General features: G+C 41.7%; 1 protein-coding gene across 2 annotated transcripts; it reads right to left on the reverse strand.

Annotated features, from left to right (window-relative positions):
• Positions 1 to 8,168: 8,168 nt before the first annotated feature.
• WC1 (BoWC1.1) lies at positions 8,169 to 59,621 on the reverse strand. 2 transcript variants are annotated; one of them, XM_059887252.1, is made up of 20 exons: positions 59,503 to 59,621; positions 55,398 to 55,718; positions 46,097 to 46,405; positions 45,686 to 46,003; positions 41,526 to 41,618; positions 41,134 to 41,448; positions 39,704 to 40,018; positions 34,444 to 34,758; positions 30,352 to 30,660; positions 29,950 to 30,258; positions 22,578 to 22,670; positions 22,184 to 22,501; positions 20,755 to 21,069; positions 14,500 to 14,541; positions 14,098 to 14,412; positions 13,810 to 13,842; positions 13,129 to 13,266; positions 12,651 to 12,740; positions 11,658 to 11,795; positions 8,169 to 8,455 (listed from the first exon to the last, which is right to left on the reverse strand). In XM_059887252.1, exons 1-20 carry the CDS (start codon positions 59,573 to 59,575, stop codon positions 8,289 to 8,291), a joined length of 4,326 nt encoding a protein of 1,441 aa, XP_059743235.1. In that variant the 5' UTR covers positions 59,576 to 59,621; the 3' UTR covers positions 8,169 to 8,288. The 2 variants fall into 2 exon arrangements, with proteins under 2 accessions (XP_059743235.1, XP_059743236.1); XM_059887253.1 differs by lacking the exons at positions 55,398 to 55,718; positions 59,503 to 59,621 and adding an exon at positions 51,275 to 52,114 and having other exon boundaries at positions 45,686 to 46,405.
• Positions 59,622 to 60,948: the final 1,327 nt, after the last annotated feature.

Genomic DNA, 60,948 nt, shown 5'->3' on the forward strand with positions numbered 1-60,948 from the left:
TTCTGGTCTTAATCAGATATGGCCAAATGGTCAGGATGTTTACGTATTTATCATTTGGCACATTTTCAATTCAAACCACACACAACTGTAACAGGAAGCAATTTTGTTATAAAAAATGTGAACAGCTTCCGTGTTGAATTAGAAGTGCAGAAGCAAAGAGCAGAAAAAATCTTGTTCTTTGACTTAGGCTAACTATTTGTCCTCATGGATTGTAAAGAAATACAACATGTAGCATTATTATTCCCAAATCACCATGAGAATATGGTGGTTTCAGAGGTTCAGTAATCTCTTTGCTAGGAAAGTTAATAATTAAACCTTCTTGCTTGAGGAAAATTTCCTCAGGACCAATCAGAGTGACTAAAATACAAAATATAAAGAGGCATACAACTCTAACAGAAAATTATTAACTGAGTTGTTATACCAAAGCATTGGAGACCTGCCCCACCACCTGTGTTCTTTGCATGGATGGGACCAAGGTTCGTAAAGACTCATTTACCAAAGACCACTTCATCACCAGGGCATGAAGGAAAGCAAGGTTATGAGCTGGTGTTGTCCAGCCCATCACCTCTGTTCAGCCCTTTATAGTCTGTACCCATCAAACAAAGAGTGTGGCACTGAATTGGCCTCATTCACTCCTCCATAGTGCAACATCAGATACCCAGAGACAAGAGCAGATCAAAGCTAAGAAATCAAAGACAAGCAGATTCTAAGTGGAGAGCATGCAGACCAAGGACCCTTCCCCACTGCTGTTGGAAACAAAGAAGCCCTCCCTCCCCAGACACCATCTGTGGGAGGAGAGACAAGAAGGTGCCTGCTTAAATATAGAAAAATCAGTCTGAGCAGGGAGCTTGAACTAGAAATGACAAAACAATTATACAATGAACCCGAGCTAAGTTGAGGGACAAATTTTAAATAGGAGAGTCTGTGCTAATGTTATGGAACTTTTCAGTCCACACAGACATCCCTTGCTAGTGCACAAGATAAAATCAGTGATAAAAAGAGTATATTACATTTATGTATATTTGAATTCTAGGGGACACATTTTTAAGCCCACTACAGAAAGAAAACTCATAAATCTTCTCGTTTTTAAATGCACAGAGTTGTCGCCTCTGTGAACTCTTTTTAATTTCTCCAGCTCAAAATTACTACTGTGTCTATTTAATCTATAAAATCTTGCCCACTGTCTTAAAAGTGGGGGCTTCTTGAGAGCAAGTATTGTGTCTTACTCTTCAATATCTCTTTAAAGTCAAGTAAAGACACATAGAAAAAGCTTAACAAATAGTGGATAAATAAAGAAATGAATGCATGAACAAATGCTGAAAATCACCCAGAGTTAATGATACTGAGCGGGAAAGGGATAGGGGAGACACAAATCTGACTAATCCCACTCGGCACAGACTGAAGTGGAGTAAGGAGTCAGAGACACACCAGACAAAGGAACCAGATAGAAAATGCCTTCTTCAAATCTCACTCTGGGGAGGGTCCAATCACATGTAATTTCTGCACAAGGCTGTAGCTCAGAAACTTTACCAAGGGAAGAAAAAACTGACAGCATTGCTATTAAGGATGTGGCATCGACAATAATACTTACCAAATAGCTGTTTTTCTAGCTCCCAGTGACTCATTCTGGACAATGAAGCATGGGTAGTGTCACATGTGTCTCTTCCAAGTGGAGACATGAAAACCCCATGTGACTCTCTAGTCTCTCTCTTTTCTGCCCCAGAAGTTGTGTGTTCCAAATGGTGCACATGCGAGCTGATGGTGCCTCACTGACCATGGTACATGTGTAGGTTGGTAATGAATGTATGTATGCATGTATGTGTTGCCTCTGAGATTTGGGGGTCAGTTGTTCCAGTAGCAGAACAGAGTCTATTCTGACAGATCCAAAGGGGAAACAAGACTTGAAAAAAAAAATCTGTCACATGAATCAGGTACTTTCCTGGATCTCCTCTTCCTTCTGTGTCTTCATCCCAAGCTACTCCCTCAGGTGGTCAGCTTGCATCCTCTGTTGGGCCTGGTTGGTTCTCAGTCACCATTTCTGATTGACCAACAACTAGATCTAAGTCCTGTTTAAGAGCACCCACCCCTGGTGCATCTCCTGTTCCCTTTATATCACTCTGTGCTGACAGTCAGGCTCAGTTTCCCAAATTTGTCTCTTAGCATCTTGACCTTCATCCTTAAACAGCTCTCCTTTGCTCTGAGTTAGTCAGTTCATCATATTTTTACTTTCCACCAATCCTGTACTAATGAAAAGGCAGCATGTACTTTCTAAACCTCTTTAGTTTCTTCTTGATTTCCTGAACAAATCTGATTTCTGGATGGAGTGCTCCATGTAGTTAATTAATTTCTTCACCTTTGGGTAAGAAATAATCTTGCTGAATTTTTTCCCCCTCAACTGAAGAAAATGGCACATTCAAAGCCTATCTTCTTGTGACCATGTTACCGAAAGTATGTGTGTGAGGTCTGGCTGCTCACTGCTTAAAAGCCAGTATACAGGGCAGGTTGGTGGAAAAGAAAGTTTGCTTTATTTCATATGCCAGCAACTGGCAGGAGCAGTGGCAGCCATCTGTTCAAAGGCCAACGTTCACCCCCATGACAAGCAGGCAGTGAGAGTTTTATAGACAAAGTGGGAGGGGGGTTACATGCAGAAATAGTAGAGTCATCTTCAAATTGGTCATGAGTGGTCTGACTAGTGTCATCTTGGTTACTTTCAATTCAGTTCAGTCGCTCAGTAGTGTCCAACTCTATGTTACCCAGTGGACTACAGCACACCGGGCTTCCCTGTCCATCACCAACTCCTGGAACTTGCTCAAACTCATGTCCATCAAGCTGGTGATGCCATCCAAAACATCCACTGGTTGTTTTAGGTAGAGTTGATCTTTAGTGCCTGGGTGTACTTGTTCCCATGTCTTTGTGGTCAGTTCTCAGAATTGTGGATGCTCAAGTCCTGGGTACAGTGTGGTCATCATGTAGTTCACTGCTCCGCCTGGTGTTTTGTGTCTATAAGACAGCTCACAGGACACGGCTCAGAATATCATCTATAACCCTTGAGAAAGAACTAAAGGTCCTTGACTGTGCTTAATGACTACATTATTATTATTTAGTCTCCTCTGACTGTTTTCCTTTGTTTCCACGTTTCTCGCTTCTCCAATTAAACGTATTCTTTGACTAAAGTTTTCCACAGGCAAAAGGCAGGCAGAAGACACGGTGAGGGGGCAAGGATCATAGAGTCCTCTCTGCTTCAACCGCAGCCCTAGGGCCCCCCTCGGGATTTGGAAGGGGCTGGTGCAAGGAGAGGCTCTGAAGAACACACTTCATTAACTTTATGATTAACCCACCTCTGCTCAGAGCTGATGTAATTACCAACTGCAGAGCTATTGAGTTCTTGTGGGTGGTGATTCTTAAACCACTGCAACCTAAGGTTAGTGCCTCTGGGGTGGCACTCAGAGTTCAAAGCCTGAGTGATTGCTCACATTCAAAGTCTATGAACTGAGGCTCTATTGCACATGGAGCTTTGGTGCAGCTGAGTCCTGCCCGCAGACCAGCCTCAGAACACTGGAAAATACAGCAATGTGTTCCTCCTTTAACATCAAAGACTCTGTGAACAAACCTCTTTTCCTTGTCATCGAATGTTTCCCAATCTGGGCATGCTAACCAAGGCTCCTGCAGTCTGCAGGCATTTTCTGAGGCCTTGCCAGGGCCCAGGATTGGAGTGAGGCCTGTGCCTGTGTATAAGCTCTATATTTCCCCTCTCTATAACTTTACAGATGCTCAACTAATATTTATTGAATGGCTGAATGACACTGTACTAAATATTGAAGATAAATTGTCTTAAGTATAAAGAAATGTTTCTGAGAACATCATTTAGATAATATTTTTTTAAGGCAAATGTTTCTGACAATTACCAAGGCAAAATTTCATTTTCAAAAATAAGCAGCTATCACCAACAAATATGTCACAACGAACGCTGCAAATTTCTATCTCTAAGGATACACAAGACAAACCACAAAGTATCTACATGTGGCTTCTTAATAAGTCTTAATCAAACCCAACTGAGGAGACAGGATATTCATATGATTTATCATTGGCAGTTATTTCATTAAAACCACACAGCAATATCACAGGAAGAAAATTTGCAATTAAAAAAGTACAGCTGCACCATCGATATGACATACGGAAACAGATGAGGTGCCCAAAGACTTCTTTGGCTTAAAATAACAGACAGCTTAATTAGTCTTTCACTTCTCGAAGGAGAGTCCTCTTTGGCTGATCTTGAAAGATGATGTGGAGACCAGGACAACTCAACTGTTCTGCACAACAGTTAGAACTGTGAATTGATAATTTTGGATACTGTTGCTCTTTGAGTCCCTTCTTGTCACTTTTTGTGAATCTACTGTAGGTTTTTACATTTTTGTTACCACATGGCTCACATAAAACCTCTTAGTGGGACAACAGTAAATACTACACTGATAACAAATTAATTCCAATGACATGCAAAAGTTCTACCTTTTTATCCCCTTCTACGCATTTTGTTTTGGATGTCACAATTTACCTCTCTCTATATTGTATATCCACTAAAAAAATATTTTTCTCTATAGCTATTTTAATACTTTCTTTAGACTAAACCTACCTGATTAGCACACTACCATATTACAGTGTCAGAGTATGCTGAATTGGATTCAGTATTTAAAAGTCTGTTGTATATTTTCACTTCTTTCATATAAAAATTAACATCCTTCATTTAGTTTGAGGAACTCCCGTCAGCAATCTTGTAAGACAAGCCTAATGTTGTTGAATCCCCTCAACTGTTGTTCGTTTGGGAAAGTCTTTATATCGTCTTCATTTATGAAAAACAACCTTCCTGAGAAAAGTATTCTTGGGTGGTAGGCTTTTTTTTTTTTTTTTTGCATAAGTTTGAATATATTATCTTCTCTCTCCTGATATTTTTAATTTCTTTTTTGTGAGCATTTACTTTTCTCTTGCTGCTTATAAAATTCTCTCTTCTTCTTGATTACAAGCAATGTTTCTTGGGGATGATCATTTTGAATGAACTCTGAGGAGTGACCTATTAGCTACATGAACTTGGATGTCTAAATCTCATCAGATTTGGGACTTATCTGGTATTATTTCTTTAAGTACAATCTGTGTCCCTCTCTCCCTCTCTTCTCCTTCTGGGACTCCAAGAATGTGCAGGTTGTTTCTGTGAATGTTACCCTAGAGTTCACACAGGTTCTTTCACACTTTTTCATTCCTCTTTTTCTTTGTTCCCCTGGCTGGGTAATCTCCATGGTCCCGCCTTCTAAGTTACAGTCTTTTGCTGTTGTTGATGCTCTAGGTAGCATTTTTCATTTTGTTGCATTCCATTCATTGTAGTCTTAAGCAACTGATCCAACAAGTCCATCCTAAAGGAAATCAGTCCTCAATATTCATTGGAAGGACTGATGCTGAAGCTGAAACTCCAATATTTTGACAACCTGATGTGAAGAACTGACTCATTAGAAAAGACCCTAATGCTTGGAAAGATTGAGGGCAGGAGGAGAAGGGGACGACAGGGGATGAAACAGTTGGATGATGGCATCATCGACTCAATGAACATGAGTTTGGGCAAGCTCTAGGAGTTGGTGATGGAGAGGGAAGCCTGGCGTGCTGCGGTCCATGTGGTCACAAAGAGTCGGACACGACTGAACCACTGAACTGAACTGAATCTTAAGCAACTGAATCTCTGTTTGGTTCATTTTTCTGTTTTGTTCCTTCTGTTATTCTCTCTGCCTCAATGCAAAGCTTGAGGGATCTCAGTTCCCCTACTGGGACTGAATCCAAACAACAGCAGTGAATGCATCTAATCCTAACCACTAAACCATCAGCAAAACTCCCTGTTTACTTCCTTTTTTATGATTTCTATCTCTGTTAAAAAATCTGAATTTATTCTGTGAAATAACACCTTAGCTCAAAAATTACTGAGCCCTAGCTCAATAATTACTGAGCCTGAGCTCTAGGACCCGAAAATCACAAAAGGAGGTGATGCTGCAACCCCTGAAGCCTGGGTGCCTAGAACCTGTTCACAACAAGAGAAGCCCATGCATAGAGAAACCTGCTGCCCACAAAGAAGAGTAGTGCCTGCTTGCTGCATTTGGAGAAAGCCCATGTGCAGCAACAAAGACTCATGCAACCAAAAATTGAAAACAGTAATAATGATGATGAGAAATTTTTTTAAATCTTATTTTCTTCATATATAGTCTTCCTGAATTTCATTGTTTATCTGTGTTTTCTTGGAGTTCACTGAGCTTCTTCGTGTGTGTGCCTTATTTCATCATATGTCATCTATTTCATCACTTCCCAAGTGAATAGCCATGTGAGCTGCCCTGGAAGAAGCCCTGGGCATCTTCCCATCCCCAAGCATAGCCTAGAACTATGAAGACTGCAAGCATGAGTGTAGGTTGGAGTCCTAGAAACCATCCAGAGTCATCAACCAAGTAACTGGGTGGGTCCAGCTCACAACCAGGCCAGCACTCTCAGGTTTTATATTAGTTCAGCAGCTTCTCCACATGGCCACAATGGAATTGGCCAGGGGTGGGGGTGGGGAGCAGGGGGTGTTGCAGGAGTAGTGTTGTGTAAACGTAATCTTTACTTTGTCACTTCTTCATGCCATCTCTCTCTACACTGAGGAGTCACAGCAGGATCACAATTACATTTTCAGTTCAGTTCAGTTCACTCAGTCGTGTCCCACTCTTTGTGACCCCATGAATCACAGCACGCCAGGCCTCCCTGTCCATCACCAACTCCCACTGTTCACCCAAACTCATGTCCATCGAGTCGGTGATGTCATCAAGCCATCTCATCCTCTTTTGTCCCCTTCTCCTCCTGCCCCCAATCATTCCCAGCATCAGGGACTTTTCCAATGAGTCAAATCTTCACGTGAAGTGGCCAAAATATTGGAGTTTCAGCTTCAGCATCAGTCCCTCCAATGAACACCCAGGACTGATCTCCTTTAGGGGGGACTAGCTGAATCTCCTTGCAGTCCAAGGGACTCTCAAGAGTCTTCTCCAACACCACAGTTCAAAAGCATCAATTCTTCAGCACTCAGCTTTCTTCACAGTCCAACTCTCACATCCATACATGACCACTGGAAAAACCTTGGCCTTGACTAGACAGACCTTTGTTGGCAAAGTAATATCTCTGCTTTTGAATATGCTATCTAGTTTGGCCATAACCTTCCTTCCAAGGAATAAGCATCTTTTAATTTCATGGCTGTAATCACCATCTGCAGTGATTTTGGAGCCAAAAAAAATAAAGTCTGACACTGCTTAGGCAATCTTGAAACATCTGAAACACAGACGTTTTCAAAGAATCCCCTTGGTCTGAAATTTTTCCTCTAAGAGATCAGTCATTTCAGATGCCTCCATCCATATCTCTGAAATATAAATAGCCAAATGTTCCTGATCTTTCCATATACATCCATTTTTCTGGATCCCCTCTGCCTAGGTCTCCACTTTCTTGCCCTCTTGTCCCATCTGAATACAGGGTGTGGGTGAGCACCAATTTGCCTTCCATCAACTTGAAGACATATATGAACTGATATAATTCACTTAGAAGGAGAGATCCTTGAAGAGAGAAGAAATAGCAGCATCCTAAACAAATAGTAAGAAGAGATGGAGAAGAAAGAATGGATTTATAAGGATTGGATAATCAAACAGACATGGGATACGAGCAAAGAGGTGTCTGTATCCACTAAAGGAATAAATGAGAGATGAAAAAGGAAGAGGTAGTTATGTTCAGTTAGATTTTTAATTGGCCTGTGAATATTGAGGCAGGATAAGGAAAGCTGTATCCATTCTCTTCCACCAGCCAACCTTCCACTTTGAAACTCACACCCAGGTTGGTGTCCAAGAACAAGTTACAAACTGGTGATGTGACATCTCAGAGGTGTTTAGAACTGGTTTTTTTTTTTTTTTTCCCATGAGTTCATCTTGTTAGGAAGGAGTGTAAGAATGTAGACCAAGTTTACATCCTTTTCGAAATAAGAGTGACCTGGAGCACTTGTGAGCATGCTCTCATTAGCCTCTAAGACAGATGAGAAAGCAGGTCAGCTCACTCACTTGCATTTCCTTCGAGAAAGATGGCATTTGAGGACCAATCCTCTAAAAGCGTTTGACATGGAGCTTGCTAAGTTAACAGCACAGCAAAAAGTTAATTTATTTAGAATATTTCATTTTGAGCAATTTTCATATGGCACAATTACAGGTCAGCACTACTCTATTGAAATACAGGCAATTAGAATATCTGAGGCTTCATCTCCTAGTTAATACAGCATCACAGAAAGTCACTGGGGATGTTCCCAGGGCACTGAGTTCAACATCATCGTACCCAGCATCCTCGTTCTTCCCCTGGAAAAGCCAGAGGCTCTCTTCTCCTTCCCCAGGATCAGCTGCCTCTCTGGAGAAGTTCAAATAAGAGCCTGAAGTAGAAAAGAGAAGTTTGATTAGAACTGAGACATGAGGATGGGACAGAACCCTCTGGTGGAAGGGAGTCAAGCAAGTGCTTATGACAAAGCATCCCTGGGACCCAGGTGTGGGGAGGGAGGCTCAGGCTATTTCACATGAGTTCCAGTGAGGATGGATCCCAGCTGTCCTCTCAGATCCAGTGCATGTGGTCTCCTGGGCCTCAGTGCATGGGGAAATCCTGCATCACAGGAGACCCGTGCTCAGGAGCTCTGGGAGACCTGCTTCCAGGCAACACAATACCAAGGAGATGCCCAGCAACGATAAGAATCATAAAAAGGAATTTAAATGTTCTCCTTTCACAGGTGATAGATGCAAATTCACAATAAGAGGGAGACTGGAAACAGGAAAAATCTGAATTCCTCACTCACAACCCAAGTCTGCTCTTAGTTGACTTGACTCCTGTCCCCAAATGTCCACAAATAGTATCACAGGTGCAGCCACAGATATCTCCTCCCCAGAAACTACACAGGCCCTCAGATGGAGAAATACTCTTTTCTAGAGAATGAGGGTCTTCTTGCAGCTACTGAAATATCAGTTTATTATGATACACACAGTCAAAGGCTTTGGCATAGTTAATAAGGCAGAAATAGATGTTTCTCTGGAACTCTCTTGCTTTTTCGATGATCCAGCGAATTTTGGCAATTTGATCTCTGATTCCTCTGCCTTTTCTAAGTCCAGCTTGAACATCTAGAATTTCATGGTTCATGTCCTGTTGAAGCCTGGCTTGGAGAATTTTGAGCATTACTTTCCTAGCGTGTGAGATGAGTGCAATTGTGTGGTAGTTTGAACATTCTTTGGCATTGCCTTTGTTTGGGATTGGAATGAAAACCAACCTTTTCCAGTCCTGTGGCCACTGCTAAGTTTTCCAAATTTACTGGCATATTGAGTGCAGCACTCTCACAGCATCATCTTTTAGGATTTGAAAGAGCTCAACTGGTGTTCCATCACCTCCATTAGCTTTGTTCAGAGTGATGCTTCCTAAGGCCCACTTGACTTCACATTCCAGGATATCTGGCTCTAGGTGAGTGATCACACCATTGTGATTATCTGGGTCATAAGGTTTTTTTTGTATAGTTCTTCTGTGTGTTCTTGCCACCTCTTCTTAATATCTTCTGCTTCTGTTAGGTCCATAACATTTCTGTCCTTTATTGTACCCATCTTTGCATGAAATATTCCCTTTGTATCTTTAATTTTCTTGACCAGATCTCTAGTCTTTCCCATTCCATTGTTTTCCTATGTTTCTTTGCATTGATCAGTGAGGAAGGCTTTCTTATCTCTCCTTGCTATTCTTTGGAATCAAATGGAGATATCTTTCCTTTTCTCCTTTGGTTTCACTTGTCATCTTTTTTCAGCTATTTGTAAGGCCTCCTCAGACAACCATTTTGCCTTTTTACATTTCTTTTTCTTTGGGATGGTCTTGATCCCTGCCTCCTGTACAATGTCACAAACTTCCATCCATAATTCATCAGGCACTCTGCCTATCAGACATAATCCCCTGAATCTATTTGTCACTTCTACTGTGTAATCATAAGGAATTTGATTTAGGTCATACCTGAATAGTCTAGTGGGTTTCTCTACTTTCTTCAATTTAAGTCTGAATTTGGCAATAAGGAGTTCATGATCTGAGCCACAGTCAGCTCCCGGTCTTATTTTGCTGACAGTACAGAACATCTCCATCTTTGACTGCAAAGAATATAATTAATCTGATTTCAGTACTGACCATCTGATGATGTCCACGTGTAGAGTTCTCTCTTGTGTTGTTGGAAGAGGGTGTTTGTTATGACCAGTTCATTCTCTTGGCAAAACTCTATTAGCCTTTGCCTTGCCTCATTTTGTACTCCAAGGCCAAATTTGGCTGTTACTCCAGGTATCTCTTGACTTCCTACTTTTGCATTCCAGTCCCTTATAATCAAAAGGACATCTTTTTTAGGTGATAGTTCTAAAAGGTCATGTAGGTCTTCATAGAATGGCAACTTCAGCTTCTTCAGCATTACTGATTCGGCATAGACCTGGATTACTGTGATATTGAATGGTTTGCCTTCATGTATGTGACAGTGAAAAGATATTATTAAAACACTTGTTCCATCTTTGAATTTGGTTTAGTTCAGATCCGTCACTCACTCATGCCTGACTCTCTGTGATCCCATGGACTGCAGCATGCCAGGCTTCCCTGTCTATCACCAACACCCAGAGCTTGCTCAAACTCATATCCATCGAGTCGGTGATGCCATCCAACCACTTCATCCTCTGTCATCTCCCTCTCCTCCTGCCTTCTATCTTTCCCAGCATCAGGGTCTTTTCAAAAGAGTCAGTTCTTCGCATCAGGTGGCCAAGGTATTGGAGCTTCTACTTTGGCTCAGTCCTACCAATGAATATTCAAGATTGAATTCCTTTAAATTGTCTGGGTTGATCTCCTTGCCATCCAAGGGTCTCTGAAGAGTCTTCTCCAACACTACAGTTCAAAAGCATCAATTCTTAAGCGCTTAGCTTTCTTTTATTGCTGCTACTGCTAAGTCACTTCACTCGTGTCCGACTCTGTGTGACCCCATCGACGACAGCCCACCAGGCTCCCCAGTCCCTGGGATTCTCCAGGCAAGAACACTGGAGTGGGTTGCCATTTCCTTCTCCAATGCATCAAAGTGAAAAGTGAAAGTAAAGTCACTAAGTCATGTCTGACTCTTAGCGACCCCATGGACTGCAGCCTACCAGTCTCCTACATCCATGGGATTTTCCAGGCAAGAGTACTGGAGTGGGGTATGCTCAATTAATCGATAAGTTTCTCTTTCGGCCATGACACATGCTTGTGGGATCTTAGTTCCTTGACCAGGGTTGAACCTAGGCCCTAGCAGTGAAAGTGCAGAATCCTAACCTCTGAACCACCAGGAAATTCCGTAATCTATAAACCTTTATGCAAGTATATCACATACAAAGTGATAAGTTTATGTCACATTATGGAGACATAAATGCCAAAAGCAGAGTGATTCTCACTCCTTGCAAGGAGTCTGACAGCATTAAATATGGCATATGGTCAAGATGATGGTATCAAATATATGAGATTACTTATATTTTGGATCTCTAGAGAGGCTGGGCATTGAGGAGCACAAATTCACTCTTTTTAGATAGAAAGATTGCAAGAGATCAACTGACCCCACTCACCTGTCTGAGAGGACCTCACCCCATCCTCCTTTTCTGGGGGCACTTCCTCCTCATTCCCCTGAGAGGCAGAAGGAGTTCCAGGCACTGGTACTTCTTCAGCATCATCGTAATTTTCAGCAGGGACATCAGTCCTCTGATCTGGGGGTTCCAAGAACAGACAAGGGAGTGGATGAAACCACAGTAAGTGAGATGGTCTGGGGAATACCTAAGATACCTTCTGACCCAGAGTTTCTGAGTTTTTGAATAGAGGCACCAGTCACTCCTTGTTTCAAAAGACTTTTTTCTCTAAGACCATGTTTCATTTTGATGTATCCGTAAGCCAAAACATGATTTTACATATCTCAATATTTTCTAGTGCAAACTACATATCTCAAAGCAACTCTTCCACCACTGAGCATTGCTAAAGTACTTTGGAAAATTGTGCTTTATGGATGTTATTTTTTTAAAACATTGTGTGCCTGTGGTGATTCTGGACACAGAGAGACCAGCCCCGACATGAGACATCACAGAACAGCCAGAGAAGGAGAAGGACTAACCCCATCTGGACACAAGGGATGCCTCTGGTCCATCAAAGGAAAGCCATTCTCCTTAAATCTCCTCTCTATGAGGGAAACTGTCCTCCCCAGACCCAGCCGAGGCAGGTCCACCTCTATTTCCTGGACTGGATCTGTAATCACTGTTGTCCTCACCATCCCTGGTGTAATACGGCAGTTTAGTCAGTGAGAAATCTGACGGGAAGCCTCATGTGGAGACAAACATCACACAACACACAGAATTTTTCCTCCCCACACCCACGGGACCTGTGTTAAGGCTGAGAAGGGACAGGCCTGGCTTCTGCAGTGTAGACAGGCTGGGAGGTCACGGGGCTCTGAGAGGCCATCCTGCCTCTTTGGAGGAGCCGTCTCTGTGAGCCTGGGGCAGATGCTGAGAAGATGTGCACAGCCAGTGGGTGGTGACAACCAGAGATCCCAGGAGGGCAGACAGGACACTCACCTGGGCTGCCCAGACCTTCCTTCTGGGTCAGAAGGTAATCGAGCTCCTCATACACAGCTTCAGCAAGAGCATCTTCATAGCTGGATAAGGCTGAGAGATTCCCCCAGCAGGTCAGAGAAGCTTTCCCAGATACCCTGATCCAGCCAGCCCACCTTCATCTCCCTGGTGCTCACATGGGGGCTGCCAGGACCTCAGCATCATCTCCTACCCCATGCATCATGTCAGCACCTTCTCCCCTCGTCTGACCCTGATTACAGCTCAGCACCAACTCTGTCTGGTCTCACAGGAGAGGCCATGACTTATGAGAGTTCACACCCCAGTCCTAAGAACCTCTTTCTACTCAGCCCTTAGAGCTCAGCACGGAGCACATGGAGTCTGCAACTCAGAACAGTACTTGGCCCAGGTTCCCCTCTTCATACCTGCCCCATCTCCTGCCTCCACACACTCTCCCTGGTCCCCAGTTCCCCCTGCAGCCCACCTCTGCGCTCTGCTCTCCATCTGAGCAGCTGAGTCATCAGGATGACGAGGACCAGGAACAGAAGGGCCCCCAGGATAACGCAGAGGATCCCAGGCAGGGAGAAGATGCCAGGGAGAGAATTTGAGGTTGTTCTGGTCCCTAAGGAGAACAGGAAAAAGGGCTGGAGATAGTCTTGGGCACAGAGAAATGTGTCAGCATTTTCAGGAGCTCCGGACAATGGCGTCTCAGCTTCAGAGAGTGTCAGGGTTCCCCCAGGTCTCGTTCTGAGACAATTCGACTCCACTCTGGCCAGTGTGGCCCCGAGGCAGAGATGGGGATTGTCAGGGAGCTGCCCTGCTGAGACAGCCTCTGAGGACCCAGGTCATCCCTTCTCCTTGGGCTTCAGGAGACAGAACATCAAACAGTCCAGGGACCTGCACCTCTCTGATGAGGAGAAACACTCAAGGTCGGGTGGGAGATCCTTAGATTCTACAACAAGGAAGCCAGACTTCCTTGGACCCCGGGCCTGAGAACATTAGACCCTGGACATCAAGGCAGGGGATTTCCCCAGTATAATGCCCTGGCTCCTCCCCAACAGCCATGGCTCCTCAGACTCTTTCCTCTTCTGAGTTGTCAGAGGGCCCACAGAATAGGTGCCCAGTATTTGAGTATTCTCTCCTGCCTGTGGATGGATCACAGTACCTGCTGTAGTCGTGGGCACTGTTGTCCTTACACCTAAAGAGAAAAACAGTAGTGTGGGGAAGAAGAATTGGCCAGAAAGCGGGGCAAACCCATTTTTCCCTCCTGAGCCTGAAATCAGACCTCAGTCTCCACAACACCAGTGTCTCGTCCTCCCAGCTCCCCTGTCCTAGATCAGAGCCCCAGGACCTGGACACTGTCTAAATACAAACTCCCCACCACGCCTGGCCCAGCCCAGTGCCCCCACAGTGCCCCAGCTCACCCAGGGTGGACCCCGAGTCCCTCACTCACCAGAGCACCTCACACCAGCATCCTCCTCGTGCTTGCAGTCACTCTGCCCCCAGGGCTCCGCAGCACAGTCCCACAGGGAAGACTCCCGGCCCCCACACCGCACCTCGTCTAGCCAGATGCTCCCATTTCCAGGGCCAAATGCTGCAGACTGCACGGCTTCTAGGGCCTGGCCACAGCCCAGCTGCTGACACACCACCTCAGCCTCTGCCAGGCTCCAGGAGTCATCGCACACGGTGCCCCAGGAGCCGCTGTGCCACACCTCCACCCGCCCTGAGCACTTGCTGTCTCCTCCCCTGAGCCGGAGCTTCTCTCTGTCTGAAAAGGCAGCAGCCCCTCCTGTGACTGCCCTGGTGGGAGGAAGGAGCCCCTGGGAGCCACAGGGGAGGTGGCAGGCTGACGTACCTGTGCAGGGTGCAGCAGTTGGACAGCTCTTGGGTCTTCTTCCTGCACACAACAGGAAAACAGTGGATCAGGAATAGCTGAGGGTGTTCCTGTCCCCACGTAAGATTATCTAAGGTCCATGGCTCAGTGCAAATGACATGTGAAAACACAGGCTCATTATCTCCTGGGATGAAACATTCACTGCATCTGATCACCAGCTGAAATTACTTTAAATATTTACTTGTTTATCAGTCTTCACACCCCACAGCAAATATAAACATAGACATCTACGAATGTACACACACCCCTCTGAATGAAAGTTCCATTAGAAGAAGGACCTTGTATATCTTATATGTGCCATGTTTCTGCTATTAGGAGAGTGCCTGCACATTGTATGCACTCATTCAACAAATATCTATGGAAAACCATTTCGAAATACCTAGATAGCGGCTTGATAAACATTTATTAAATGAATGAATAGACAAATAAAATTCAGTGAAATAAAATTTCTTTTTTTAAATTCATACTAATCAGTGAAATAGTAAACCAAATATAAATTAATGGTAACAGTCTATGATAATAGTTCATATTAAAAATATTCAGTCCAGAAGCAGAGTCAATTTATATTCAAAATCTCATGTACACAATTTTAATGGAAAAGTATTAGATAGATTATAAACTACTCTTACCTATTATTCAGTGTGACAAGTGGGCAAGTGAAGACTACTGTTGTAAAAGGAAACTCTCTTTTCTAAATTTATTTTTAATAGGAAGAAATTGCTCCACAATGTAGTGTTGGTTATGTGTGTGTGTGTGTGTGTTAGTCGCTCAGTCTTGTCCAACTCTTTGCGACCCTATGGACTGCAGCCCACGAGACTCCTCTGTCCATAGGATTTTCCAAACAAACATGCTGGAGTGGATTGCTATTCACTTCTCCACTGGATCCTCCCTACCCAGGGATCAAACCCAGGTCTCCCACACTGCAGGCAGTTTCTTTGCTGTCTGAGCCACCAGAAAAGCCCATAGTGTTGGTTAGGAGTCTCTTAAAAAGGAAAGTATACAGGAAAGACTTAGTAGAATTCTGAGAAGATATATGGACACATATACGTACACACTGAGTAAGCCAGAAATTTTTGCAATAGTTAAAAAATGCCTACTTAGAACAATTTGCATTGAGAAGATGCAGAAACAATAAACAAAAGACTGAAAATATATATAAAAGAATTGAAGCTGAGAGAAGTAGAAATTCAAAAAAACAGAAGGGTAAATAGTACCTGTCATAATCTATCAATGTTTATATATTCTTTCCAGATCATCCTATCAAAACTCCTACCCATTCTATGCAGAGAACCTCTGAGAAAACGATGGCAGGACCTCTGTGAGGGGTTGCTCATTTTCATGGTCAAAGACTTTACCACCTCTCAATTCACAGGGTTTAATTGCAGGAAAAATATCATCAATAAAAGGTCTCATAGTTTAATGCCTCTTTGGCCTTCAAATGAAAAAGACAAAGAGATAAGCAAAGAGAGGCAAGGAAGGGAGTGAGCCTCTGCTTTTGAAGTATCTGATCCCACATTCTCTCAGCTATGGGTTTCAGGCAACATCCAGCATACCATTCAAGGTGTACCTGAACGGGGCGTGTGTGTTTGTGTATGTGGAGGGGGAGGGAAGGAGAAAGAGAATCAGAGAGAGAAATGTTGAAGGAATAAGGTGCTATGGCTTAACTATTTGTCGCCTTCTCCAACATTTATTTATTTCATTCAAAATTTACTGCTGAAATCTCAGTTCCAATGTAACAGTATTTAGTGGTGGAGCCTTCTCAAACTCTTCCAAAAACAGAAGAAAAGATCACTTCCAAATTCATTTTATGAAGCCAACATCAGTCTGATACCAAAGCCAGATAAGGACACCATGAGAAAAGAAAATTACGAGCTAATACTCTGATAAGTACAGGTGCAAAAATCGTCAACAAAATATTAGAAAACTGAATTTGACAATACACTACAAGAGTCATACACCATGATCAAGTGATATTTGTTCCAAGGATACAAGGATAGTTCAACATTCACAAATTAATCAATGTGATACACCAAATAAACAAAATGAAGGTAAAAATCATATCCTCAAAGGATGCAGAAAAAGTGTTTGAAAAATTCAATATCCACTTACAGTAAAAACTCTTTTACAAAGTAGGTATAAAAGGATTGCATCTCAACATAATTAATGCCATATGAAAAGTACACAGGTAACAAAATACTTGACTATAAAAAACCAAAAGCTTTTCCTCTGAAATTAGACACAAGACAAAAATGTCTACTCTTACCACTTTTATTCAACTTAGTTTTGGTAGTCCTATCCAGATCCATCAGGCAATAAAAAGAAAATCAAGATATGCAAATCTGAAAGGAAGAGGCAAAACTCACACTATTTGCAGATTGGAAAGTGAAAGTGTTAGTCACTCAGTCATGTCTGACTCTTCACAACCCCAAGGACTGCAGCCTGCCAGGCTCCTCTGTCCATTGGGATTCTCCAGGCAAGAATACTGGAGTGGGTTGCCATTCCTTCCTCCAGGGGATCTTCCCGACCCAGGGACTGAACCCGGGTCTCTTGCATTGCAGACAGATTCTTTACCATCAGAGTCATGAAGAAAGAAACCCCCTCATGATATTATGTGTAGAAAACACTAAAGACTTCAGCAAAAATATGAGAACTAATACACTCAGTAAAGTTGTAGAAGAAAAATCTGTATACAAAAATCATATGCATTTCTTTACACTAACAACAAACTGCTATAAAAGAATCTGAGAAAACAATTCTACTTACATTTGCATGAACATGAATAAAATATCTAGGAATAAATTTAACCAAGGAGGTGAAAGACCTGCACACTGAAAAATATAAACACATTGAAGAAAGATACTGAAGGTGACTCAAATAAAGGGAAAGATATTCTGTGCTCATGGATTGGAAGATCTAATATTATTAATATGGCCATACTACCCAAAGCATCTACAGATTCACTGCAATCCTTATCAAAATTCCAATGGAAATTTTCACAGATACAGAAGAAACAATCCTAAAATTTGCATGGAACCACAAAAGACGCTCAATACCAAAGCAATCTTGAGAAAGAATAATAAAGCTAGAGGTGTCGTGCTTCCTGATTTCAAACTATATTACAAAGCTGTATTAATCAAAACAGTATGTTGATGGTATAAAAATGAACACAGAGATCAATGGAACAGAACAGAGAGTCCATAAATAAACTCACATTTCTATGGTCAATTAATTTTTGACAAAGAAGCCAAGAATATACACTGGGAAAAGGACAGTTTTTTCAGTAAATGGCATTGGGAACACTGGACAGCCACATGCAAAAAATGAAACTGGACCACTGTCTTACACCATTCACAAAAATTAACTCAAAATAGATTAAAGACTTGATCACAAGTCCTGAAGCCATAAAATTTCTACAAGAAAAAACAGAAAATAAAATCCTCACACCAGTCTTTGTGATGATTTTTTGGATCTGACACCAAAAGCAAAGGGAACAAGAGTAAAAACAAGCAGTTGTGATGACATAAGGCTAAAAAGCTTCTGCCCAATTAAGGAAACCATCAACAAAGTGAAAAAGCAACGAATGGAATTGGAGAAAATATTTGCATATTATATCTCTGGTAAGGATTATTATCCAAAATAGACAAGGAACTCTTCCAACTCAGTAGCAAAAAACAAACAGTCTGATTTTTTTAAAAATGGGCAGAGAACCTGAATAGACATTTTTTTAAAGAATACATACAACTTGCCAATAGGTACATGAAAACGTGCTCAACACTATTAATCATCAGAAAATACAAATCAAAACCACAATGAGATATGACCTCATATCCTCTAGAAAGGCTTTTATCAAAAAGAAGAAATAACAGGCTTTTATCAAAAAGAAGAAATAACAGGAGTTGAGGAGAATGTGAAGAGATAGGAAAGCTTTTGCACACTTAGAGGGAATGTAAGTTGATGCAGCCCCTATGGAAACAGTATTGAGGTGCATCACAAATTAAAAATAGAACTGCCATATGATTTAGGAATTTCACTTTGGAGTATTTATCTGAAGGAAACAAAAACACTAACTTGAAAACCCAATGTTCATTGCAGCAACATATGTTCAGTTGCTAGGTTGTGTCTGACTCTTTGTAACCCCATGGACTGCAGCATGCCAGGCTCCTCTGTCCTTCACTAACTCCCAAAGGTTGCTCAAATTCATGTCCACTGAACTGGTGATGCTATCTAACTATCTCGTCCTCTGTGGCCCCCTTCTTCTTTTGCCTTCAATCTTTCCCAGCATCAGGCTCTTTTCCAATGAGTCAGCTCTTGTCATCAGGTGGCCTAAGTACTGGAGCTTCAGCTTCAGCATCAGTCCTTCCAATGACTATTCAGGGTTGATTTCCTTTAGGATTGATTGGTTTTATCTCCTTGCTGTACAAAGAACTCTCAATTCAATTGCGGCATTGAAGCACCTCAATTCAAAAGCATCAACTCTTTTTAGCTTCTTCTATAGCCCGACTCTCATGTCCAGACTTGACTACTGGAAGAAATATAGCTTTGACCATATGGACCTTTGTCAGCAAAGCGATGTCTCTGCTTTTTAATACTCTGTCTAGTTTTGTCACAGAGGAACAAGCCTCTTTTAATCTCATGGCTGCAGTCACCATCAGCAGTGATTTGGGAGTCCAAGAAAAGAAAATCTGTCACTGTTTCCACTTTCTCCCCTTTGCCATGAAGTGCTGATGATCTTAGGTTTTAGATGTTGAGCTGTAAGCCAGCTTTTTCACTCTCCTCTTTCACCCTCAATGAGAGGCTCTTTAGTTCCTCTTTGCTTTCTGCCATTAGAGTGGTATCATCTGCATATCTGAGGTTGTTGATATTTCTCACAGCAATCTTGATTCCAGCTTGTGATTCATCCAGCCTGGCATTTCCTATGATGGTCTCTGCATATAAGTTAAATAAACAGGGTGACAATATACAGCCTTGATGAACTCTTTTCCCAGTTTGGAACCAGTCGGTTTTTTCATGTCCAGTTCCAACGGCTGCTTTTTGATCTGCATACAGGTTTCTCAGGAGGCAGGTAAGGTGCCCTGGTATTCTCATCTCTTTAAGAATTTTCCACAGTTCATTGTGATCTACATGGTCAAAGGCTTTATGTACTCAATGAGCAGATGTTTTTCTGGAATTCTCTGGCTTACTCTATGATCCAACAAATGTTGGCAGTTTGATCTCTGGTTTCTCTGCCTTTTCTAAACCCAGCTTGTACATCTCGGAAGTTCTCAGTTCACTTACTGCTCAAGCCTAGCTTGAAAGACTTTGAGCATAACCTTGCTAGCATGTGAAATGAGCACAATTGTGAGGTAGTTTGACCATTCATTGACATTGCCCTTCTTTGAGATTGAAACGAAAACTGACCTTCTCCAGTCCAGTGGCCACTGCTGAATCTTCCAAATTTGCTGACGTATTGACTGCAGCACTTTAACAGTATTACCTTTTAGTATTTTATAGCAATATATGTGAGTCAAACAATGTAAGTCTTCACTGATGAATGGATAAAGAAAATGTAGTATAGACTTATATCCACCCATAAAAAAGAAGAAAATCTTGCCAGTTTCAACAACATGGATGGACCTCAAGGGCATTATGCTAAGTGAAACAAATCAGACAGAGAAAGAAAAATACCATATAATCTCATTTATATGTGTCATATTAAAACAAAAAGCAAGTTTAGAGATGCTGAGTAGTTGGTGGCTGCCAGAGGTGGGGGATTTGGTGTGGGCAAAGGTAATCAAAAGGTATAAATTTAAATTATAAAATTAATGGGTGAAGAGCTATAACATACAGCATGGTGAATACTGTATTGTCTATTTGAAGGAGGGCAAGAAAATACATCTTAAACATTCTCATCATGTAAGAAAAATTTTTAACTATATATATGGATCTATATATATGGATCCATAGATAGAGATATAACTAGACTTACTGTAGTGATCATTTATCAATACACACAAATATATAAACATTATGTTGTACACAGCAAAAAAATAATGTTGTATCAATTATATCAATTAAAAATTTTCATAAAGCAAGTTTGGAACATGTAGATTAAATTAGCTCCATCCAAACTTCATTTTATAAACTCAATTTAAACCCATCACTTAGATTTTAATATATCAAATCTCACTAACAACATCCTACAGGGTTGGGAAAGACACAGAAACAGACATAAGTCACCTGCACATGAGATGTAGGCTTCCTCCTTTGGAGAGCATGAACTGTATTTCCATGGGCCAGAAGGACACTGCCAGAGAGAGGTATCCATTTTCCGACACTGAATTAAATCTACCCACTGGGGTCTAGAACCTTCCCTGAGACCAACAGAGGTGTTGAGACTTCCACTGTCCCCACAGCCAAGCTGTCTGCAGATCACGGACACAGTGATATCTTCCATGGGGCTGCGGCAGACACTGCCCCAGGTCCCGTTGTAGAAAACTTCCAGCCACCCAGCACACTGCTGGTCCTCGCTCACCATCCTGAGGGCCAGGAACTCTGAGATTGAAAGGGAGGAGACAGGACACAGTGAGAAACCCACTCAGAGCTCTGGGTTTTCCTCTCTCCCCAAACTTGTGAACACTCATCTCTGACCCAGCTGAGGAAGCAAATCCACTAGATGACCAGAGTCAAACCTGTCTCCTTTTTATCTGACTTTGTCCATCTGTGTCTGTCTTTCTAAATATTTCTACCACCATGAAGTAGTGAATATAAACTGAGGAAGACCAACCAGGACACCTGCAGGGAGAGGGAGCTGACTCCTGCTTCCTGACAAAACATCTAAAAGAGTGTATGAAAGGGGTGTGATGTGGACAATGTGGAGGCAGATAGAGTAATGGACCCACAGATGTCTACATGGAACCCGTGTCTATGTTTCCTTATTTGGCAAAAGGGACTTTACATATGTGATTACGGTATGGTCCTTTGGATGCTAAGAGTAACCTGAAATACGGCAGATTAACCACCTGAGCACAGTCTAATCACATTCTTAGACTCACTGTCCTTTAAAGTGGAATCCTTTTCCTCATTCTGGTTAGAGGGAGATGTGAATATGGATAATGGTTAGAGAGGTGGAGCATTACTGGTCTGATGATGAACATATAGGGTTATGAGTGAAGGAAGGCAGGCGGTTTCTAGAAGCTTGAAAAGACAGGAAACAGATTCTTTCCCAGAGGCTCAGAAGTGATGTGGCCCTGCTGAAACTTTTATCACAATCCAGTGAGATCCCTGCTGGACATCTATGCTACAGAAGTGTAAGGAAATAAATATGTTGTTTTAAACCATTAACAATGTAGCAATTTGTTATAGAACAAGCAAAAACTAGCACAGTGGCTTTAAGACGTCTCTACTATATGTACCAGAAGGGTGAGCCCTGATTTCAAGAAAAACTGTGACAAAAGACTCTGCCAGGAAACACTACTGAGAAGAAAGGACCAGAATCTCAGCTGCTGCAGGAGGCAGTGAAAGCACCTCGTCTTTACCTCTGCTGGACAGGCTTCATGGAAGGAAGCCTCCTTCTCTGGTCCTTTCAGCATCTCTCCATCAGGGTTCAGACCCCCGTCATCCTGGGCCCCACCCCTCCCCCAAACTGTAGACAGTGTGCAGCACAGACCTGAGCAGATGACCCCGGCGTCCTCCTTGTGTCTGCAGTCGTGCCGCCCCCAGCCCCGGGGGGAAGGGCACGTCCACACCTGGGACTCATTTCCAGCACAGTTCAGGTCGTCCAGCCAGATGGGCCCTGATCCTGCCCCAAAGTGGGCAGACCCCGTGGCATTAAGGGCTTCTCCACAGCCCAGCTGCCTGCACACCACGCGGGCATCATCCAGGTCCCAGCCGTCATCACAGATGGTGCCCCAGGAGCCCTGGTCAAGGATCTCCACTCTCCCGGCACAGTGACTGCCCCCGTCCACCAAGCGGAGCTGCCTGCTGTCTGAGGAGACAGAAATGGGACAATGGGGCATTGACCTAGGGAATGAGAAGGGTCTTCTGTCCTGTGGGACACTCACCTGAGCAGTAGGGGGCCCTCTCCTCTGAGGCTGCAGATCCTGCTGGTTCAGACACAAAGTGGTCGCACTGGGGCAGCACCTGGGTCTGGTTTCCTGAAGAAACAGTGATGATTAGAGGGTTGGGAGGGTTAAAGAACAGGAAAGTCAGTTAAACTAAATAATTTTAGGAGGGGAGGGAAGTTTGGGGTAAAATGGGTACATATATATGTATGGCCAAGTCCCTGGCTGTTCTCCCAAAACTAAAACAACATTGTTAATTGGCTATACCCCAATACAAAGTAAAAAGTTCAAAAGAAAAAAAAATAAATAATGACCTAGGGATGGAGCTGAGATGAAAGCTGGAACATACTGGTAAAGTTACCATAATCTTCGTGTTCCCTTTCTCCATGAAGAGCCCTGGTCCTGACAATGGCATGATTCCTGTTTTAAGCCAAGCTTTGCCCTAAGAATGAGTTAAACAAGTTGTTCTATCCTTCAGTTCAGTTGAGTTCAGTCGCTCAGTCGTGTCCGACTCTTTGCGACCCCATGAATTGCAGCACGCCAGGCCTTCCTGTCCTCACCAACTCCCGGAGTTCACTCAAACTCACGTCCGTCAAGTCTGTGATGCCATCCAGCCATCTCATCCTCTGTCGTCCCCTTCTCCTCTTGCCCCCAATCCCTCCCAGCATCAGAGTCTTCTCCAATGAGTCAACTCTTCGCATGAGGTGGCCAAAGTACTGGAGTTTCAGCTTTAGCATCATTCCTTCTAAAGAACACCCAGGACTGGTCTCCTTCAGAATGGACTTAAAGTTGAAAAGAAAAAAATAAATAATGACCTAGTGATGGAGCTGAGATGAAAGCTGGAACATACTGGCAAAGTTACATTAATCTTCGTGTTCCCTTTCTCCATGAAGAGCCCTGGTCCTGACAATGGCACGATACTTAAAACAACACCCAGGACTGATCTCCTTCAGAATGGATTGGTTGGATCTCCTTGCAGTCCAAGGGACTCTCAAGAGTCTTCTCCAACACCACAGTTCAAAAGCATCAATTCTTTGGTGCTCAGCTTTCTTCACAGGCCAAATCTCACACCCATACATGACTACTGGAAAAACCATAACTTTGACTAGATGAACCTTTGTTGGCAAAGTAATGATTCTGCTTTTGAATATGCTATCTAGGTTGGTAACAACCCTCCTTCCAAGGAGTAAGTGTCTTTTAATTTCATGTCTGCAATCACCATCCTCCGTGGTTTGGAGCCCCAAAAAATAAACTGTGACACTGTCTCCACTGTTTCCACATCTATTTCCCATGAAGTGATGGGACCAGATGCCATGATCTTAGTTTTCTGAATGTTGAGCTTAATCTACCCCTAAATAGAAGAAGCAAAAAAAAGCCTTTCTGTAGGAGTTGTACAATTATTTATCTACAATGTTTGTGATTTTAAAAATACTTATATAAAAGAGATCTCATGGAAAACCAGAGCAAAAACAAACATTAAAAAATTTCCCAGGGTATTTGGCTCTTAAAGTTACCTGACAAAGAATTTATTTTATTTCATTTATTAACTTTTGAGTATAATTGCTTTACAATGCTGTGGTAGCTTCTGCTGTACAGCAAATTTAGTAAGTTACACATATACATGCGGGCTTCCCAGGTGACTCAGTGGTGAAGAACCTGCCTGCCAAACAGGAGACTGGGGTTCCATCCCAGGGTTGGGAAGAGCCTTTGGAGAAAAAAATGTAATCCACTCCAGTATTCTTGCCTGAGAAATCCTATGGACAAAGGAGCATGGCAGTCCATGAGGTCACAAAAGACTCAGACACAACTCAGTGACTAAACAACAACTCTATCTATCTATTTATCTACCTATCTATTTATATCTATCTATCTATGTATATATATATATATATATATATATATATCCCCTCTTTCTTGGATTTACTTCCTATTTAGGTCACCACAGAACACTGAGTAGAGTTCCCTGTGCTATAAAAAAGTTATTATTTATCTATGTATATGTGCATGCATGCTAAGACACTTCAGTAGTGTCTGACTCTGGATTGTAGCCCATCAGGCTCCATGTCTATGGGATTCTCCAAGCAATATCTATTTTGTACTTAGTATCAATAGTGTAGGGCTTCTGAGTCTGGTGGCTCAGACAGTAAAGAATCCGCCTGCAATGCGGGAGACCTGGCTTTGATCCTTGGGTTGGAATGTCCCCTGCAGGAGGGCATGGCAACCCACAGTAGTTGTACCAATTTACATACTCATAGGTAGGAGGACTCCCTTTTCTGCACATCCTCTCCAGCATTTATTTGTGGGTTTTTTTAATATTAGACATTCTAACTGGTGTAAAGTGTTACCTGCCTGTACTTTTGACTTGCATCTCTCTAATAGTTAGTGATGTTGTATTTGTTAGCCATCTGTATGTCTGGAAAAAATGTCTATTTAGGTCTTTTCCCCATCTTTTCATTGGATTGTTTGGTTTGTTGATACTGAGTTGTTTGTGTATTTTGAAGATTAATCCCTTGTTAATTACTTCATTTGCAAATATTTTCTCCCATTCTGAGAGTTGTCTTTTTGTTCTGTTTATGGTTTCCTTTGCTATGCAAAACCTTTTAAGTTTAATCGGGTCCTATTTCTTTATTTTTGCTTTTATTTTCTTTACTCCAGAAGGTTGGTCAAAAAAGATCTTGTTGCAATTTATGTCAAAGAATCTTCTGCCTATGTTTTCCTCTAAGAGTTTTATAGTCTGACAGAGAATTTAAACAGCCATGATTAAAGTCCTCAAAGAATTAATTAACAAGATGTGTGTCTTGGCAGAGAAATGATAACAAAAACAAATGAAACTTCTACAGCTGAAAAAGTTAACAGCTGAAATTAAGAACTAGAGAATGAATCTATCAGCACATTAGATTAATATAAAGTAGAAATAATAAAATGTAAGATGAGAGGATAAATATTCCTCTATATAGAAAAGCTGTTTACATGGTAAGTGCCTGGTTAACAATACTGTATAACAAAGTTTCCCCCCAAACTTAGTAGTTGAAGGAATTTAGTTTTTAATTTTGCTTATGATTTCTCGGGTCAGTAATTCGGGAAAGACTCAACTTGGCAGTTCTATCTTTGGGGTTTCTCATGTGGTTGCATTTAGATGTCCTCTGGGACTGACATCTCTAAAGGTTTGACTGAACTGTGGTTATGTAAGGAAATTCCCAGAAGTATTTTTGTTGTTGTTAGGAGGGAGGGATAAAGGAGCATCATGTCTGCAACCTAATCCAGAAAGATTTTACATACTCAGGGAAAAACAGGGCAGGAGGGGAACAAATAAGGAGAGAAAGGGAAAGCAAGAGCAAGAGAGAGAGAGAAAAGAAAGAAAGAAGGATTAAAGCAAAATGCTAATCTAACATTTGGGAAATCCAGGTAAAGTTCATAGACAATTCATTCCTAGAAAACCTTCACTAAAGGAAATACTAATAACATCAAACCCATAAAGTGCCTAGGAGAAAACCTAGTTAAAGATGTGCAAAACATCTGAGAGAAATTCAAGACCTAACTGAATGAAAGGATATATTTTGTCAGTGAATTGGGAAACTCAGTGTTGTCAAAGTCAGTCATTCTCAAATTTACATACAGATTAAATCTAACCTCAATCAAATTCCCTTGTGCTTTTGTTTGTCTGAAACATGACAAGCTGATTCAAAATGTATGTTGCTGTTGTTCAGTCACTTAGTCGTGTCTGACTCTTTGTGACCCCAAGGACTGCAGCACACCAGGCTTCCCTGTCCATCACCAACTCCTGAAGCTTGCTCAAACTCATGTCTTTTGAGTCAGTGATGCCATCCAACCATCTCATCCTCTGTCATCCCCTTCTCCTCCTGCCTTCAGTCTTTCCTAGTATCAGGGTCTTTTCTAGTGAGTCAGCTCTTTGCATCAGGTGGCCAAAGTATTGGAGCTTCAGCTCGAAAATGTATACAAAATACAAAAACCAAGACTGACCAAAGCAGTTGGCAAGAAAAGCAACAACATAACTTCTTTAAATTAAAGTTACCCAGACTTACTATGTGTGCTTAGTCAATCAGTCATGTCCAACTCTTTGTGACCCAATAGACTATAGACCACCAGGCTCCTCTGTCCACGGGGATTCTCCAGGCAAGAATACTGGAGTGGGTTGTCATGCCCTTCTCCAGGAGATCTTCCCAACCCAGGGATCAAACCCAGGTCTCCCGCCTTGCAGGAAGATTCTTTACTCTCTGAGACACCAGGGAAGGTTCAAGACTTACTATAAAATTACAATAATTAAGAAAATGTGGAGCTTGGACGCGTTTGCAGTCCGTACGCCTGCGCGAGCTGCGGGAAGCTAACTGAAACCTGCGGTGGTGCTATAGCCGCGCCGCGGGACTCGGTGCGGCCGACGGATAAAATTTAAAAAAAAAAAAAAGAAAGAAAATGTGGTACAGGTGCAAGGAGAGACAAAGGATACAGTGGAACAGAATAGAGAGTATAAAAACTGTATTCAGACATATGTGCCCTTTCGCTTATCACAAAGGTGGCACTGCAGTGGGGAATAGTCTTTTCAGAAAAAGATTTTGAGTCAACTGGATACCCACATGAAAACAGGATATTTGACCCTTATCCTACACAGATGTCAATCCTAGAAGCAATGTACAATTATATGCAAAAAAAAAAAAAGTAATTACACTTCTGTGAGATACTCTCAGAGAACATTTTTGTAATTTTGGAGTAGACAAAGTTCATTTAAAAAGAATATAAGGAGTTCTAGGGACTGGATCAATGGACTAGCTCAAAACTGAGACAGAAGTACACCAAGGCTGTATATTGTCACTCTGCTTATTTAATTTATATGCAGAGTACATCATGCAAAATGCTGGGCTGGATGAAGCACAAACTGGAGTCAAGATTTCTGGGAGAAATATCAATAACCTCAGATACGCAGATGACACCACCTTTATGGCAGAAAGTGAGCAGAAATTAAAGAGCCTCTTTTTTAATTTATTTTTAAATTTTTTTTATTATTGTTATTTTTTTTTTACTTTACAATATTGTATTGATTTTGCCATACATCATGAAACTGAAAGAGGAGAGTGAAAATGTTGGTTTAAAACTCAACATTCAAAAAACTAATATCATGACATCTGGTCCCATCATTTTATGGCAAAAAGATGGGGAAACAGGGACAGACTTTATTTTCTTGGGCTCCAAAATCACTGCAGATTATGTCTACAGCCATGAAATTAAAAGACGCTTGCTGCTTGGAAGAAAAGCTATGACCAACCTAGTCAACATATTAAAAAGCAGAGACATTACTGACAAAGGCCCATCTAGTCAAAGCTATGATTTTTCCAGTAATCATGTATGGATGTGAGAGTTGGACCATAAAGAAAGCTGAATGCTGAATAATTGATGCTTTTGAACTGTGGTGTTGGAGAAGACTCTTGACAGTCCCTTGGATGGCAAGGAGGTCCAATCAGTCTATCCTAAAGGAAATCAGTCCTGAATATTCATTGGAAAAACTGATGCTGAAGCTGAAGCTCCAATACTTTGGCCACATGATGGGAAGAACTGACTCATTGGAAAAGACCCTGAAGCTGAGAAAGATTGAAGGCAGGAGGAGAAGGGGACGACAGAGAATCAGATGACTGGATGGTTTCACCGACTCAATGGATATGAGCTTGAGCAAGCTCCAGGAGATGGTGAAGGACAGAAAAGCTCGGCATGCTGTAGTCCATGGGGTTGCAGAGTCAGACATGACAGTGATTGAACCGAACTGACTGACTGAAAAGGCACTGCATGTACAGAAAAAAAAGTTGATAAGTCAAACCAAAGATGAGTAACTTGGCTCATTGAAGTACAGCATACCATTAAGAAAATAAAAATATAAGACCAAGAATTAAACACACAAAAGTCATAATAAATACTTTTGTCAAAAGTCATCATCATGGTAATTTGCACTATTGTATTTGTAATAGTCAAGAACTGGAAATAAACTCAAATCTCTGCCATTAGTTGAATGGTTCAATGCATGGTCATGTGATCTTTCAAAGGAATACTCTATAATAATAAAAGTGAATGAAATGTTGCCATAAACAGCATTATGAGTGAATCTCAAACACAGTTTGGAGTCAAAGAAATTAGACACAAAAGAAAACATACTGTATGATTTTACATAAAGTTCAAAAACTGAGAAAATATTCTATGGCAGTACAAGTCTTAGGTAAGCAGTCTTCCCTGGAGTGGAGGACACAGCTATTGGGAGGCGATAGTGATTCTGTGGTGCTGTGAATGTTCTCTTTGTAGATCTGGGTCGGAGAACATGATCTAGGTATATGCTTATTGTTTGTACTTTGTTCTCTATTTTTATCCTTAAATAATAATGTTTCATAAAAAATATTCGTCTAGGCGTCTCTTTCCCTGACATAGCACTTCTTAGCATTTCTTAGCACCTCTTTCCCCTGAAAAAAATGAGTGAACAATGAGAATGCTATGGAGCAGGACCTTACAGAGCCTTCTCAGGACAGACCACCCTCATGTCCTCCACCTGCCTCTGTTTGTAAAAAAACCTAGCTAAAGAATAAATTTGATCACAGAAATGAAAAAAAATCAGAAACAAAGGAAAACAGTCAAATAGTACAAAATAATAATAGTTTAACCCTAAACAAAGTCAAGGACCTTTAGTTCCTTCTCAGGGGCTATAGATAACATTCTAAGCCATATCTTTTGAGCTATTTTGCAGATACTGAAATCCCAAACAGGTGGTAGCAATAAATAACTGGCTCCCCACTAGTCTGATGACCAGACTAGTGGGGAGCCAGTTCCTTCTCCAGGGGATCTTTCCAACCCAGGGATCAAACCCTAGACTCTTGCATTGCAAGCAGGTTCTTTACCATCTGAGCCAACAAGGAAGTTCATAATCTTCATTTTACACAATTCCAAGATCAGCCTCAAGGAAATGGGAATAAACCAACACTAGAACTGATGATTAACTGTAATTCAAACAAAAAGGTGACACTGACCAGATCTATTTCAAGATGATTGTCAGAGCTAGCTGTGCTACTCTGCAGGTAAACTGTCCCCTACTTCCACCTGTGCACTCCTGATTAGCAAGGAGGAGCTGGTTCTTTGGTACACTAGTCCTCTGTCTCCCCAGAACAGCTGGTTTCCTCAATAAAGCTGTCTTTAATTTTGCCCCACACTTGTCTCTCACTGTTGGATTCTTGAGTAATGAGCAGCTGAAACTCGAGTTCAGTAACAAGATTAAACATTTCACTACAGAATATCTTTCTTTTTAAGCCTGTTTTCCCTTACTCTCTGCTCTGGGGAAATTTCACTCCAGGAGCATCCTAAGTATAACAGACCTTCCCTCTCTTACCTGAGCACATCACAGAGGCTGTGTTGCCATGGGAACAGTCAGGAACACCCAGGGTAGTCACAGGGCATGTCCACAGGAAGGACTCAGTCCCTGAGCAGTGAAATCGGGCTTTCCAGAGTTGATCACTTCCTTCTGCTCTGTTTGGGGTGGAGACGGCGACTCCACAGCCGAGCTGACGACAGACAACATTGGCATTGGCCAGACTCCAGTGGGAGGCACAGAGCGCTCTCCATTGTCCAAAAATGTTCATCTCCACCTGCCCCTCACACTGAGAGGAGCCATTTGTCATGAGCCGGACATCTGTGTACACTGATAGAAACAGACAGGATTTCAGAAAAATCGTATTTCTTTTTTAGCTTGAAGTGAGGGTACACAGAGGCTAAATCCTGACGTGCATCTCACCTGAACAGACAACCTGAACAGCTCCACTGTGGTGACAAGTGCCCCCTGGACAGGGCACTCTGGGGCAGACCCGGAGCTCAGGCTCCTCTCCCTCACACCTGAACTCTTCAGCCCAGACCCGGGCATTGGACTCTCTGAAGGGCACATGTCCCAGGACAGACACAGCCTTGCCACACCCCAGCTCTGCACAGATGACCTGAGCAGTGGGGAGTGTGAAGTTCCCATCAGACACTGGGATCCAGGCTTCTCCAGAATGCACTTCTACTCGCCCTGAGCAGGGTCCATCCCCTCCAGCCAGACGCAAAAATCCTAAGAGAAACAAAGAACAAACCCAGTGACTGTTCATGAAACTGGCTTGACAATTGGAAACAACACCTCACAGGCAATGGTGGGAAAACATTTTCCAGCAGTGGTATAAAAGGGGATAAGAAGAGAAAATTTGACTGTTATTGTCAAATTGCATTTCCATGAGCGAGTTTCTGAAGAGATAACCAGAAGGATTGCAGGGTCAGTTTGGAATGGCTGAATCCCGAGAATATATAGTGGTTAGGAATGTTAATTCTTATCTGGGGGGCCTAGAAACTACAAAGGCCCAAAGAAACTGCACAGCGGTAGACATTCAAACTTGAGTGCATAGCTGAACTAACTGAGAGTGAAAGAGGATCATGGGATTCAAGAGGTCAGAGGCCTAAGAGTCAGAGAAGTTTAGAATGTCATCCTGAAATTTCTGGGGCTAGAATTTTGGGCACGTTTCTCTGAGCCAATATTCAAGTCACTGGGGATGGGAACATCATGTGGGCTGGATCTGAGTGCAGGCATTAGGTCACAATTAGGTAACCTAATTGTGAAAGAAGTTGTTCACAGATAAGTTTGGAAATGATGAAAGCTCAGAGAGTCATAGGAGAGGAAGGGAATGATGCTAGCCATCTTTCTTAAAAACCTAGGATTTATGAACACACCTGAGAGAAAGTGAAGTCTCAGTGGGATTATGCAAGACAACTGGGTTAGGTGATTACTTCATCCTAGACATGAATTCTTAGCAAATGTGAAGGAGTGATGAGAGTTTAATGTATTCTAACCCTATCTATATGCCTACTGCATATTCCTTTCCTATTTGGATTTCTGAGATAAGAAGCCAGCAAGCTACGAAAAAGGAGAGTGAGAGGAAGATAGCAGAGAGCAAGCAAGCCATATATATTTTAGAGATTTCTAAATTGCAAAAGCCTCAGTAGTGACGAAACATAGATTTGGAAACCAAATACTTGTTCAACAAGATTTTAACACCTTTTATCCCCTGGGCTGCTCCCATTTGCCACCTAACACTCCTACCCTTTCCCAATTCCCCCAATGCAGAAAAGAAGAAATGATCTTAAGAGCTACAAATAGATGGAAAGGATACTCCAAAAGGGAAGAACTTCTGTAGGGAGTGAGGTGGGGTGAGTGGTAGGTTAAATGGGGAGTGGATGGAGTATGAGAGAGAGACCAAAGAAAAGACTCATGATCATGATTTCATGCTTCAGGGACCATATTTGGACAGAGAAAAGGTAATCCAATGGGGAAAAAAAAACCTGAAAATCATAAAGAACAATTTTTAAAATAATTTGCCTGGTTTCTGAGTGTGCTCATGGTTATGTAGGTGATGGTGGAATTTGTCCTGGTAAAGGACTCTGATTGCATAAGTATGTGAACTTTGAAGTCTCAAAAAGAATGATGTAACAGAATAAAAATCTACTATAGAGAGCAGGAGAGGACAGAAAAGACACCACAGAAATTAAAGAATTGAAGGATTAGCTTGACCACTGATATAAGAATGAATGATGAGGGAGAGGATGATCTGCTTGCCTTTTATTATTTATCCACTTCCATCTCCCCAGAGAGGCCCAGGTTAGGACCCCTAGCCTCCTCTGGCTGGGAGTTTGGTCACAGGCTACACATTCTAATTAAAGCATTTTTATTTAACTGGTTGTTTTTGTTGCTCAGTCACTCAGTCGTGTCTGACTCTTTGTGACCCCATGGACTGCAGCACTCCAGGCTTCCCTGTCTTCACTATCTCCCTGAGTTTACTCAAACTCATGTCCATTGAGTCAGTGATGCCATCCAACCATCTAATCCTCTGTTGTCCCCTTCTTCTCCGGTCTTCGATCTTTCCCAGCCTCAGGGTCTTTTCCAATGAGTCATTTCTTCTTATCATGTGGCCAAAGTATTGGAGCTTTAGCTTCAGCATACATCCTTCCAATGAGTTATTCAGGGTTGATTTCCTTTAGGATTGACTGATTTGATCTCCTTGCTATCCAAGGGACTCTCCAGAGTCTTCTCCAGCACCACAGTTCAAAAACATCAATTCTTCAGCGCTCAGCCTTCTTTATGATCCAACTCTCACGTCCATACATAACTACCGGAAAAATAAACATAGCTTTGACTATATGGACATTTGTCACAAAGTAATGTCTCTGCTTTTTAATATGCTGTGCAGGTTTGTCATAGCTTTTCTTCCAAGGAGCAAGCGTCTTTTAATTTCATGGCTGCAGTCACAGTCTGCAGTGATTCTGGAGCCCAAGAAAATAAGTCTATTGCTGTTTCCATTTTTTCCTCATCTCTTAGCCATGAAGTGATGGGACTGGATGCCATGATATTAGTTTTTTGAATGTGGAATTTCAAGCCAGCTTTTTCACTCTTCTCTTCCACTTTCATCAAGAGGCTCTCCTCTATTCCTCTTTACTTTCTGCTATTAGGGTGGTGTCATCTGCATATATGAGGTTATTGATATTGTTATATTAATTCTATGAGATCAAAAATTTAGAAAGAACAAGAAAAAAGTATTTCTTGTATTCTGTTTTGTATACCCTGATACATGTGAAATATTCAAATATATGCTGAATACTCAATAAAGTCTTATACATATCAGGACAGAGACTTCTGAGATATAGTATATCTTTTTCATTTTCTATTGATTTTAAAATTTACATGGAAGAATAAGTGTGTGATAATTCCAAGAAAATTATTAAATAGAAGGCCGATGGGAGTAAAGATATTAAATATAGTAAAGACATATCCTTGTCTGGCCTCTTGCTGTGTACACATCCTGTGTCCTTAGACATATGTAGCATCCTTCACACCATACCTGGCCCCTCAGTGCTGCTCAGAGAACCTCACAGTTACCTTCATCAACTCCCATTGCCATTCACCTTCCTCCCAGCTACTATAAAACCTTTTCCACCTTCTTCAAAACTTAAATTTGTCCACTTACTCCAAATAAGCCCCCAAATGCAATTCTCTTATATTATTGAAGCCATCAGATATAAACTTTATATTCTCTTAACATAAAACACAGAAATTCAAGTTTTATTACCTCCACCTTTGACTTGTCAGTGCATGGCTAAGTGTTCCTCCAAAGTTTGCATTTATACAAATGTTTTAAAGGAAAAATTGGAGAGAGAGACTTTTCTAGTAACAATGGAAGAATATATGACTCAGAGCATTTCATCAACAATTCTCTACCATCAAAGAACTATAAACATTTATGTCTAAATTTGCAAAGGAAACTTGAAATCTGGCACAAATCCATAAGAATCTCTGATCTGTTAAATGATAACCCTTGTAGGGATACCCTCTATACATGTAAATGATATCCTCCTATAGTAGGAGTAGCCTCCACTCATACTAACCTAGTGCAAAATAATGTCTCACACTGTTTGTATAGAAACAACTCTACCCAGGAAAGTACATCCTCATTTTTCGTCCCTCCCTCTCATAGCCTTCCTGTGCAAAGGGGGTGTGTATGTGGCTGTTAGCAAATGTTTCACTTTTACAAAAAGTGAATTATGAAAAAAATTATGAGGATTTATTTTAACTGGGAGAATAAATAAAGCTATTTTAGTGTCAGATAAGACCACTGGAGAAGAAAAGAATAGCAGAGACTTGTAAGAGGAAAGTATATGAAGCTCATTGCTCACAGCTACAGGGCACTCACGGAGGATGGGTAGTTGTCTCAGCCCTCTCTAGCCCACCCGTCCCCTATTGTCCCTCTGATCAGACACCAGCTTTCATGGAACTTTCCATTCTCTCAGCTGGTGGGCAATGAACTGACCATACCTGAGCAGATGACTCCTGCATCCTGGCTATGATCGCAGTAGTGCTTCCCCCAGTCCCGGGAAGGGCACCTCCACACGTGGGACTCCTTTCCTGTGCACCTCACGTTGTCCAGCCAAATGGGCCCTGATCCCGCCCCAAAGGAAGAAGAGAGAGTGGCATCGAGGGCTTTTCCACAGCCCAGCTGTCTGCACACCACGCGGGCATCGTCCAGGTCCCAGCTGTAATCACAGATGGTGCCCCAGGAGCCCTGGTTAAGGATCTCCACTCTCCCGGCGCAGTGACTGCCCCCGTCCACCAGGCGGAGCTGTCTGCTGTCTGAGGAGAGAGAAATGGGACATGGGTCGTTGACCTGGAGAATGAATAGGGTCTTCTGTCCTGTGGGACCCTCACCTGAGCAGTAGGAGGCGCTCTCCTCTGACCCTGGTGGTTCTGATATAGTCTTTGCACTCCTGCAGAAGGCAGTGGCAACCCACTCCAGTACTCTTGCCTGGACAACCCCATGGACAGAGGAGCCTGGTAGGCTGCAGTCCATGGGGTCGCTAAGAGTCGGACACCACTGAAGCAACTTGGCAGCAGCAACAGCAGCATTGCACTGGGGCAGCAGCTGGGTCTGGTTTCTTATAGCAGTGGCAGGAGAATTAATAAGGTTGAAAAGTAGGGGGAAAAGTTAAAAAAAAAAAAGTAGGTAAAGAAAGGTTAAATAATGTCTATCAGTGCTGCACTTTAAGTAAATAATGAAGTAGAGAATTAAACCTAAAATTTTCCACTTCCAGGGAGAATGGAGTTCACAGCAGGCCAATGTGTCTTGCTGGGTCTTTCTGGATACAACTTTAAAAGCTGGAAACTATTTTTTAAGAAACAGTAAATGTATTCGACATTTGTTAACACAACATGGACTAAATATGCTAAAATTCTAAAGAGTGGAGATTATTTCAATGTTAGTCCAGGATCTATAGCTTCTTTTTCTCTGTGGGAATTTGCCAATTCATTGCATAATTTAATGATTCAGAATCTGGGCTTGGACAAGCAGAGGACTACTGTTGTGACAGGAAGCCAGCATAATTTGGGGGTTACCTGATGCTGGAGAGACAAAATTAGAGTCTTGAGAGCCTCTCTCACACAGCAGGTTTTCCCCTCAAATATTTGCCCAGTATATAAGCTGTGAAGGGCAGAAAGCTAGAGATCTATATAAAAAGACTTGGAAAGCAGAGTCTTTTTCATTATTTTGGGTACTTAGCTACCAAAGAATATAGGCTCTGAACTGAAATCTCTGAAGGCCTATGTCACAGGGACAGAGAAATCAGAGGTGGACTGAGTGCTACCAAAACTGCAACCCATACTGTTACAGTTCAGTTTTAGGTTATATTTAGATGTTTGAGTGAACACACCCCCTCCCCCTACCTGCCTAGGAAAACGAAGGGTGAATCCTTTCAGGTGTCAGAAAATGTATCAGGAGTATCTTACTTTTTCATATATAATTTATAGCATTCAATAAAAAATGACATGACATTTGACAAGCTAGGATAACATGACAAATGACCAAAGTGAAAAAAGATAAGAGAATGCAGAGACACCTATGATAGAAATGATGGACTTAGCAGATAAGGATTTTAACTACAATCAATGTATTTACGGGAAAAGAGAGAAGGAGAGAATAAACAGGTAAAAAGATGAAAAAATAACAAATAATCATAAATAAATAAAAATATCTAAGGAACTATTGCCAACCTAAAATAAAATATCTAGGTTTAAAAAGTGAATGAATAAGTTAAAAGAATTTTATATAGAACTTAGAATATAGTGATTTAGAGGAGTCCTAAAGATGAGAGATGAGAAAGAGAAGAAAGAGGCGGAGGAGAGGGAGATGAGATACAGAGACAGAGAGAAAGAACTGCAGAAGTAATATCTGATGATATAACAATAGAGAACTTTAAAAAAAAATACATGAAGGCATATGAAAGCCCCCACTCTTAGTAAAGCTGCTGAAAATAAAATGGAAAAAGGAAAATCTGGAATAATAACAGATTTATTTAATACAAAAGGAGGAAAAATAAGGAGACAAAAAGGAACATAAAGCAGGTGGATCAATTAAAAACAAATGGCAGATACCAACACATCAATATCAGTAATTGCATTTACAGTAAATGGATTACGATAAAACAAAATTGACACAAATGTTACTTGCAAAATGCCCACCTTAATTATGAAAGCAAAGAATGGTTGAAAGTAAAATGATGGAAAAATGTACTAACTGCAACAAAACTGGAGTAGCTATATCAATGTCCCAGAAAGTAGACTTTAAGCCAAGACACATGAATTGAATTAAAGAGGGAATTTTCATGATTATAATGAGATGCACCTTTAATAAAGATATTTTAGACAACAAAATTCAAGAATGGTAACAGAACATAACTTTGAAACATACTTGACAGAGTGAAAAGAAGAAATAGACAAAATCACAATAAAAATGGGGATTATTACCATATCTTTTTCAATAGCATGCACACCAAACATACAAAAAACAAAGAATACAGTAGATGTACAACAACATAGTCAGCACATTTAACTAAGTAACACAGACAGCAACACACCCAACAATGCAAGAGTTCACATCACTGTAAATGCACTGGGAACTTTTATCAAAACGACCATGTAATAGGACAAAATCTTTCACTCTTTGAATTCATACAGAGTATTTACTCTGACCACAGTGGAATAAAATTAAGAACTAATTAAGAACTAATAAGAAAATATTTATATATTTCTATTTGGGGAAATTCAGCAAGATCCTTCCAAAAGCCGCATGAGTCTGGGAATAAATTTAAAACTTACAAAATATTGTGAAATAATGATAATAAACACAAAATAATGGTATGATAAATTCTTCTAATGAAACTCAAGTAGTGCCTAAGGGAAATTTATACCCTAGATTTAGAGAAGAGGAAAGACTGAAAGTGAAAAAAAGTAAGCTTCCAATTAAGAAACTAGATGAGAAAGTCAACAATGTAGAATGTTGGGGTTAATTTTAAAAGGATCAAAAATTAATGGAAAAGAAGGTAAGCATAAGGTAGAAAATATAGAAGAAAACCCTTTAAACGTGGCTCATTGAAAATTGATGAACACTGAGCAATACTAATGCAGAGCAGAGAGAAAATGAAGTTGACAATACCAAGAATGAAAAGCGACATCAGTATAAATCATACAGATATTTTGGTCATAGTTTTTGTGCTGGTGTTTGTTTGTGTTTTGGCTGTGCTGTTGCTCATGGGATCATAGTTTCCAGGTCAGGGATTGAACCTGGACCCATGACAGTGAAAGCCCAGAGATTTAACCCCTGGATTACATAGCTTTATTAGTACAATTTATACATTTAATGTGGATAAGTACACATAAAGTGTCAATTTCTCCACAGCCTTGCCAACACTAAGTGTCTTAAAAAAAAAAAAAAAAAAACAGCCATTCTGACATGCGTGAGATGATATCTCTTTGTGGTTTTAATTTACATTTCCCTGATGATTGACAATGTCAAGCATTTTTTTATATACCTATTGCCATTTGTATGTGTTCTTTAGAGAAATGTCTATTCAAGCCCCTGGCCAATTTTTTAATTGAGTTATTAGTTTTAAGTTTGTTGGGTTTTTTTCTCTTAAGTTATAGGAGTTCCTTATTATTTTTGGAAATTAATACCTTATATAATTTGCGCTAGCTTGCTTTTTTACTCTGTTGATCTTTCATTTGGTTTGCAGAAGCTTTTTAGTTTGCTATTATTGTTAGTCTATTTTTGCTTTGTTGCCTGTACTTTTGATATCATATCCATGAACTCATGAGACAATGTGCTTTTATTTTGTGATGGAGCTAAGATATCACATATCTAAAATGTAATTCCTATCTAGTGATGATGTTTCACCATCACACATAGTAAAATAAATTCAGATAAATACATAAATTTTAAATTAGGTTTTGAATATTCTTTAGTGGAACTATTAAGTTGTTTGCAGAAAATAAAACTTGATTCAATGTTATTTTGAGATGAAGAATGGCATTTGAAACATTGCACTAAAGGCAGAAGTCAAAAAAAGTAAAACATTACAGATTTGATCACATAACCCACCCATACACATACACAATCTTAAAAATATATGTAAAATATGGGGAAAATCTTACCAAAATATTTAAGAAAAACAGTAAGTGATGTTTGTTTATAAAGAGTTCTTATGAATAAATAAGAAATTTTAAAACATTCTGGAGAAAAAATATTGTCATGAAAGATATCTTAAGACAGTAATATAGGAAAGAAGAAAATATTTTTGTATATAGTGTTTGTGAAAGTCACTTAGTCATGTCCAACTCTTTGCGACCCCATGGAGTATACAGTCCATGGAATTCTCCAGGCGAGAATACTGGAGTGGGTAGCCATTCCCTTCTCCAGGGGGTCTTCCCAACCCAGGGATCAAACCCAGGTCTCCCACATTGCAGGCAGATTCTTTACCAGCTGAGTCACAAGGAAAGCCCAAGAATACTGTAGTGACTAGCCTATCCTTCTCCAGTGGATTTTCCAGGCTTAGGAATCAAACCAGGGTCTCCTGCATGGCAGGCAGATTCTTTACCAGTTGACCTACCAGGGAAGCCCTTATGTGGATAAAAAACCATGATGCTATGAAGAAAACAATACTCTCTTTTAAAATTAAGTATTTATTTGGTTGTGCTGGGTCTTAGTTGCAGCATGCAAATTCTTACTTGTGGGATCATAAGAGAAAAAAATTGTAACTGCATGTGGTAATGGATATTACTGTATGTGTGGTGATTTACCGATATGTACAAATACATAAACACTATGTTTTACACTTAGAACTAATATAATGTTATGAGAATTACGTCTCAATTAAAAATTTTAACAAACAAGGTTGGAATGTGTGGGTTAAATTAGTTTCATTCTTACCTCATTTAAGCTTCTCTGGTGGCTCAGACAGTAAAGAATCTGACTGCAGTGTAGGAGACCCGATTTTCATACCTGGGTCAGTATGATCCCCCGGAGAAAGGAATGGTAACCCATTCCAGCATTCTTGCCTGGAGAATCCCATGGACAGAGGAGCCTGGCGGGCTACAGTCCACATGGTCGCAAAGAGCACAACTGAGCAACTAACATTTTAACTTTATATCATTTTGTGGACCCAAATTAAACTCATCACATAGATTTTAAAATATCAAATCTCACTGCATCCTACAGGGTTGGGACAGACACACAGAAATAGTAAGTCACCTGCACACGAGATATAGGCTTCCTCCTTTGGAGAGCATGAAGTGTAATTCCAAGGGTCAGAAGGACACTGCCAGAGAGAGGTGTCAGTTTTCTGACAGCGGATTCCATCCACCCATCGGGGTCTAGAACCTTCCCTGAGACCAACAGAAGAGTTGAGACTTCCACTGTCTCCACAGCCAAGCTGTCTGCAGATCACGGACACAGTGATGTCTTCCATGGGGCTGCGGCAGACACTACCCCAGGTCCCGTTGTAGAAAACTTCCAGCCACCCAGCACACTGCTGGTCCTCATTCACCATCCTGAGGGCCAGGAACTCTAGGTTGAAAGGGAAGGAGACAGGACAAAGTGAAAATTTTGCTGGATGTTCTAGGTTTTCCTTTCTTCTAGAAATGGTGAACATTCATCTCTGATCTTGTTCAAGAGATACCCACTAGATGACAAGACTGACGTCGCCTCCCTTTTAACTGCCTTTGTCCATTTGTGTCTCTCTGTCTATTTCTACCACAATGGTGTAGTGGATATGAACTGAGAGGAAGACCAAACTTCATGGATGCTAGTCACAGAGGGGCAGCTGAATCCTGCTTCCTGACAAAATCTTTAAAGAATATGTCAAAGGGATGTGACGTGGATATTAGGGAGATAGGGATAATAATTAATCCCAAAATGTAAATGTCCACATCCCAATCTTTACAATCTGTGAATATGTTACCATACCTGACAAGAGGAATTTACAGATGTGATTAAGGTAAGGACCTTGGGATGGTGAGATGATGTGTTAACAATATGAGCCCAGTCTGATCACATCCTTAGATGCACTATCCTTTAACGTGGAATACTTTTCTTAGCTCTGGCTACAAAGAGAGATGTGATTCTGGATGATGGTTGAAGGCCTGCAGCATTGCTGGTCTGATAATGGATGAAGGGTGCTGTGAAGGAAGGAATGTAGGTGGTTTCAAGAAGTTTGAAAAGGCAAGAAACAGATTCTCCCCTAGAGCCGCAAAAGTGATGTGGCCCTGCTGAAGCCTTGATCCCAGCCCAGTGAGATCCCTGCTGGACATCTAAGCTACAGAGGAGTAAGGAAATAAATATATGCTGTTTTAAACCACTAATTGGTAAATTGTTAGGGAAGCAAACAGAAACTAGTACCATGGGTTTAATTTTTTTGTATGTAACTGGAGAGAGAGCCCTGCTTTCAAGAAAAACTGTAAGAAACGGCTCTGCCAGGAAACACTGCTGAGAAGAAAGGACCAGAACTTCAGCTGCTGCAGAAGGAAGTGAAAGCACCTCGTCTTCACGTCTTCTGCAAAGACAGGCTTCATGGAAGGAAGCCTCCTTCTCTGGTCCTTTCAGCATCTCTCCCTCAGCGCTCAGACCCCCGTCCTCCAGGGCCCAACCCCTCCTCCAGCCTGTGGACAGTGTGCAGCACAGACCTGAGCAGATGACCCCCGCGTCCTGCTTGTGTCTGCAGTCGTGCCGCCCCCAGCCCCGGGAAGGGCACCTCCACACGTGGGACTCCTTTCCTGTGCAGTTCAGGTCGTCCAGCCAGATGGGCCCTGATCCTGCCCCGAAGTGAGCAGACCCCGTGGCATTAAGGGCTTCTCCACAGCCCAGCTGCCTGCAAACCACGTGGGCATCGTCCAGGTCCCAGCCGTCATCACAGATGGTGCCCCAGGAGCCCTGGTCAAAGATCTCCACTCTCCCGGCGCAGGGACTGGCTCCACCCACCACGCGGAGCTGTCTGCTGTCTGAGGAGAGAGAAATGGAACAATGGGGCGGTGACCCCAAGGGTTGAGAAGGGTCTTCTGTCTTGTGGGACCCTTACCTGAGCAGTAGGGGGCGCTCTCCACTGAGGCTGCAGAGCCTGCTGGTTCTGCCATAGAGTTGTTGCACTGGGGCAGCACTTGGGTCTGGTTTCCTGAAGAAACAACAATGATCAGAAGTCTGGAAGGGTTGAAGAACAGGAAACTGAATTAAGGAAAATAATGACCACTGATGGAGCCTAAGATGAAGGCTGTGACCCAACAGTAAAGTTATTATACTCTTAGTGTTCACCTTCTCCCTGGAGAGTTCTGCTTCTGACCACAATTTCTGTTTTAACCCAAGTCTTGCTGTAAGAATGAGTTAAGTAAATTGTATCCCTGAATGTATCCCTGTGCTGTGCTTAGTTGCTCAGTCATGTCCAACTCTTTGTAACCCCTTGGACTGTAGCCCACCAGATTTTTCAGGCAAGAATATTGGAGTGAGTTGCCAAGCTCTCATCCAGGGGGTCTTCCCCACCTAGGGATCAAACACAGGCCTCCCACACTGCAGGCGGATTTTTTACCATCTGAGCCACCAGGGAAGCCCAAATCTATCCCTAAGTAAAAGCAAAACAAAATTCCTTCTGAAGGATATCTACAAGTTCTTTAATGTGTATCTTTAAAACAAACACTTATATAAAATAGATTTCATGAAAAATGGAAAGGGAAAAGGAGACATTAGAAAGAATTTCCCAGGGTTTTCAGCTGCTAGAGTTACCTGATGAGAATATATATAGCCACGGTTAAAGTGCTTATGAAATTGACAAAATGTGTGTCTTTGCAGAGAAATGATAACCAAAACCAAATACTTCTGGAGCTGAAAAACTTGTTAGCTGCAATTAAGAACTAAAGAATAAGTGTAGCCTCACATTAGCTCAACATAAACTAGAAACATCAAAATGCAAAATCAGAGGATATTCTTCAATTAATTCAGGTCACGTAGCAAGAGTTCTGGTCGTATTGTTGTATGGCAGTTTTTCCAAAAAACTTGGTTCACTTCAGTTCAGTCCCTCAGTCATGTCCAACTCTTTGTGACCCAATTAACTGCAGCTTGCCAGGCTTCCCTGTTCATCACCAACTTCTGGAGCTTGCTCAAACTCATGTCCATCAAGTCGGTGATGCCATCCAACCATCTCATCCTCTGTCATTCCCTTTTCCTCCTGCCCTCAATCTTTCCCAGCATCAGGGTCTTTTCCAATGAGTCAGCTCTTCTCATCAGGTGGCCAAAGTATTGAAGATTCAGCTTCAGTATCAGTCCTTCCAATGAATATTCAGGACTAATTTCCATTAGGATCCACTGGTTTGATCTCCCTGTAGTCCAGGGGACTCTCAAGAGTCTTCTCCAACACCACAGTTCAAAAGCATCAATTCTTTGGTGCTCAACTTTCTTTATGGTCCAACTCTCACATCCATACATAACTACTGCAAAAATCTCAGATTTGACTAGATGGACCTTTGTCAGCAAAGTAATGTGTCTGCTTTTTAATATGCTGTCTTGGTTGGACATAGCTTTTCTTCCAAGGAGCAAGCATGATTTAATTTCATGGCTGCAGTAACCATCTGCAGTGATTTTGGAGCTCAAGAAAATAGTCTGTCACTGTTTCCATTGTTTCCCCATCTATTTGCCATGAAATGATAGGACCAGATACCATGATCTTTGTTTTTTGAATGTTGAGTTTTAAGCCAGCGTTTTCACTCTCCTCATTCACTTTCATCAAGAGGCTCTTCAGTTCCTGTTCGCTTTCTGCCATAAAGGTGGTGTCATCAGCATATCTGAGATTATTGATATTTCTCCTGACAATCTTGATTTCAGCTTGTGTTTCATCCAGTCCAGCATTTCACTTGATGTACTCTTGAGTACAAGTTCAATAAGCAGGGTGACTATATACAGTCTTGACGTACTCCTTTCCCAATTTGGAAACAGTCTGTTGTTCCATGTCCAATTCTAACTGTTGCTTCTTGACCTGCACACAGATTTATCAGGAGGCAGATAGGTGGTCTAGTATTTCCATTTCTTTAAGAATTTTCCACACATTGTTGTGGTCCACAAAGTCAAAGGCTTTGTCATAGTCAATAAAGCAGAAGTAGAGGTTTTTCTGGAACTCTTTTGCTTTTTCTGTGATCCAATGGATGTTGGCAATTTGATCAATATGAAAAGGTAAAACTTAGTAGCTGAAGAAAAAAATATGTACTTAGTTTTGCTTATGACTTTGGGTCATTAATCAGAAAAAAACTCAGTTCAGCAGTCTTTCAGTGGGGTCTTTCAGTGCTGCAATTAGATGTCACCTGGAGCTTAAGTCATTTAAAGACTTGCCTGCACTCTGGTTCTGTAAGGAAATTCCCAGAAAAGTTCTAAGGATAAAGGAACATCATGTCTTCAGCTGAATTCAGAAAGAATTTACATAGTCAGGAAGAAATGGGGCAGAAGGGGAACAGAGAAGGAAGGACACACACAGATTAAAGCAAAATATTGATATTAACATTTAGAAACCCACATACAGTTCATAAAGGAATTTTTATATTGTTTTCCCAACATTTTTATGTCTCAACATACATCAAAATTGAAAGAATTAAAAGATGAAAACAAGTCAAAGAGAATTCATTGCCAGGACACTTTCACAAAAATACTCATAACATCAAAAATAAAATACCTAGGAGAAATCCTAGTAGAAGATGGGCAAAACCTCTGAAATTCAGGATCTAACCAAATGGAGGGATGTATTATGTCAATGATTTGGAAAACTCAACATTGTCAATGTCAATCATCCTCAAATGTCTATGTCTACTCTCAAATTTTTAAATCTAATCTCAATGATACCCTTAAGCTTTTCTTTTGGTTAAAATGACAAGCTGATTTCTAAATTCATACAAAATACAAGCAACCAAGAATGAACAGCACAGTTGATAAGAAAAGCAACGATATTAGAGGAGTTAATATAAAGTAACTCTTGTAAATTAAACTTATTCAGACTAACTACAAAGTTTGAAATTCAGGGAGATAGTGAAGCACAGGGAAGCCTGGTGTGCTGTAGTCCATGGGGTCACAAAGAGTCAGACATGACTTAGCGATTGAATGACAACAACTACAAAGTTATGATAATTAAGAAAATGCAGTATTGGTGCAAGGATAGACAAATGATAACATGGAACAGAATAGAGAGTCTCAGATAAGACAGACATAATTGCCCTTCTGCTTATGACAAAGGCAGCACTGCAGTGGGGAAGAGTCTTTTCAGAAAAAGATTCTGAGTCAACTGGATGTCTATATGAAACCTGATCCTTATCTTACACAGATATCAATCCCAGAAGGAATGCACAATAATATGCAAGAGAAATATAGTAAAATTTCCATAAGATACTCTTAGAGAATGTTTTTAAGATCTTCGAGTAGGAAAAAAAATTTTTAAAGGATATAAGAAGCATTAAATGTACAGAAAAATGTTGGTAAGTTATATTTACATAAGATTAAGAAATGAGTTCATCAAAGGACACCATTTGATTAAGAAAATACAAATAAAAGACCAAGGGTTAAACATGGAAAATAAGTAACACATATTTTCATCCAAAGACATTGTCATGGTAAGTTATAATATCATATTTTTAATAGTCAAGAACTGGAAATAACTCAGATTTATACTGTCAGTAGAATGGATCAGTACATGGCCATGTGATCATTCAAAGCATACTCTACAGTAATAAAAAAAAATAAAGTGCTACAATATACAACATCATGTGTGAATCCCAAACATAATTTTGAGTCTATGAAATTAGATACAAAAGATGAAACATATGGCATCCTTTTATAGAAAGTTCAAACATTGATAAAACTCTACGTTAGTAGAAGTTCGGTAAGCACTTTTCCCTGTCGAGGAGAGGGGACGACGGTGACTGTGGTGCTGGGGACATTGTCTCTGTTGCTCTGGGTTGAGGTTCATACTGAGGTCTATACTTACTGCTCCTACATTGTTTTCTATGATTTTATGTAAGCAACAATGTTGCTTAAAAATATATTATTCCCCTTCACACTTCTTGCCCTGACCTGAAAAATGAATGAACAATTAGAAGATCCATACGTCACCACAAAATCTCTGACTCTGAAGCCCGTTTAACCTCACTGTCTACTCTTGGAGACATTTCACTCCAGGAGCATCCTGTGTACCAGTAGCCCTTCCCTCTCTCTTACCTGAGCAGATTACAGAGGCTGTGTTGCCATGGGAACAGTCAGGACCACCCAGGGCAGTCACAGGACAACTCCACAGGAAGGACTCAGCCCCTGAGCAGTGAAATCGGGCTGTTAGGATCTGATCACCTCCTTCCACCAAGTGTGGTCCTCCGGGGGTGGAGATGGCAACTCCACAGCCAAGCTGACGACAGACAACATTGGCATTGGCCAGACTCCAGTGGGAGGCACAGAGCGCTCTCCATCGTCCAGAAAACTTCATCTCCACCTGCCCCTCACACTGAGAGGAGCCGTTTGTCATGAGCCGGACTTCTGAGTATGCTGGTAGGAGAAGACAGAGTTTCAGCAAAATCACATGACTTTCTCACCTGAACAGGGTGTTCACAGAGGTGAAAGGCCTGACCTGCATCTCACCTGAACAGACAACCTGAGCAGCTCCACTGTGGTGACAAGTGCCCCCTGGACAGGGCACTCTGAGGCAGACCGAGAGCTCAGGCTCCTCCCCCTCACACCTGAACTCTTCAGCCCAGACCCGGGCACTGGACTCTCTGAAGAGCTCATGTCCCTGGACAGACACAGCCTTGCCACAACCCAGCTCTGCACAGATGACCTGGGCAGTGGGGAGTGTGAAGTTCCCATCAGACACTGGGATCCAGGCTTCTCCAGAATACACTTCTACTCGCCCTGAGCAGGGTTCATCCCCTCCAGCCAGACGCACAAATCCTAAGAGGAAACAACAAAACCAGTGAGTGTTCCTGGTACTGACTTGGCAACTGGAAACCGCACATCACAGGCAGTGGAGTGAAAGTTTTTCGTTTTAGGAGTGGAGCATGTAGAGAGTCTTTGACAGTTAGCGTCATAATTGAATTTTCATGAGCAGGTTTCTAAAGAGAAATCCAGGAGGATTACAAGGTCAGTTTGGAATGGTTGAATCCCAAGAACATACATTTTGAGACTGGTTAAAAAGGTGAATTCCTTGGTCTAGGAGCCTGGAAACTACAGAGCCCAATTCAGATCATTGGAATGGCTGAATACTGGAAACATATCTTTTAGCATTGGTTGGAGAAGTGAATTTCTCATTTTGCAGCCTAGGACATATATACAGATCCAAAGACACTGTATAATATTCAGGCACTTAAACTTGAACATAGAGATATGCAGACCAGAAGCCACCCAGAGGGACGTGGGCTATGAGATTAGAGACTTAGCATCCAGACAAGCTTAGAAGCTTTCATGGGACTTGTGGGCTTAACATTCTGACCAGTTTTCTCTCCCAGAAGCTAGTCCTCAAGTGACTTAGGTTAAAGAAAGTCCTGAGGCTGGATCGATGAGGGCATGCCAACCTGTAGATGGGTGACAGCTCCAGAGAAATATGGACACTATCACTAATTCAAGTTTATGGCATCACATCTTGTCTTTCTGATACTTTTTGATGCCAAAAAATTCCATGAATTCCTTCAGTGACCTCAGTGGGAAGGAAAATGAGTTAAGAAAACTCAGAGAGTCATAGAGAGAGAATCCCAGCCATCTCTCTTGAAATCCTAGGGTTTGTCAAAGAATCTGGGGGAGAGTGTGCTCTCAGTGGGAGTTTACCAGATAGCTGAGTTTCCAATCGTCTCCTAGTAAAGATTTTTCTTCTCAAACAGGACTCATAGAAAATGCTAAGGGCTGATAAAAATTGATTTTAGTACTATCATTGTACTAACTCTAACCACAGAAAAATATGCATTCTTCTCAAGTACACATGGAATAGTCTCCAGGCTAGGTTACAAATAAGCCTTAACACATTCAAAAATATTAAAATAATTCCAAGTATCTTACATGACCATAATGGAATGGAACTAAAATTCAATAATGATCACAAAACAGGAATTCATGAATCTATAAAAATTAAACCACACACTCATATTTTAACATTGTTTTCCTATTTCTATAAAGAATGCTATTTAGATAGGAATTGCATTAAATCTATAGATCACTTTGAGAAGCACAGGCATTTTAACAATACTAATTCTTTCAGGCCAGAAACACAGAATGACTTTCCATTGATCATATTATCTTTAATTTCTTTCATGAATGTTTTACAATTCTAAAAGACGATGGCATGTTGCCAAAAAGTAGGAGGAAGAACAAGGAGGAGGAGGAGGAAATGAGCAAACAAGCCATCATTTGGAGAGTTCCAAGTTGAAAAAGCCTCAATATGGATAAATATGCAAATATTTGTGGCAAACACTCGTTGAATAGGTTGTTAGCATACTACATCACCCTCTGCTCCTCCCATCTACCACCTAAACTGTTATCCCTTCTCATTTTTCCCACTTCAGACAAGGAAACACCATTTTAAAAGATACAGATGGATGGAAAAGAAAATCAGAAAGGGTAGCTACTGCTGAAGTAGGATGTAGCTGGGGTATATGGCAGGCAAGGTGGGATCAAGGAAGTTTTGAAACTACAGGAGGAAAACCAAAATAAAAGTTCATCATTTGGTCATCAAAGGAACACATTTTGAACTGGATGAAGATAACCCAATGAAAAAACTTTATTTAATTCATCAAGTACAATTCCCTGATTTCTGGGTGTGTTCTGATTATTTACTTCTGAAGTTCTTCCTGGTAAAGGACTGCTTAGTGACGCCCAACATCCAACCAAAAAATTATTAGAATTTCCAAAAGAGAGAAATGTAACCCATAACACATTTTTTTAAAAAAAAACAATCATTTAAAGCAGGTTCAGAAATTACAGAAATGATTGAATTGGCTGAAGAGCACCTTAAACCCCTAATATCAACATGCTTAATGAAGCATAAAAATAAACAGGGAGAAAACTAGGAAAAATAAACAAATGAGACTTCTGAAACTGAAAAATATAGTATTGGAATGAACATTTGGATTAATTACACAAGAGACTAGACATTGCAGAATAAAAGAACTGGGAAGTAAAACACAGCAGTAGAGACTATCTAAATTGAACCAAAGAGAGTAAAAAGGCAGAAAAATATGAATGGAAACTCAATGACATGTAGGATAATATAAAAATATATAAAATACGTGTATTTGGAGATTCAGAATAAGGGATGTGCAGAAAAATATTAAGAAAAGATAAATGACATTTTCCCAAAGTTATTGAAAACTGTAAACCCACTTATCCAAAAAGCTAAACAAACCCCAAACAAGATAATGAAACCATTCTCAGAAAACTTGACAATGTAATTACTGATACTCATTGGTAAACAAACAAACAAAAATATGTTAAGAGCAGCCAGGGAAGTCTGACACATTATATACAGGGAACAAAAGGATAAATATTACTTACTGACTTTTTGTTGGAGGCAATGAAAGCCAGATGACAATGTAAAAACATATGTAAAGTATTGGGGTTGGGCATTTGTTAACCTAGAATGGAATCACCCAAGAAAATACTTTTCAAGACTGAATGAAAATTAAAATGATTTCAGGTAAATGAGAGATGATAGAATTGGAGGCCACCAGACACACACTATACAAAACTGCCTCAGAAAGTTCTTCAAGCTAAAGGGAGATGACAGCAGATGAAAACATGGATCCTCTCAAAGCTATAGAGACTGTGCTAAATGTTGATCCTCTATTAGAAGATTTAAGGCAAAAATATTAGCAACAAACTGTAAGATTCATAACAAATTTATAAATAGAATGTATGACAACGACAGCACCAATGACAGGAACAGGAAAGTGGAAGAAAAGTATAGTGACTGACATTGCATGTTGTGACATAATATCATTTCAAGGTAAAATGTAATTGAAGATTAATAATTCAACATTGGGCTTTCCCGGTGGTTCAGTGGTGAAGACTCCTCCTGACAATGCAGGAGACGTGGGTTCAATCCGTGGTCTAGGAAAATCCCACATACCACGGAGCCACTAAGCCTGTGCACCACAACTAGTGAGCCTGTACTCTAGAGCCCAGGGGCCACGACTACTGAAGCTTGTGCACCATAGAGCCTGTGCACTACAGCAAGAGAGGCCACCGCAATGAGAAACTCATGCCTGCAACTAGAGAGCAGCCTCTGATCTCCACAACTAGAGAAAAGCCCATGCAGCAAGGAAGACCCAGCCAGCAAAAAATAAAAATTACTTTAAAATTTTTTAATTAAACATTATAATCACTTAAAAATCTAATACAATTAATAAATCAATACAGTATTTAAATTAAAATGATAAAATATACTCGAAGATTAAAATAAGAACAAAGATATAACATATAGCAGCTGCTGCTGCTACTGCCGCTAAGTCACCTCAGTTGTGTCCGACTCTGTGTGACTCCATAGATGGCAGCCCACCAGGCTCCCTGGTCCCTGGAATTCTCAAGGCAAGAACACTGGAGTGGGTTGCCATTTCCTTCTCCAATGTACAAAAGTGAAAAGTGAAAGTGAATTTGCTCAGCCGTGTCCGACTCTTAGGGACCCCATGGACTGCAGCCTAACAGGCTCCTCCGTCCATGGGACTTTCCAGGCAAGAGTACTGGAGTGGGTTGCCATTGCCTTCTCCAACAAATAGCAGGCAAGTACACTTAAACCCAATTATATCAATAATAATATTAACTGTAAATAATTTAAGTACTCCAAATAAAAAACAAGATAATTAGACCAGATAAAATAAGACAAAACAATATACTGTCTACAAACTTCTATGTGTTTAAATATAAACATAGAAACATATTAAAGAGGTAAAAATTACATACCATGCAAACACAATTCAGAGAAAACTCTATATAATATCTAAATTAATATCATACAAAGTCAGACTATAAGACAAAGAATTCATTCAGAGAAAAGAAACATTTTATTATAATAAAATACAAAAGAAATTATATAGTATTGAAACTGGTGGGTTAAAAATAAAGTGATGCTTAGAAGACAATTTAGAACCTTGATGCTTCCTTGATGATTACATTAGAATAAAAATAGAAACAGAAGAAAATGATCCAAGACTCCACCTTAAGAATCTACAAAAGCAACCACAATCATGACAGAAAAGGAGGAATGAAAACTGAGCATAGAAATCAATTAAGAAGAAAGCAAATACACAATCAAGAAAATCAATACAGTCCATTAGTGATTCTTTTAAAAAGAACATTAACATCGATAATCTTCTAGCAAACCAATTAAGAAAAAAGAGGAACACATTAACAGCACCAGTAACAAAAGGAGGAATATCATTGTAGACCTTCCCAACATGTAAAGATATGAGATATGAACCAGTGTTACTAATTTGAAGATTTTTTGTAAAATGGGCCAAGTCCTTAAAAACACATTGCTTGTGAAACACAACTCACCAAAACCTGATACAGAAAAAAAGAGAAAAATATGAGTAAACTTATTTGTTAAATAAACAGAATCCATATTATAAAAATTTTCCACTAAGAAAACTGCCAGCTACAAATGCTAGCACTTCCACGGAGCTCGGAAATGACTCCCACAACAGGATAAAGGAAGAGACGGAGGGAAGGAATGAGGGCAGGAAGGAAGTGTAACACAGAGGCTGTGGTGAATGTAGGAGTTGACCTGCATCTTTCCAACCCTCCCCTCCTGCAATCCTTGCATCTTCATCCCCTCACCATTTTGCACTTCAGTACTGTAGTCCCTGGTGGCTCAGAAGATAATCAAGACTCTGCCTGCAATGCAGGAGACCCAGGTTTGATCCCTGGGTGAGGAAGATCCCCTGGAGAAAGAAATGGCAACTCACTCCAGTATTCGTGCCTGGGAATCCTATGGTCCATGGGGTCACAAAGAGTAGGACAGGACTGAAGGAACTTGGAGCACTTGCACCACAGTCCTTCACAATTTGTGTGTTCCCTCCCAGATCTTCCACCTGAACTCCAGGAAATCTCCTCATTATTTCAAACAAGCTTCTCTACATTCTCCTCTGGTCATTGTTTCCACACTAGATTTATCCTAAACACAGTACTTCACTTCCGGCAATCCACTACTGAGGCTGAAATTTCTCTTCCATACCTGACTCCTAAGGTTGAGCAGAAGAAACTCCAGGAGTTTTGGTTAAAATAATGAAAATACATGCTATTCTAATCTTATTTCTGCTACATCACCACCACTTTGACTTATCTTCACATCATTAAAATATGTCTGAAAATACAGAAAAAAAACAGACCAGGAAGAGGAAACTAGTGACAAAAAGAGAAATAGAAGGAACCTGGAACTGTTCATAAAAGTGTGAGAGTCTAAGTTAGAGCAATGGTAGTCAGGGTGTACAAACCACAATCAGGATTTAAATATTAGGTCAGTTCAGTTCAGTTCAGTCACTCCGTCATGTCCGACTCTTTGCAACCCCATGAATCGCAGCATGCCAGGCCTTCCTGTCCATCACCAACTCTCAGAGTTCCCTCAAACTCATATCCATCGAGTCAGTGATGCCATCCAGCCATTTCATCCTCTGTCGTCCCCTTCTCCCCCTGCCCCCAATCCCTCCCAGCATCAGAGTTTTTTCCAACGAGTCAACTCTTCACATGAGGTGGCCAAAGTATTGGAGTTTCAGCTTTAGCATCAGTCTTTCCAATAAACACCCAGGACTGATCTCCTTTAGAATGGACTGGTTGGATCTCCTTGCAGTCCAAGGGACTCTCAAGAGTTTTCTCCAACACCACAGTTAAAAAGCTTCAATTATTCGGCCCTCTGCTTTCTTCACAGTCCAACTCTCGCATCCATACATGACCACTGGAAAACCATAGCCTTGACTAGACAGACTTTTGTTAAATATCAGAGCACTTCCAATTCTATACTTCTAAGTATATCTTAACTGGAATTAATAACAAGACATCAGTATTCTTAGGATAACATTGAGAGTTCTAATTTCACATAAAGTTTCAACATCACACACTCCATTTTCATTCAGATGCTGATTTATCAAAATATGGTTGAGACACCTGTAGTATTTCCACAAATTTATCTTCAGTTGGAACCATGATTATGACATTGTGACAATGAGGAAGGTTACTCGAGATGCCAGAAAACAGGTCTGTTTAAAACAAAAGTTTCTAACTAAAATTCAAATTCATCTTGAAAATAATTTTTTAATAAGAATGATAAAGAGAATGGAAGAAAACATTTTGAAGAGATGAATAGATTTATGACATAAGTGCTGTAGTGGTTTCACAAATGCATACTTATCAAGCAGTTTTGTATGTCAGACATACCTCAATAAAGTACTTTTTAAAAAGGAAAAGAATTGTTTCCTTAAGGGCATCAACTAGAATCATCAAAGATCTGCTGAAGGTGAGATTAGAAAAGATCACTTTTCCAATGATCTTCCTGTACATAAACACCCAACAGCTGATTGGCTGTGGCTTAAGGACCTACTGCAGATGTCTTCAGGGCTCCCCTGTCCCACCATCCCATTAGACGGGGTGCTACTATCCTAAGACCAGCCCTCTACCTTAGGGAATTCAATGTGATAACTGACAATATCTTCCTCCAGTCCAGTTGTTCTGATGTGATTAATAACCTGGACATCCAATCTGCAATTGTGATAACAACTAGAAGCATCTCTACCAAACACTGTGAGCACCCATTCACACCCTAGTTTCACTGCTGTCTTTCCTGCATCCACCTTGGTATAGGTCAAACACACTTAGGTAGCACTGAGTACTTCTTAGGAGTCACATCAGGTCCTCTTAGCTTCAATTCAGTTCAGTTCAGTTCTTCAGTCATGTCTGACTCTTTGCAACACCATGGACTGCAGCATGCCACGCCTCCCTGTCCATCATCAACTCCCAGGGTTTACTCTATCTCATGTCCATCCAGTCGGTGATGCCATCCAACCACCTCACCCTCTGTAAACCCTTTCTCCTCCGACCTTCAATCTTTCCCAGCATCAGGGTCTTTTCCAATGAATCGGTTCTTCACATGAAGTGGCCAAAGTACTGGAGTTTCAGCTTCAGCATCAGTCCTTCCAATGAACACCCAGGACTGATTTCCTTTAGGAGGGACTGGTTGGATCTCCTTGCAGTCCAAGGGACTCTCAAGAGTCTTCTCCAACACCACAGTTCAAAAGCATCAATTCTTCAGCACTCAGCTTTCTTTATAGTCCAACTCTCACATCCATATAGGACTACTGGAAAAACCATATTTTAACTAGATTGGTCTTTGCTGGCAAAGAAATGTCTCTGCTTTTTAATATGTTGTCTAGGTTGGTCATAGCTTTTCTTCCAAGGAGCAAGCATCTTTTAATTTCATGGCTGCAGTCACCATCTGCAGTGATTTTGGAGCCAAAAGAAAAAGAAAAAAAGTCTGTCACAATTTCCACTGTTTCCCCATCTATTTGCCAGAAAGTGATGGGACCAGATGCTATGATCTTAGTTTCTGAATGTTGAGTTTTAAGCCAACTTTTTCACTCTCCTCTTTCACTATCATCAAAGGCTCTTTAGTTCTTTGCTTTTGGCCATAAGTGTGATGTAATCTGCATCTAAGGTTATTGATATTTCTCCTGACAATCTTGATTCCAACTTGTGCTTCATCAGGTCCAACATTTCTCATGATGTACTCTGCATATAAGTTAAATAAGCAGGGTGACAATACAAAGGCTGTCCTTGACGTACTCCTTCCCCAATTTGGAACCAGTTTTTGTTCATGTCCAGTTCTAACTGTTGCTTCTTGACCTACATACAGATTTCTCAGGATGCAGGTCAGATGGTCTGGTATTCCCATCTCTTGAAGAACTTTCCAGTTTGTTGTGATCCACACAGTTAAAAGCTATGGCATAGTCAATAAAGTAGAAGTAGATGTTTTTCTGGAACTCTTTTGCATTTTCAGTGATCGAATGGATGTTGGCAATGTAACCTCTGGTTCCTGTTTTTTCTAAATCCAGCTTGAACATCTGGAAGTTCTCAGTTCATGGACCACAGCTTTGTCTAACTCAATGAAACTATGATCAATGCCATGTCTTAGTGGAGAGTTCTAACAAGACATGGTCCACTGGAGAAGGAAAGGCAAACCACTTCAGTATTCTTGCCTTGAGAACCCCATGAACTCTTAGCTTCACTGCCTCTTATACATGATGCACTTCAGTTGCTGTGTTGTAAACTTCAAGACTTCATTTTCCTGCTCCCTCAACATCCTTGCAAATTGGTGTGAGCTCCCCACTTGATTCATCAGGTACACCATTGTGATGAGATTTTCCCTGCCACACGTCCCACTTCTGGCCTCCTCTGACTGTGACCTAGGGACATTTAAATGCACCACTGAATTTCTCTCACAGCTTTTCCTTGTGTAACTGCACCATGACTTCGGGTATGGTCACTTGTCCATGGGTCTTCACATGCCCTTTTGGGGTCACCATTGCTTGGTTGAGCCTGTTCTATTGGCACATCACCCTCATACCAACCTGATGGAGTGTGGTGACTCTGACTTTTAGGACCAATGAGGATAATAAACCTTGTTGCCTACAACTCTCCTATGACACCACCCCCCCATCAATGTAACCACACGCTACTGACCATTATGTCAAAGAATACAGAACAATTACCATGCTGAGACTGGTCACAGAGGTCAAATCCAGAAGCTAATATGTATGAAACTTTTGACCTCACCTCTGCCTCCTGTGACACATCACAAAGACCCTTCACCCAAGTATGTTCTAAAGGCTGTATCCGTAATCTCAAGTCATTCTGGTAATAAGACAGAGGCTTTTCCTGCTAGAGATCCCCACACAAACCAGACAGGACTTACCTGAGCAGACCACTCCAGCATCCCAGTCATGCAAATAGCTATCATTACGATAGTCTTTAATATTAGAATGCCTACAGTCACTGACAGTTGATTCTACCCCTTCACATGAAGTATACGAAAGCCAAATGGGGCCAAGTCCTGGTCCAAAATAAGCCCCTCCAGGAAAACCAATGGCAGCTCCACACCCCAGCTGTCTGCACACTACAGATGCATCCTTCAAGGTCCATTCCAGATCATCCACTGTGCCCCATTCTCCTTGGTGCTTCACTTCCACTCTCCCCTCACAGCGGTGGGCTCCATCCTTCAGCCTCAGCTCCAGTACTGCAAAAGAGACACAAGACAGGAAAGATTTTAGGAGACTTAGAGTGGTATAATATATAAAACATTAGCTCTCTGAGAAGCAAAACAGTGCATGGGATATAGTATTTCCTGACCTTGTTGTATAAACATTTCCAGCATGGCCAACTCTAAACCCCCAATGTGCCATCACTGACCATGGAGCAGGAAGGGAGGCACCAAGTATTTCTCAGGAGCCTGTAGAACCAGCTCCAGGGACACCACCGAGGACAGGCCTTCAGAGACTCTGGATGCTGCCCTCCCTGTAGATGTGCCCAAAGGTACTTAGGGCCCAGCTTCTCCATCTCAGTTGCTCATGGCCCAGGATCCAGGGAGGAATCCTCCCTCTCCTTCCCTGTCCATAGGAAGCATCTCATCCAGCTCAGAAACAGAGGGCTGGGGTAACAGGCTCTAAAATGTCCTGGTTTTTCCTGCCATCTGGTGTTCATGTGTTTGTGTAATTCCACACTCCAATGTACCTAGTAACACGCATCTAACAAATGGAATTTGACGAACGTGATCAGATGTCACTTTAGTGATTAAGTCATAAGATGACTCTGGTTTGTGCATATAAAAAGGATTTCATTAGTAGGAACATCATAGATGGAGACATTACCAGTGTTCATTTCAGTTCAGTTGCTCAGTCGTGTCTGATTCTCTGAGATCCCATGGACTACAGTACACCAGGCCTCCCTGTCCATCACCAACTCACGGAGTTTACTCAGACTCATATCCATTCAGTCAGTGATGCCATGCAAGCATCTCATCCTCTGTCATCCCCTTCTCCTCCCACCTTCAATCTTTCCCAGCATCAGAAGACTCTATTTTTTATAAAAAAAAAAAAAAAAAAAAGAACTAACCAGATATTTTTCAATTCTCTGATAGCTCAGTTGGTAAAGAATCCACCTGCAATGCAGGAGATCCCGGTTCAAATCCTGGGTCAGGAATATCTGCTGGAGAAGGAATAGGCTACCCACTCCAGTCTTCTCTTGGTCTTCTCTTGTGGTTCAGCTGGTAAAGAATCAGTCTGCATGCTGGAGACCTGGGTTTGATCCTTGGGTTGGGAACACCCCCTGGAGAAGGGAAAGACTACCCACTCCACTAAGGCCTGAAGAATTCCATGGACTGTGTACAAAGAGTCAAACATGACTGAGTGACTTTCACTTCTTCAATTCTTCAACCATATATTTTGAAGCTGAATAATAAGTGAGTGGGCTTCCCAGGTGGCGCTAGTGGTAAAGAACCTGTCTGCAAGTGCAGGATATACAAGAGACTTGGGTTCAATCCCGGGGTCTGGAAGATCCCCTGGAGGAGTGCATGGCAACCTACTTCAGTACTTTTGCCTGGAGAATCCTATGGACAGAGGAGCCTGGTGGGCTACAGTCCATAGGGTCACAAAGAGTCAGACATGACTGAGGCGACTTAACATACACAATATGATGAGTAAACTGAAGAATTCAACACAGAGATTCAACAACAGGGAATTGACCAAGGGAAAGAAAAAGAAACAAGAAACAATGTGTTAGAAGAAAGGTTAGTTGAAAGCATCCAAATAGAGGAGCCAAAAGAGAATGAAAGGAATATAGAAAGCCAGTGGACACCATAAAGAGAAACAATGTATGGACTGGAGTCATAGCAGAAGAAGTGAAGGAGAAAAGAATTAAGGGCTGAGGACTTCCCTGGTGGTGTAGTGGTTAAGAATCCACCTGCCAATGTAGGGGACATGGGTTCAATCCCTGGTCCAGGAAGATTCCACATGCCTCAGAGCAACTAAGCCAGTGCGCCACAGCTGCTGAAACATGTGCACCTAGAGGCTGTGGTCTCCAGCAAGAGAAGCCACTGCAGTGAGAAGCCTGTGCACTGCAGCGAGGAGTAGCCCCTGCTTACCACAGCTAGAGAAAGCCCGCATGCAGCAAGGAGACCTAGCACAGCCGAAAATAAATAATTATAAAAAAGAAAGAAAGACAGGCTGCGAATTTCCAAACCTGGGGAAAGGTCTGGACATCTAAGTTCAAGAAGCTAATAAGTCACCCCAAAATTTCAATCCAAAACAACCTTCTCCAAGACTCACAGAGTAAACTGTTCAAATGCAAAGAGAAAGAGAGAATTCTAAAAGTCTGAAGAGAATAAAAAAATGCTGTCACCCAAGAGAACTCCCATAAGGAGATCAGCGGATTTGTCCAAAGAAACCTTGCAGACCACGACAGAAGGATTGGTAACATACTCCACCCTCACTCAGGGGAAAGCAGCTCCCAGGGAGTGAGGGACAGGAGAGGGCACGAGAGGAAGTGCTCCCTACAGAGTCATAGCAGATCCTGCTAGGGGAAAGGACCATCCAGGTCCCCAGCACATCAGGAAATGAGTCATGGGAACTGGGGCAGGGACTTGGGAACTTATACACGTGGGGCTGCACATCAACTGATCTTTACAAACAGAGGGACAAGTCGTTCATTGGAAGGACTGATGTAGAAGCTGAAACCAATACTTTGGCCACCTGATGTGAAGAGCTAACACATCTGTAAAGACCCTGAAGCTGGGAAAGAGAGAAGGTGGGAGGAGAAGGGGACGAAAGAGGATGAGATGGTTGGATGGCATCACCAACTCAATGGACATGAGTTTGGGTAGACTCCGGGAGTTGGTGATGGACAGGAAGGCCTGGCGTGCTGCAGTCCATGGGATCACAGAGTCAAACACCAGTGAGCAATGGAACTGAACTGAACTGAACAGACAAGAGATCCCCTCTCCTGGATGCAGGCTTCTCTGCTCCCTAATGGACACGTGGTGGGAACACGTAAGGCCAGCAGGCAGAGCCTCTCACAGAGCCCAGTGCTAGGCAGACATGGCAACAAGCAGAGGGGAGCCCGAGAGATGGGGGAGAGGAGCCAGAGAGAGGCAGGCAGGTGTATGATTATCTCTGATCCAGTTACATGCAGCGGCCATGACACCCAGCCCTGTGGACACCCCGTGTGCTTCACAGACCAAGAGACTCACTCCCTGCTCAGCAACTCTGTTCCTCTCACACAGACAGGCTCCACCTTCCCTCACACACACACACACACACACACACACACAAACACACACACAAACACACACTCCCCCCACACACACAGCCTCACACACTACTCAAACACTCCTCACTCACCCTCACTCACCCACACTTACTCCTCACACACCTTAATACATCACTTGCACACTCTTCACACACTGCACAAACACATAAACTCTTCACACCCATGTACACCCTCACACATACACACCCTCACACACTCACACACACACTTCTTCATACCCTCACACACACACACCCTCACGCACTCCTCACCTGCACACATACACACACAAACACACACACAATCACAGAGCCTACAGGAGCGAAGACACAGGAAACACAGGGACCCAGGGGCGGTGCTCACACACCAGGCACATGGAGCGTGTGGAAACAGCCCAGATTCCCAGCTGAGCTCAGTCACTGGAACTTCCACACACTGAGAGCCACTGGGACTCCTAGAAGCTCCCTGAAAACAAGGGACACCGTGGAGGGGACTTAGGCTAACCCAGCCCGATCCAGACAAAACTTCATAGCTCTGTAAAATCTGCCACTATGACCAATGGACACCACCCCCCCATAGGAGAGGAACCAGGATTCACATCAGCATGGTTCTTTTTTGGTCAGAAACACTGAGGCCAGGTTCCACAAATCCAGACACCTTTCCCTTCATCAAGGCGTCCTCTCCCCTACTGTGAACCAGGACAGAGGGGCAGCTCTTACCTTGACCACCCACCATGGTGCCAAGGAGGAGGACACAGAGTCCCTGCAGGGAGAGGTGTCTGCCCAGAGCCATCCTGACCCCACGTCCTCAGGGTCACAGTCCCAGCTGCAGGATCAGCCTGTGAGCAGGCGTCAGGGTGCCAACCGGGGTCTATATAGACCACCCCTTACACCCTCCCTCCTGAGAGCCAATAGCGACACCTTTTACCATTTCAGGCACTATCAGAGGCTGCATCTGCCACTTTCTGAAGCTCAGATACCAATGAGCTTCTGAATCTTCAACATCTCCTTATATGAGCAACACAGTCCTTTGAGCTCCTGCTTCCGTAGTCCTGACAGCTGGGTCCCACCACTGGGACTGGGGTAGAAACGGTTCATCAAAAATCATGAGTGCCTTTCTCTCCCCTGATCACCCTGGTCAATATCTGCAGACTTGAGATCTCACAGGGTCTGGGTGTGGGATCTGTTGACCGGTGGAGAATAACTTTTGTAGAATCGAGCATTGATCTTCCCCAGCACTGAGCTCAGGGTGGAAGCAGAGAACTACAAGAAGTCTTGAAACACAAGAGTATTTATCAGGTCAGCAAAAATGAGGACCAGGAGTACAGGAATTCACAGGTGACTGTGAAGCCATGAAGTGAGACCCATCAAGTTGGGGGGATGAGATTGCAGGGTTTTCCCCCTTCTCAGAATGATCTGGACACTTGGTCCTGGAGCATGTGCCTGCATGCTCAGTCGTGTCTGACTCTTTGAAACCCCTGCACTGTAGCTCGCCAGCCTCCTCTGTCCAGTGGATTTCCCAGGCAAGAATACTGGAGGGGGTTACCATTTCCTTCTAAAGGGATCTTTCTGACTCAAGGATCAAATCTGCTTCTCCTGCATTGGCAGGCGGGTTCCCTATAGGGACATTCAGACATGTTAACTCCCTTTCCCTTTATTGCATTTCATTTTATGTGAAGTATCTCTTTCAGCTAGTCACTAAATGATTCTGACAGAGAGGAAGAGATTGCTATTAAAGGAAACAAAAAGAAAGTAGGAGTCATCATTCAACTCTAGCCCACCAAAATAGGAGCAGGGATCTCTAGAAGAAAACATGGGGCTTCACTGATGGCTCAGCAGTAAAGAATCCGCCTACAAAGCAAGAGACATGGATTCAATCCCTGGGTCGGGAAGATCCCCTGGAGAAGGAAATGGCAACCCACTCCAGTATTCTTGCCAGGACAATTCCGCGGACAGAATGGCCTGGCCAGCTACAGTCCATTGTGTCGAAATGACTTGGGCACGACTAAGTGACTAAACAATGAAAACAAGAAGAAAATTATACTTTAGAAAGACTAAAGTTTTCTAAACTTCACATGTACCCCCTTTATATGCTGCGAGTATGGTTTGATAAGATTCAGAATACTTTTGTATTATAAAACCATAACTAAAGAAGACACAGAATAT

Source organism: Bos taurus, chromosome 5 (assembly GCF_002263795.3).
Source record: "Bos taurus isolate L1 Dominette 01449 registration number 42190680 breed Hereford chromosome 5, ARS-UCD2.0, whole genome shotgun sequence".
Classification (NCBI taxonomy): Eukaryota; Metazoa; Chordata; class Mammalia; order Artiodactyla; family Bovidae; genus Bos; species Bos taurus.

Excerpts from the sequence above, each read along its gene's own strand:
- WC1 (XM_059887252.1), bottom strand. The coding sequence starts at position 59,575 with ATGGCTCTGGGCAGACACCTCTCCCTGCAGGGACTCTGTGTCCTCCTC. Across the intron at positions 34,759-39,703 it reads AGCCTATATCTCGTGTGCAG|ACAGCAGACAGCTCCGCCTG; the intron begins GTGACTTACTAT and ends CTCTCTCCTCAG. Across the intron at positions 30,661-34,443 it reads TGCAGGAGTCATCTGCTCAG|GATTTTTGCGTCTGGCTGGA; the intron begins GTATGGTCAGTT and ends TGTTTCTCTTAG.